General features: G+C 37.3%; 2 protein-coding genes, 1 long non-coding RNA gene and 1 pseudogene across 4 annotated transcripts; 2 read left to right on the top strand and 2 right to left on the bottom strand.

Annotated features, from left to right (window-relative positions):
* Positions 1 to 28,943: 28,943 nt before the first annotated feature.
* LOC145632956 (uncharacterized) lies at positions 28,944 to 29,366 on the top strand. Its single transcript, XM_081685274.1, has one exon. The coding sequence runs from the start codon at positions 28,944 to 28,946 to the stop codon at positions 29,364 to 29,366; it is 423 nt and encodes a 140-aa protein (XP_081541400.1).
* A 6,378-nt stretch (positions 29,367 to 35,744) lies between these two features.
* On the bottom strand, positions 35,745 to 46,259 carry LOC145632141 (acylamino-acid-releasing enzyme 1-like; annotated as a pseudogene). The gene is made up of 19 exons (XR_014112507.1): positions 46,092 to 46,259; positions 44,585 to 45,535; positions 42,869 to 43,001; positions 42,567 to 42,729; positions 42,243 to 42,464; positions 41,390 to 41,608; positions 41,221 to 41,298; positions 40,673 to 40,808; positions 40,190 to 40,341; positions 40,022 to 40,104; positions 39,821 to 39,943; positions 39,621 to 39,699; positions 39,164 to 39,338; positions 38,724 to 38,784; positions 38,488 to 38,610; positions 37,568 to 37,765; positions 37,319 to 37,387; positions 36,907 to 36,983; positions 35,745 to 36,792 (listed from the first exon to the last, which is right to left on the bottom strand). The product of XR_014112507.1 is annotated as an acylamino-acid-releasing enzyme 1-like (transcript).
* Positions 44,650 to 51,644, bottom strand: LOC145632955 (uncharacterized). The gene is made up of 2 exons (XM_081685273.1): positions 51,562 to 51,644; positions 44,650 to 45,535 (listed from the first exon to the last, which is right to left on the bottom strand). The coding sequence occupies exons 1-2, from the start codon at positions 51,642 to 51,644 to the stop codon at positions 44,650 to 44,652; spliced, it is 969 nt and encodes a 322-aa protein (XP_081541399.1).
* A 3,730-nt stretch (positions 51,645 to 55,374) lies between these two features.
* Positions 55,375 to 58,107, top strand: LOC145630806 (uncharacterized). Its single transcript, XR_014112255.1, has 3 exons — positions 55,375 to 55,627; positions 56,671 to 57,437; positions 57,843 to 58,107. It is a non-coding gene; the product is annotated as an uncharacterized LOC145630806 (long non-coding RNA).
* Positions 58,108 to 72,089: the final 13,982 nt, after the last annotated feature.

Raw genomic sequence — 72,089 nt, 5'->3', positions numbered from 1 at the left:
CGAGTTTTCGTTTTTGCCTTTTGGGATAATGAATCACCTATAATTTCCATGGACTTATGGAATTTAGTATTTTCATTGAAGGTATTTTGGTGAATTCTAAGAATGGGAAGGAAAGGACGATGTGAACATCTGTAATAAAACGTGTTGATGCTTAGAGAGAAGCAAATGCACGCAAGTTTTTCCCGGGTGTGAGTTGTGATTGAGAAAGGACCATTTTGGGAAACTTTGCGATAAGAGGAAATGTTGATGTAACAGGGATAAAAGCGGTGAATTATGGACTCCGTGATAAAACAATTGTTGTTGAGGTTTAAGTTGGACAACGGTGTGGAAGATTTTGATAGATTCGAAAGGATTATTAACAAGTGAATGCCCTGGCGAAGAATAATTGGAAGTTCATGGAAAGTAATAAGTGTGAAATAACTTTGTATAAATTAATAATTATTTGTGAATGAATTTTAAAGTTTAAAGTTTGAGATAGACTCTCACACATAAGGATTTAAATATGTAACAAGAAATTATTGGAGTTGATAAAGGACCGTGGAAGAGACATTCAATGTCATTGAAAGGGAAGCAATGTATTGGGCAAATACGTTGCTAATAATGTTAAAGTTAAGGGGGAATAAGGAAATTAATCTCCTCGAAAGTGTTGGAAAAGGAAAGTTAAAAAAATGTTGGGGTAACTACAGCATGAGACCAACAATATTCGAAGAAATGCAGAAAAAAAAAAAAAATCAAGTAGAGAGTGTGAATTTGATCGAATTTGTAAGAGGATATGTCATTTAAATATTCATGGAGATAAAAGCTTTAGTATACTTTGTAAGAGTAAGAAGTTTAAAGGAAATATAACGGAACGAAAGTGAAATACAACCAGGAAAGGACAAGCTGCAAAAATGATTTGGTAAAGGTGTATTGAGGGTTCAGAGTGATTAATTTATTCGGAATGTGGTGGATAGATTGTCTCCGCAATGTTTAAAACTCGACGAAGGAGACTTTGAAGATGGAGCAACTTGCGAAGGCTTACATCAAATTCGTTGTGAGATTACATGGAGTTCCTGAAAATATCATGTCAGATAAAAATTCCTAGTTTCTTTCAAAATCCTAGAAGGAGGTATACAGGAGAACTTTGGTAATACATTGGAGACAATTACAACCTCCACCCATTGGTATAATAGCGAAGTAATATTTGACAGGGGAATTTATGCAGAAAACAAGCGTATTCAATTTTAGAAAAGGATGTAACAAAGTCACCATACAAGCCAGCATCGGTATGGCAACATTTTGAGGTTGGAATAAAAGAACCATGAAAGTTCACTATGTTGGGGAATATTAGTGACCGAAGCAAGAAAAGTATACATGAATGGATTTGATCTGAGTAGTGCAAGTTAAACAACGGACAAGGCACAAGTGTTATTGAAAGTGTAACCCATAAGACAAAAGATGAATTTTATTAAGAAAGAAAATTTGAGCCAAAGTATATAGAAATATATATGAATTTGCATAGAATTGGTAAAGTGGCAAATAACTTGGCATATTATCGGACCTTGGTAAAGTATAAGACAATTTTCATAAGTCATTGTGAAAGAACATTAACTAAAGGTATGAGTTGCAAAGAGATCTATTGAGTTCAGCCAATTTGATCATGAAAAAGCTAGACAAATCAAAGTTTCGAATATCAAAGTGCTTCATACTTTTACTAGAGGATGTGTGAAAGATAGTATAGATGGAAATTGATTATTTTGGTATAATGAGTAAGGAATTAATAAGAATTTTGGTTCGCAACAAAGAATGCATATAGAGAAGTGTTATGACCTTACCAAGGATGGAATGAGAAAAGATCAACATGATTCTAAAGTTGAGTTAAGTGGAGTTACGGGGGCATAACTCGTTTTCTTTAAGGGGGGTAAAGTGAGATAGAATTACGCGCTTTTTCCTTAATTTTGGCATTTTAAAGTGCTTTTTTGTCAGTTTTACACTGATTTAGTTGATAAGTTTGATTATTTTACACACTAAGATGTGTAAGTTTATTACCAAAGTTGATTCTTACACTAATGCTAGTGTGAGTTTGTTAGATATTCTAATAGTTTACACATTATTTTGTGTAAATTTGTTAGTAAAGTTGTTATCTTACACATTATTTTGTGTAAGTAGGTCAGCAAGTTGGTTACTTTACACACTAGTTTGTGTGTGAATGAATAGATGAGGTAGAAAGGAAGTATCACAAAAGTACAACAACTAAAAGTATTAAGAAAAGTTTTTGAGATTTTAAGTATTTATTTGCCTTTAAACGAGTTTTTAAAGTTTTCGTACCTAAGTTTCGAGGACGAAACTTCTTTTAAGGGGGGTAGACTGTAATACCCCGTATTTTTATGTATTTTAATAAAGTATTTAAGTATTAATAAAATGTATTGTCAAGGGCTCAAGTATTTTAATTAAATATTTTAAAGGGATAAAGTATTTTAAATATAAAGTTTTATAAAAGTAAAATATGTTTTGGGCAAAACGTTTATTAATTATTGGGCAATGTAAATTATTCCTACATACTCTTATTGGAATAACCCATTCCAAAACCCATAACTTAAGCCCTATCCCATAACTCAAGCCCACATTTTTATAAGCCCAAATTTAACCCTACACTCTCTACTCTATAAATACCCCATGAATCCCCAAAAATTTGCCACACAAAAAAGTTAGTCTTATTTTCTCTCTCCTTTGTTTTATTAATTTGTGTAATTATAATTATTGATTTATGGGTTTTGATTTTATTGTTTGAAATTAATTTAATTAGTATCAAATTGTATTTTGATGATTAAACTTTATAAATTCAGATTTTATAAATGTCATAATTTTCAGATTTTGTAAATTTTATAACCTAGGGTTTTAATTATTGAAAATCATGATTTTAGGGTTTTTATGAACAATTGATTTAGAGCTTTTATAGTAATGATGTTTTGAAATTTTGGTGATTATAACTACTGATTAGTTTAACTTAATTCCAGATTATTTTGAACACGTAAATTCATGTTTTAATAAATAGATTTCTGTTCGTTAATATTAATCCCGTTTCAATCCCGATCAGGTTCTGAACTCGTCCGATTTTGATAAAAAATAAAGTAGTGTTTTCCATGTGTAAACAACGTTTTAAGAAAGAATCACTACCTTTGGTAGTGAGCACCATCTTTTCGTGGCCAAATTCAGCCGCTAAATATGATTTTCGGGCATTTTTTTATTTTTAACGAAGTTTTTTTTATGCTTTAAATTTTATCCTTGAGTTTAAAAGGGGTAAGAGATAATTTAATGTTTCTATGGATAATTTAAGTATAAAGATGTATTTTGATGAAGTTTTAAAGGGTTTTTTATTAGTTTAAAATGCTGGAATTTTATTTAAAGTAATATAATTGTGATTTTAATAAAAGGGTGTGATTACCCATTAAAAATGAGTTTAATTAGGGGTTTTTAAATAAAATTCAGATTATAATAAGTAGTCTAAAGTAAATTTAAGTTGCTGGAAATTGTGTATACGAGGAGAATTAATATAGTATTATTGTCCCTTTATGTAGGAGACTTAATTCGGGAATTGTTGTAGTGTAATCGGCTACTTTAAGGACTTATTTGAGGTACGTTCGCGTACTTAACATATTTTGATGATGTAGAATCATGCTAGGCTTGATTTCAATCAATTACAAGTAGTATCATGCTAAGGTTTATGTATGGAATTGTGAATTAATGGTGTTGGTGATTGAATTGTGATGCATGAATTATTTGTGATGGTTTATGGATAGGAAAATTATATTTTGGGCATGTTGTGTTTAAACCACACTTTTATTTATGGCATGTTAGAATGCATGATTAATTAAACTACATGTTTAATTATGTTTGTAATATTGAAAAGGAATTTTATTATGGTTCAAATAATTTTTATTGATGCTTTAAGCATGAGGAAGGAGTTATATAAGTGTCTATGTACACCAGGAATAAATTGTATGTTGATGCCTTTGTGCACTTAAGGTGTTTTTAACACTGAGGGATAGGATTTTTAGCGCTTTATGCGTTTAAGGTGTCTTTGACACTGAGGTAGAATTAAAAAGGGTTCAACATTAAATAATATGTGGTCACTAATTATTCAAGAATTAAATTGGTATGTTTGGTTGATTGAATAATTATGGTTGATTGATTTATTATGCTTTGAGAATCATCACCAAGTCCAATAACATGTAAATAACGTAAAGTGAAAGAGATTACGCACCAAAACTCTTGGAACGTATATACCTTGAGTATAAACAATGGGGGGAGTTATGGGGTTTTATATTTAACCATAACTTCTAATGGAGTATAGAACATTCCTTTTTATTTATTATTATGCGCAGGAATTCCGCCACCTTTGAGTGGTTTTGTCGCTGGCACGGTTAGCTCCCGTGTCAGTTAACCTCAATTTATTTGGGGGGGAGGGGTATAGTTGGAAACCCATTCAATGCATAATCAACGCTAAATGAATTATTTAGTGTCTAGTTAATGTGTCTTGTTGATTGTTGTGTGTGCTTGTAAACAGGTGCAATGAGGTAAGTGTGTGTTGATAGGTGAAAGCATGTTAGTGTGTTTAATTACGCTTATGTACTCAACTTTGCTGATTGTGTGTGTTTGTGTGTTTGGCCATGTCTTTACTTTGGCCATACGACGACCCATTTTCTAATGGTGAGTAGTGGGGACAAGTAGAGAGGAGGTTTTCAGGTGATGAAGCATATTCATGAATGGGCATGAGTGAAGAGCGAATCATGCTAGTTTCTATAAGTATATGATGTGTTTAATGCTTTAATTATTTATGATATTATTATCATGCATGACTAACGCAAAAGTTTTAAAGTTGGTTTTGTTTTAATAAGGGCCTACAATGGTTCCAAGTAGTAGGATGGTTTTATTTTACTTCGTTTGACTTTGGTTTTGACTTTACTTTTATTGGTTGACTTTTCAAGTTGACTTGTTTTGAATGGTGTTGAAATTAGTCTTCCGTTGTGTGTCTTTGATGGTTGCCTTAGCCGTTTTCACGGCGGCGGTAATATCTTAGATATTCCTATTTAAATTTTTAAACAGGGAAAAACGGGTATTTTAAAAGAAAGGAATTTCTAGGGTGTTACAAGTAATACCCCTTGGTTTCTTTTGGATAGCCCACAAAGAAACACTTGTCATATTTTGGATGAAGTTTGTCAGACATGAGTCTCTTGACATATGCTTCGCATCCTCAAATCTTAAGAAAAGTCAACCTTGGAGGTCTCTTCGTCCATAATTCATATGGAGTCTTTTCTACAGCTTTTGATGGAGCACGATTCAGTGTAAGTGCTGCAGTTAAAAGTGCATGTCCCCAGAAAGAGATTGGAAGATCACTAAGACCCATAGTCGATCGTACCATGTCTAACAAGGTTCGATTTCTCCTTTCGGATACTCCGTTCCATTGAGGAATTCCGGGAGGTGTTAATTCTGGAAGTATCCCATGTTCTTTCAGATGGTCATCGAATTCTTGGCTCAAATCTTCGCCACCTCGATCCGATCGAAGCGCTTTGATTTTCTTGCCAAGTTGATTTTCAACTTCACTATGAAATTCTTTGAATTTATCAAACGATTCAGATTTATGCGACAATAGATAAACATACCCATATCTACTATAGTGTACTCATTGGCCCACACACATCGGTGTGTATTAGGCCCAATAAGTCACCGGTCCTTTCTCCTAACTTGGAGAATGGTTGCTTTATCATCTTGCCTAGTAAACTTCCTTCGCAGTTCTCAAATGATTCTAAATCAAATGAGTCTAGAATGCCTTCTTGTAGAAGCTTCTTGATGCGTTTGATGTTAATGTGGCCAAGGCGACAATGCCACAAGTAGGTTTGACTGGACTGTGTAGTCTTAGCTTTCTTAGCGGGATTATTAACGTTATAAATATCTTTGTCTAAACATAGCACATAAAGACCATTTTCAGAATGTGTCGTACCATATAAAACATTATCGAGATAAAATGAACATGATTGGTCTTTTACTCGGAATTCAAAACCTTTTGCGTCCAACGCCGAAATTGAAATAATGTTTTTGGTAATGTTGGGAACACAATAAACATTGTCAAGTTCCAAAACTAGCCCCGTGGGCAAAGACAAATTAAGAGATCCTACGGATATGGCACCAATCCTTGCTCCATTGCCTACCAGGAGCTTGATCTCTCCCTTCGCTAGCCTCCTAATGTTCCTTAGTGCCTGAGAATTGGAACAAAGGTGTGAGCCACATCCGGTATCTAATACCCATGAAGCTGTGCTAGTGAAGTTAAAGTCTATAACAAAAATACTTGATACAGAAGCAACAGTTACGTTCTTCTTATCTTCCTTGAGCTTGAGGTAGTCTCTCTTCCAATGCCCCTTCTTCTTGTAATAGAAGCCTTCGGAATCAGACTTAGAAGATGCGACCTTCTTTTCGTTGTTGTCTTTGGTAGCTTTCGGCTTAGGCGGAAAGTTCTTCTTTCCTTTCCCCTTACAGGCCTTCTTCTTTTTGCCTGCCCGTTTGAACGGCTTGCCCTTCTTGATCATAAGCATATCATGCTTTCCCTCATCTTTGAGCGTCTGCTCAGCTTGCTTCAACATCCTTTGAAGCTCAGTGAGGGTTTTCTCCCTGCTATGCATGTTGTAGTTCATCTTGAACTGGTCATAGTCTTTGTGAAGGGAATGGAGAATGATGTCAATATCCATCTCAGTTGAGTACCCCGCATCAAACCTTCCCATGTTCTCAAATAATCCGATCATTTTGAGCATATGTGGGCTGACTAGATCTCCTTTCTTGAGCTTAGTCTCAAGGATCTGACTGTGGGTTTCAAACCTTTCAGTTCGAGCCTGCTCTTGAAACATATTCTGTAACTCAGATATGATCTCATAGGTCGATTCCTTCTCGAAGAAGGTTTTCTTAAGTTCATGAGACATAATGGCTAGCATAATGCACTTGACATCCCGATCGGCTACTTGCCATCGGTTAAGGGCAGCCTAAGTCACCTCCTCATTGGGAGCCTCGGGCATTTCCTCATCAAGGACATACTCTTTCTGTTCTTACATAAGAACGATGCGCAAATTCTTTTGCCAATCAAGAAAATTGGTCCCACTCAACTTCTCCTTATCGAGAGTTGAGCGTAATGAAAACTGGTTGTTTGAGTTATTCGAAGACATGATTCTACAATTGAAAGAATTTAAAATGAAAAACCATTCAAAATACTTAAATAATATTGAATTTAATTCATGCATATTTCAATACTTATTTAACGTCTTATTTACACGTAAAATTGTCCCCGTTTTGTGAAAATAAGGCGATTCCAAGATCCAAGGGATCAACAAGTATTTTAGGCATGCTTTGGCTTGTCCTAACACTTGTTACCCCAAGGTAAGCATTACCTTGCTAATGGCTCCGAGCCATTCTTGGTTAGATAATCGTCGTATCCAATGCATCTTGACGATGTATCTCTTTTGCCACGGCATGTGAGGACTCCTCACTCATACCAATGAGTTCAACAAAAACCATCTTGCACACCCGGTGTGCCTTACCAACCTCAAAGTAATAATGGTGACTCGCTTTGGCGTAGCCCACCATTACACCCATTCAGTTTGCAAGTGTTGTTTTGTAAAGGCAAGTTTTAACTCCACATTTGTAGGGACCTAGGATTTCTAAGTTGGTTGATTTAAGTGAACTTAATTAACCTAAACATGCATCTAACATATGATTCATATATAAGCACAAGCATAAATATATAAAGCATAAGTATAAGATGCATATTGGCAACTAGCATGACCCCTTGAATTCTTCATGTCTTCAAAAGACCTTCACTTGCAACTTTAAGGCGTCGTCTTCCAAGAAACTCCGTCTTCAAGACTTAACCAAAAATTATGCAACTACTAGTATCGACGACTAGGATTAATTTGAATATTAAGGTTCAAAAATACTCAACGGTACGTAGACTGTATTTAGATTTACAAAAATACATCACGGCATGTAGTCCGTATTTTCTATCCTAATCGGGTCCCACTAGTTGCCATAAAGCCTGTGAGAAAATATACATTCCATTCATCCATTCGCTATATGTGAATGACCCATGCATTTTACAACGGTAAACAAGTAATAATGCATTAAACAAGCGCGCAAACTAGTAACTAATCTAGGTGGTTAATTAATTAAGCCGGTAGAACCCAAAATTTGTCAAAATAAAATTTTGACAAAGCCGCTCAAAATCGAGGCCTAGCCACTAAAAAATTTTAATTAAAATAAACAAGATTAATTAAAATAAATAAAACGGCTAAACGCAAAAAATTATTGCCTTACATTGTGGTATATGTGTTAATCAAGGGGAGGTGCGCATAAGCTTGGTAGCTATACGCACCATGCCGCAAGCCTCGCAACACACCCCGCACACCACTGTCGCACCATCCCACACACGAGCAGCAAGCCTGCACCAAGCAGTGGCTAGCGCGCACAGCTATGATGTTGCGGCACGCTGCTGCTTGGCAGTGGTGCTTGCTGCCTCAACGCACCAACCACGCACCATCAGTGGCGCGCACCAAGCATCAGCCCTTGGCAGCCACATGCGAGCTGCTGTGCAGCCCGGCTATCCGAAGGGTGTTGTCTTGGTTTGTGTGTCATACTCTCGGGTTTTTTAACCCGATTTTGCGTGAGTAAAAAATTAATTCTAAATTACTTTTAGAACTAATGCAATGTGCAAAATGAAAATTAAACAAGTCTAACTTAAATAAAATCCATCCAAGTGCATTTAATCAAAATAATTCCCAAGAACCATTCTTTAATTAAATTGGTTTAACTTGGTGCAACAAAATAATAAGGCAATTTCTCATTTTTAATTTAATCAATTTAAATTAATCTTGAGATTTTGACAAAGTAAGAGGGAGTTGGAAAAATATGAACTTTAATGTTCAAATGAAAAATCCAACTACTCACATTTGTGAATCCTTGAAAATTATATCTTCTAATATGAAGATAACCAAATTTCTATCACAAAGTTTGAAACTTTATGTTTCCAATCAACCAAACCTTCAACATAAAATTCATGGAATTTAGTAACTTTTAAAGTTTCAATCACTTAACATAATTAAATATTGAATCTTTAGCACTTTAAACCTTCAAAAACAAAAATTTCACACTACAATGCAATTAGTTTGCAATTAGGTGAAAAATAATTAATCTTGTAAGCACTAAATACTACCAAGTAAATATGCTTTAAAGAGATTAACATTGCAGAAAAATAATGCAAATAAATCAATACATAATCACCATGTTATGCCATCAAATAATTCAAGGTAAGAAAGACTTAAAAAAATTTCGTCAAAACGAAAAATCCCTCAAAAAGGCATTTCTGGTTGGAATTTGGCAAAAATTACAGCTACAAAGGAGTGAAACCACTTCCAGAATGCCTTTTCCACCCAAAATTCACTATTTTTGGGCAAAAATCTGGGTTCTGAGCCAAAATTCGCATTAAAAACGGGATTAAAAATAATAAAACCGTGCCACTAATCTAATTAGCAACTTAAAACAAGAAAAATAAGCCATAAATAACCTTGAAAAAACATGATAATAAATAACCTTGAAAAAACATGATAATAAATAACCTTGAAAAAACATGATAATAAAAATAAACGAGCCCAGCCTCGCACTTGAAGATACGGGCTGCTGCTGCGGCTAGCAAGCCACGCAATCCAAGTGCGAGCTGCTGCTAGCATGCCGCAAACACCAAGTGTGAGCTACTAGCAGCTGCTGCCCTTGGGTGCTACGGCTGCTAGCAATGGTGCGCTAGCACGCACCAGCCAGCTTTGGCTCGGGTTGGTGCGCAAGCTAGCCACCATGCTTGCGCATTATGCCCTTAGCACTCGGATGCTTGGGGAATTTCAATGCTAGGGTTATTTTGGGAAATTTTGTCGATTTATTATTATTTGCGCGTCTCGTCATTTACTATTTTTTACTCGATTTCCGACGCTCGGTTTCGACGCTCAAAGCTTGAATTTCCGACGTCTAAATATTTAATACTCGGGAGACTCATTAATTTCTTCCAAATTAATTCGTCGAGTCGGTTCGTTAATTTCTTGGGTGTGACCCGAAGGGTTCAGTCAAGATTAAGCTGTAATATTAATTATACATTAACATTACTGATCGGAAGCGGCCTCCACCTAGGCATTTCGATCACTTGACCATACTGAATGTATTAGCTTTCTAATAATTCTGAACCCTCTATCAGAATAATACACTTGTTCGAGGGACACCATTCCTTTCAACAAGCCCCCTTTGAAAGTTGGTGACTTCGTGTTGAGAAAAATGGAGGCAACCGGTAGGGCCAACAAGCTTGGAAAGCTGACTCCGAATTGGGAAGGCCCCTACTGGATCTATGAGGAAAATAGAGACGGCACCTACCGCCTGGAAACTCCAGACGGAAGACGTCTGCCTAGAACGTGGAATGTAGACAATTTGAAAAAGTACTACTTCTGAGAGTTGTAAATTTTTTGTAAACAAGAAGTCTATTAATGAGAAATTGCCTTTTGTTTTCAATTATTTTATTGCTTTCATAATTTTTATACCGTATGGGCAATGCACAGACGGGTCATTTGCTAAACCGACTAAGTTTGAAACTTAGTAGCAAATTCAACGTCCAAGTGAAATGCGGCCAATGGCCAGATAAATAAACTAGGCACAAAAATTCTTAATAACTATACATCCGGTCTCAACCAAGACTAGAGGCCAATGGCCGGATGGTTGTTCATTTTATAAAACCGCCTGTCCCAACATGGATAATGGCGTCCGGCGACACCCCTCCGGGTGCAATCGTTGCAGAGAGAAGCCTATCTGTTTGCTCTACGTACTTATGCCGACGACAAAGATTGACCGACCAAATTGGTCAACTCATAGCCGTCTGACCAGAACAGTCTAAACAACGACTAAGTTTTTGAAATATCGGATGTCCAAAGACATCAGTCGGTGACCGATCGAAGTTCTTACTTAGGTTTTTCATTCCAAAATTGCACAGACTCCCATTGGGGCATAAAGAGTTGTGTAATGGCTATGCAATCTTCTCAGACGGTCATTTACCGTTTGGGTAAATGGCTGGAATGCCTGTTGTTTGGACGGCTCTGCACTTGGTTTGGGGCAATCACTACTGTGACTGATTGACTTACAAACATATCATGCTCTTTAAAGCATCAGACGTTTCCAAGCCAATCTATCGACTTAAGTTGAAACCAACCTCACAGCCGCCCAAGGGCAAGAACAGCCGGATTATCAATTGTCGCATGCTTTCCATAAGTTAGGAAAAAATATCAAGTATACATGCAAAATTAAAAATGCAAAATTTAAACGCAAAATGATAAAATGATCAAAATCGACTCAGTCGGCACATTCATTAAAATCTACCCAACCAAACGTTTGTGGTATAACAATGTTAACCGGACCCCGTCCGAGAGAGTGAAGCAAATTGTCAATTAACCCGACTCCTAAGCCGGTAAAAACAAGAAATACTCAGCACGCAGGTCGAAAAGAAAGTTGATTTTGCATACAGCCGCTAAACAAGAAGAAATTAAAAACGGCATACTGCCGCAGAAATCATGGTTGAGCCACAGACGGGTCCTCTTGGTCATTCTTCTCTTCATCCTCATCTTTAGAGGGAACCTCAAGTGCTTGACCAGAGTCGGGAAGCTCAGGCTCTGGCAGCTCAGTCTTAGCCCAGGTGGCGAACGACTCGGGCTCCGGCTCACCTTTCTTTCACAAGTACACCACCTCTTCCGCGTACTTGTGAGCCAGTGCCCAAATGTCGTACTCCTTCCTCGGGTACAAGGCATGCCAGGCGATCTTCATCCGGACGTCGTAGTCAGCATCACTCTCGGAGACCAGGCGCTCTTGTTCTGCCTTCAAGGTCGCCGCAAAGTTCAACTGCGCCTTAACAGCCTCGTCCTCCAGACGTTTCACCTGGGCCTTGAGATCTATGTTCTCTTGGTAAACACCCTTGAGCTTGCCTAGATCCGCCTGAGCCTTGCCAAGATCCGCTTGCGCCTTTTTTAGCATTGTCTCAGCATCGTTGGCCTTCTTCTTGGATGTCCCTAAGTCCGCCTCTAGCCGCTCAATCCTCGCCGCTTGTGTCATTATTGTGGCTTTAGTCTCAAGTTCATTTATGGTACATGAGTATAGAGAAACATTGTCAGCGTCTCTGACTGACTTATTGGCTCTCTTTACCTCTTCTCGCTTGCGGGTGTAAGGACGCTTGAGACCGTCTACCCGCAACAAAGCCTGCAAATACAAACCGTATTAGCTATGCAGGAAGAGTAAACACTTGGAAACTATTTTGTTTATATATCTTACCTCAGCCAAAAGGGACAGGATACGTTCAAGATTGAACTTCTCTATCCTAGGGATAGCATCCTTGTCCTTCTTATGGACAGCCGCAAGCATGGCCTTTGCGTGCTTCTGAACGTCTAGCCATCAGGGGGATTGATCTACGCCATAATCAGCATTTGATGAGTGCGAAATAAAGGCGACATCAATCTGTTGCCGACCGTCTGAGGAAGAAGTCTGTTGAGAGTGGGATTTCACTCGCAAAGGCCACTCTAGCTCCGATGGGGATTCAAATGGATCTTCCTTAACTTCAGAAGCGGCAAGGTGGGAGCCACCTGCAGGCGTTGTGAAACCTCCGCCTGCTGATAGGGGGTTGGCTAGATCAAGGCCCAGGCTTTCGCCTATCTTTTGGTTCTTCCCCCCGATGCGCATCTATGTCTTCTTGGCTGAGGCTTCAGGAGTCATTGTAGCAGATTTCTTGGACTTGCTGGGGGTAGAGGCGAAGTCCTCCCTTGCTTGTTTGAGGCTCTTCTCAAACGTCTTCAGGATCTCTCCTCCCTACAAAAAGAATTCAAGTTAGATATACATCTGGTAAAACGACTTGCAAAGCTTGTTAAAGAAAAAGAGTCGGGCGTTTTACCTTGGCCCTAATAGCAGCCGCCTACCTCTCCGCCATCACTTTGCGGATCTCGGCTGAGGACCGTCTGGGTGTTTTGTCTTCTAGGAGCATTCTCAAAGCTTCTTCTGCAAAAAGAACAAGGAAATCAGTATTTACACAACTCCGACACAGTTGTAGTACAGACGGTCATAGTGCTCAATTGCATACGTTTAGTGAACATGGTACTGAGTCCGCAGGCGGACAAAAAGCACTCGTCTCTGAGCCAGGCGCTCTTAGGAATCCAGTTCTTTGGAACCTTTATTGATTCCCCGGTTGAGAAGGTAGTTGTCTCAAGACCGAAGAAGTCGGTCTCTATTATTTTTTCATAGTCTTCATCCGGAATCCGGGGAAGACAACACTTCCGGCCCATCAGCTCGGGCTTCTTATTGTACCGGCGGAGTTCGAAATTCTCTCCCCGGCTAGGGGAAGACAGTAAGTAGAAGCGGTGCTTCCAGCCATCAAACTTGGACACCTTGTCCTAGGTCATCATATATTGAGGGTACGTGGTCAAGGTATACCACGCCCTCCAGCCGCCTGGGTTGCAGCTAAGATAGTGCATTTGGGAAAATGCCTCCCAGCCGGGATGCAGCCCTTGGAATTCGCAGGCGGCAACATACCCCAAGATGTTGGCCCAAGAATCGGGGGTCAGTTGCCATACTCCAAGGTCGTAGCCTCTCAAAATTGCCTTCACCGCCTCGTGAGGGGAAATCTTAGCCCAGCCAGGAACGCCGCCTCATAACGGCCAAATTAGGCATTAGCGTTCCTCTCATCATCTTTCCAGGAGACGGTGCCATCAGCAGGCGGCACCCGGATGCTATATCCATCTCCCAGAGGGCGCATGAGTTTAAACTTCTCCAAGTTCTTCTCCATGCTCGCTCTATCTTTGACAGAGACGTGGATGTTGAAGGGATCGTCTTTCTCGCTCCATTTTTTCCTCTCCTCAACCTCGTTGTCCTCAAGTGGTGACATTGGCTCGTCACTACTCTCGGAACTGGAGACGGATCTCTCTCTGTCACACCCGGATGACTCCCCATCCTACGAGCAAGGCATGGAGACGGCTTCCTCACTGTCTCCCTGATCGCATTCCTCAAGAAAGGAATCTGCAGGGGTAGAAGGGGCATGAGGAGGGGACCTCTCAGCAGCCGTCAGGTTTCCCCTACCTAACGTCTCTCCCTCAGGCGTTTGGCCGCTTGAGCCCTCAATTCTATAATCAGGATCTGGGGTCGTTTGCATTGCCTGAGCCATCGTGTCCTGCATAGACACATAGACGGTCGGATTCCAAGCATAAGGGTGGTCCCAACACCTAGAGGCGGCACTCCAAGTCCTAGACTCAGCCATACCTGGAGACCGGTTGGACTTTAACCTAAGTTGTGCCGTGTGTGTTGGTGATGCATCCATTTATTGCAAGAAATATGTACAAGCGGAAAAAATGAAAAGAGCTGAGAGAGATAGAGACGGTACCTTGAGATTTGATAACTGAAGGTAAGAACGGAAACCGGCTGTGGTAGACGGGAACGAGCTGAAGGAGTTATGTCTTCGTCGTGTGCAATTACTAGATATATAAATGGATCAAATTATGGAGATAATTAAGTTCGTACTTTTGGGTCGTCGTTTTGCCATAGCTAGAGTACTAACGATCTTTTGACTAGTAAAATAGCCCAAAGCCCAATTGGACGGATCCTATAAGGTCACACAAAGGGGCTAGATCGAGCATTAGAGGTCAAGGCCCATCATGGGCCTCATCAGTCTAGGTGGTCGGCCATGTAGAGGATTAGAAGATGTTTTGGGCTTTGTGCCCTAGTCTAATTATAATGAGATTATAAATAGACTAGGTGCCTAGGTTTGCATGTAAGCAATTAACTGGTCAGTGTGATCAAACTCTAATTAGCAAACACGAAACCCAACCCCTCTCAAAGTCCTCTCTCACAGCTCTCTCCTCCTCCTCACGCCGGTGGTGGTTCGTGGTGGTGGTGGTGGTTCGTGCAGTGGTGGGTTGTCCGTAAAGGTGGTGATCGCGGTTTTCCTCAATCACTCGACCAATCTAGTATTGGTGGACGGCTCGTTCGAATCTCGTGGACTAAGTAGAGGAGCAACGCTTGGGGCTCTATTCTCTCCCTGATTTGCCTGTCGAATAGCTTCGTGGAATTCACACGTCAAAGGTATGATTATGTGTCTTGTGTGTTATGCATGCGATTCTGCATTGGTACTTGATTGAATATGATTCATGTTATTTCCGCTGCTTAGTGCCTATAAACTCCTTGAGTGGTATCAGTTAGCCTCTTGCATGAACGCGCTAGATCATAATAATACAATTATTTGATGTCCATGTTGATTTTATAATCAATTAAGAGGGAGAAATTAATTTAATTATGGTTCAATTATTATATTTAATGTGACTAAACTTTTGGAATCGATTAAATGTGATTTAATTATGCTCAAATAGCCATGAAGATGACCGAATTTAGCCCTAATATGTTCGAAAATTTCGAACCCCCTAACCCTATTTTTCAAAAATCCTAGCCCTAAAATATGATTTTTGTGCTTGATTTTGATTTAATTCGATTTATTTTATGATTCATAATTTTAATTGGATTGATTTATGCATAAAAGTGTTTTGTGTATGATCATCAATTTAATTTTAAAAGTTAGAATTAAATTGGGATTAATTTTATGATAAACCCTAATTTTAAGATTGAATGTTGATTTAATTTTAATTTTTGGACTGATTTAATTTAATTTTGATAAAAGTTATTTTAATTAAATTAAAAATTAAAAATTAAAAAAAAAAAGAAAAAAAAAAGGGAAATTAGAGGCGGCAGCAACGGTGGCTGCCGCCGCTGCTGGTCCAAGAGGGTGGGAAGGGGAGGGCGGAGGTCGGGGGTGGCTGTGAGCAGCAGCGTGCAAGCGTTGCACGGCTGCCAGAGCTGCTGTTGTGGCAGCCAGCCACCATGGCTAGCTTCGGCTAGCCAACCACGGTGGCCGGCGATGGAGACTAGCGGTTTTTCAAAAAAAATATATTATTTTAAAAATTATTTCAAGATAATTATGAATTATTTTGGGATAAAATCAGTTTTATTTTGGATAAGATAAAATATTTTGAAAAATATGATCTTTTATTTTAGAAGATAAAATTGGTTTTATATGGATAAAATCTTTTATTTTAGGATAAAATCAAATATTCAAAAGTTGGTATATTTGATATTATCCATATTTAAAGTTGTTAAATTGGTAATTATCCTAATTAAAGTGGTTAATTTTGGATAAGATTGATTAGGATATTTGAGCATATTCCAAAAGGATAATATTTGATTTAAATAATGTGATTATCCCATAATTAGATTAGGATATAATTGATTTTAAAATTATTTGATTGGCTAGTAATTAGGATAGAATCTCCTAAATTTGTTAGGATAATCATGGAAGATTAAATATGATTTTTCTTTCTAGATTAAAATATGATTTGATTCTATCTCATGACTAAATTAAATATATGATATTTTATAAATGGTCATGAATAATATATGATATTATCTAATTATGATTAAAATATAAGATATTTTAGGAAATGCGTTGACTTTATTATGAACATTCGATATTGTAGTTTAGACAAGCATGTTGAGTGATTTATTATATGGAACTTTTATAATATATGATATTATGTTGCTATATATAGACTAGTATGGCCCATATATTCTTAAATACGATCTGCGCATCGTGAAGTATTTTTGTAATCTAAATACGGTCTGCATACCGTTAAGTATTTTTGTAACTTTTATTTAAAGTAAATAGAATAGTTATTTAAATAGTGTTAGTCCAAATAAGCCCATGAAATGAAGGCCCAAAGGAGCAAGGTGGATGGAGATCCATGATGATTCAAGTGGGAGCTTTTTCATTTCTAGTTTTCTTAGGACTAAGGGGTCATACTATGTCATGCTTTATTTTATTGCATTAGTAGATTATGCATGTTAGATTTTATTTATGTTGATTGATGATGCGCTAGAGTTCACTAAATAACCACAACATAATAAATCTAGGTCCCGATAATATTGAGATTGCTTTTCCAATTAAAAACCCGATGAAACCTTTGATATTTATGATGGGTCATGCCAAAGCTGGGTGTCATATTATATCTTAGGGGAGTGGGGGTAAAACAAATTTTACACTTTTAATTGGTTATGCTCAACAAGGTTACCTAAAGATTTTAGAACCTTGAAGCAAAGGGAAATAATTAAACATGTGATGATTAATTATTCAACCAAGAGTTACAAGAGTTGTAATTAGTAAAGAGTTTACTCACATTGAAAATGTAATGATTGATGGTAGGGCCAAAGTCCGTTCAATTATTGCACAAATAAAGGATCTTGGAATCACTTAAATTCAATTGGGATCAAATAATTATTGAATAAAGTGTTTTAAAGCTACCAAATGAATGCGTTTATGGTACTTTAATTTTAAATTAAACATAATTATTAAACTTTGCCTTAATTTGACATAGATGGGTAGCCGTAATCACAATGACAATAACGTTTACAACCTTCGACCATTCCTTGAGAAGCATAGGTTGACAGGGGATAACTTTTCAAACTGGGAAAGAATGCTAAGGCTTGTTCTAAAATCTGAAGGTAGAGAGGATGTCATTGACACCCCATTGCCAGGACCTCTGCCAGAAAACCCAACTGCGGCAGAGATCAAGAAGCACAAGGAAGCTCATGACAGAGCTATACCTATCACTTGCTTAATGATTGCTACCATGGAGCCTAGTCTTCAAAAGCATTTTGAGGACCAGGATTCCTACTCAATCATGCAAGAACTCAAAGCTTTGTTTAAGAAACAAGCTAGAGTTGAAAGGTATGAGCTCCATCGTGAGATTCTTGATTGTAGGATGGAGAAAGGAACCACAGTTCATGATCATGTTTTCAAAATGATCGGCCTAATTCAAAGTATGGAGAAATTGGGGCACCCATATAGTGATGATTTGGCAATAGACATCATTCTTCATTCACTACCAGAAAGTTTCAACCAGTTCATCATGAATTTTAACATGACTGCCACTGCAAAGACTATGAATCAATTGCATGCAATGTTGGTTAGTGCTGAGAAACAAATCCCTAAGGAACCTAAGAAGGAAGTTCTTATGATTCAAAAGGGAAAGGGGTTCAAGAAGAAGGGGCAAAAGGCTAGTGCCAAGAGCAAGGGCAAGTAAGTTGCCAAGGCTCCTGAAAAGCCTAAGACGACTCCAAACCCCAAGGCTGCAAGTGAAAGTGAATGCTTTACCTCGACTTCGTCAAGAAGAATGGAGCATCAACCTCAGGTATTATGTTATAAACATTTTTACTTTCACTTAGGTATGTGATACCAAGTTGCAGTGCTAAACATAGTGATGTTGCGCAGGAACTGCAAACAAGTGAGGCTAGCATGGAAATGGAGCTTGAAGGTGCACTAGAAGTTTTGAGTGACCAGAAATAGCTTCATAGTTTTAAATTTTGATTAGTTTATCATGATTTTAGAACAATATCCAGTTTTGATGAGACAATATTTTGGTTTTCTTGTTTTGAATACTAAATTTGGTTTACTTGGCTTGGACAAGTGTTGATCCATGACCAAGGTAATAAATTGTTTTCATTTTGCTAGATATGAGTTAATTTAGTTTTATGACATTGATATAAGTAGATCACAAAAGTAAAATTTAGATGATTCAAAATACACTTACTTATAACAAAGTAAGGTTAGGTCACATTAACCTTTTGCACATCCAAAGTTATGGATGAACTCTTATTCTCATATGATTATGAATCACTTGAGAGTTAGAAGTCATGATTGATAATTTAGGATGAACAAGTTGCCTTTTAGTAGAAAGGGTAAAAGAAGCTAAAATGACCTTTTGGAACTTATACATATGATGTATGTGAACCAATAAGTTCAAAATTAGCAAAGAGATTTAACTACTTCATTGCTCTTACTAACGATTTAAGTAAATATATCGAAAATTACTTAATGAAGTAAAGCTTGGAAACATTGAAATGTTCAAAATTCCAAAATGAAATGTAAAATCAGTTTGAGATGAACAAATTATCACCACAATATGATTATTGTGGTAAATATTTAACTCAAAAGGAATGATCATCTAAAGTGAATTGTTGAATTAATCCACAATCCAGAAACATTAAAATTAAAGTGTATGTTTAGGAAGAATGAATCAAACTTTGCTTGCCATTGTTCGATCCAAGATTTAATGATTTACAAATATCGTTTTGAGGATATGCATTAGAACAACAACAATTGCGAATATACTAAACAAGAAACTTAACCAAAGCAGTAGAAAAGATATCATAAGAGTTATGATTTGGAAATGTTCCAAAAGTTATCTTTTCTAAACAGGATTAAGGGTTATGATATCAATGTAAAATGTTTACAAAGATAACATAATACACCCTAAATCACAAAAATAGTTCTTCATGGGTTTTCTCATGAAAACTAAGAGGTATTATTCCTACAATCGCGTAGAAACAAAGTGTTTGTTGCTCGCGATAATGTCTTTATAGAAAGAACGTCTTCCTACAAAGCCAAGTGGGAGTAAAGTTAGATCTCGATGAGATTCGAGACGAGCAACAAATGGATGTGGATAACACTACATCAGAGACGAATGCGCATGAAATCAGCTAATTTGATAAACCATGTGTCGAAGCAAGCTAATTCCACTAGCGAGGCTTCAAAAAGTTAAAGAGAATAATTCTATTATCGCTCATACCTATCGTAGGTTACTTGGGATCAAAACAAACAGTTTGTTGAAATTCTGAGAAAAGGTGGATTCTAAAATTTTCTTATTAGAACAGTTAGAGTCCTTGGCCTACAAGCAAGCTTTGGATAAGTGCCAACTCGGGAAATGGCTTAAAGCCGTGAAATCCAGTATGGACTCCATGTTTGTAAAGATGTGTTAGTCCATAATAGTCTTACAAATAGGGTCAAACCTATTAGTTGGGTAAGCCTATTCGGATTATTTCTAGTTGTGGAAGATCAAAATCACCTTCATGAAATGTTCTTGATGGTGAGTATGTATATGATACATCCTAAGAGTTTTGAAATCCATAAATTCCTAGAAAGTTTTGCAAACTTCAGAAATTCATTTTATGAATTGAAGTAAGCATTAGGGAGTTGGAACATTCGTTTTGATTAGGCAATCAAACAGTTTGATTTCCTTAAAGAGCGAAAAGGGAATCTTGTAGAGACAAGAAGTTTAGTGGGAGTAATTGGTCTTTTTAGTCTAGTATGTAGTTGACATACAGTTCATATGAAATGATATATCAATGCTTGAATAAATCAAGCAATGTTTAGAAAGATTGTTTCTATATGAGAGACTTAGGAGATGTTGAGTACATATTGGGAATTAAGATCCATGAAGTGAATCTTGAAGAATGATTGGAATAAATTGAGAGACTTATGTTGATAAGGATCTTGACGAATTCATGAAGCAAGACTCTAAGAGAGGATGTCTTCCCATGTTTCATGGTATTACACTCAGTAAGACTCAGTGCTTTAAAAGCTAATAGAGTTGAGTTGTATGGATAATGTACGTTATGCTTTTGCAAAAGGATCCATTACTTGTGCCATGAAATGTACAAATCAAGATGTTGCATATGACTTGTGCATATGTAGCAAGTTTCAAGCAAATTCAGAATAAGCATACAGAGAGTTACCAGGAACAAATCCTAGAGTACTTGAGAAGCACTAAGAGGAATTCTTCTAGCTATTGTGTTAAATGGTAATTTAAGCAAGTTGTCAAAAGGTTACACAAATTTAAGTTTTCCAAATAGGCAAGATGATTCTAGATGGTGATCTAAGTGCATATTTGTGTCTGGATGGAGAAGGACAGTGAGCTTGAAGAGTTCAAAGCAGAGCACTGTTGCATACTCAATGTCAGAATATGTGTATTAAACTATAGTAAGATGGTTAGAGAGGAAGTTCGGATTAGAATATCATGTGACTAACAGGTCATCTTTGCCCAAGAACAAAGGATCCAGAGTCACATCACAAATCCAAACAAAATAATATGAGATATCACCTCAATTATGAGATCATTCACCAGCAGAAGGTCGTGTTCTGCAAAGTTTTATTATGAGTGAGAAATCACTAAACCCCTTCCATGGACTAAGGTATGAGAGTCATATTAAAGTCTTAGGATTGAAGCAAGTTATGTAATTTAAGTTGTATATGTTTTGAGAAAACATATTACATGAGAAATGCATCAATTTGCAAAATTATGTTTAAAATAGAAATTATTATTTTTCTTATTTAATTATGGTTTTAGAAATTAAATAAAATGTCCAAAATAATTATGAATTGATGGGCTCATCAGGTTGATGATCTGGTGAATTGAAACCCCACAGGTGAACAAAATTCATATATTATTTAAAGTTCCTAGTTCGAGATCATTAAAGTGGACATAAATTATTTCAATAAATGAACTAGCATGTAAGATTGATTGGATAGCGCAGTTTCATGGGCTATAGGGGCATAGTGATGCTCGGTCAATCACTTGGATATGCATGAATGATGCATGATCGAACTATTGACCTACTTTGAAGTTCAAGTATAGAGCTTCCGTGTATATTAGTGGATTCCTTTAACATGAGTGGAACATAGATTTCATTCAATGGATGTTGTGATTGTGGTACACTCAAACGTCTAGCCGTAACTGGAGATTATAAAGGGTGTTTCCCGGTTATTTCAGAAGTTGAGTGGGAGTCATGTTACCACAAGATTGGATAGAGTCTACCTATTAAATTAGGAAATGTGTCATGGCCGCTTGCAGAGGGAGAATTCAAAAAATATGTGGCCACGTTCAAATGCATTACACAGTAATCATTTGGTTTTGTAATTCTAACTCAGATTTCAAGAAATGATTTGTAGATTAATATGATTTCGACATGTGATGCAATAATATTATCATATCGACACATATATTGACTTAAGGAATTAGAATATTGCACCCTTGTCTCAGACAAGTGGGAGATTGAAGGAGTTATGTCTTCGTCATGTGCAATTACTAGATATATAAATGGATCAAATTATGGAGATAATTAAGTTCGTACTTTTGGCTCGTCGTTTTGCCATAGCTAGAGGTACTAACGATCTTTGGACTAGTAAAATAGCCCAAAGCCCAATTGGACGGATCCTATAAGGTCACACAAAGGGGCTAGATCGAGAATTAGAGGACGAGGCCCATCATGGGCCTCATCACTCTAGGTGGTCGGCCATGTAGAGGATTATAAGATGTTTTGGGCTTCGTGCCCTAGTCTAATTATAATGAGATTATAAATAGACTAGGTGCCTAGGTTTGCATGTAAGCAATTAACTTGTCAGTGTGATCAAACCCTAATTAGCAAACACGAAACCCAACCCCTCTCAAAGTCCTCTCTCACAGCTCTCTCCTCCTCCTCACGCCGGTGGTGGTTTGTGGTGGTGGTGGTGGTTCGTGCGGTGGTGGGTTGTCCGTAAAGGTGGTGATCGCGGTTTTCCTCAATCACTCGACCAATCTAGTATTGGTGGACGGCTCGTTCGAATCTCGTGGACTAAGTAGAGGAGCAACGCTTGGGGCTCTATTCTCTCCCTGATTTGCCTGTCGAATAGCTTCGTGGAATTCACGCGTCAAAGGTATGATTATGTGTCTTGTGTGTTATGCATGCGATTCTGGATTGGTACTTGATTGAATATGATTCATGTTATTTCCGCTGCGTAGTACCTATAAACTCCTTCACGAGCTTGATTGCTTGCTCTTCTCACAGACGGAAGGCAAACTCTCTCTCTAAGTTTATCTCTCTTGAAATTTTTTGTAAGCGTATAAGATAATGAGGGGTAAACGACTATATATAGGGGGTAAATCCGGGGGCATCCCCGTAATTCCCTCAAAAGGTGAACAATAAAAAAAAAAAGTGGTGGTAAAATTACCACCAATGGATGAGTGACGCGTGTCACAGATGCCACATGGCGTGCCACATCACATCTGTGAGGGGCAAATGTTAAGGGTAATTTTACCCCGTCACGTGTTCCAATAAGAGGGTGACACGTGTCGCCCAAGGGTTAAACCGAAATGGACCAATCTCTGCTTGACACGTGGCACTCCAAAGAAATGGGAGAAAAGGCGGCCTTCAAGGCCCAAATCCCGAGAAAGCCGCAATGCGGCGCAGCTAACCAATGATTAGGGCAAGATGACCTAATCAGGGGCACAATTCCCGAGGACCTTATAAATAGGGAGATTCCCTCCACTTGGAGGGCACGTTTTACCATTTTTTATACAATTAATCTCTTTGATAGAGACATCCTGATCTCGGAATCCGAGAAGATACCCACCTAAATTTCCGCACCTTTTTACTCCTATTCAAGTACAAACTTGACTGTCGGAGGCGGAGCTCCAACCACCCGGAGTCTCTGTGTTTTTGCAGGTACAGCTCAAGTCGGACCAGACTTTGTGACATAACTCTCTCGAGGGACAAAAACACCCAAAACACCCTCCATCGTATTGTTTCATTTCACCCAAAAATCTTGTTTAGAAATCAAAGTCTTATTTCACCATTTTAATTTACTCTTACAACTTAATAAACACCAAGAGAGTGTTTCAAGTAATGCGACATTTTCATATTTTAGTAGATTTTGTCGATTATGAAAATTTGACATCATTAGATGCTAGGCAATTACTTTACAATTGAATAAATTTTTTTTTTCTAAGTTTGGAATAAATTATACTCCCTTTGTCTTAGAATAATTGACACAATAAAGCTTGAAACATATGCCAATGCACAAAAATACAAGACCTTAAATATATATAATTTAGTATGAAAATATTTAAAAGTTGATAATGTGAAACATTTAAGGAAAAATTGCCACCATTAACCCCAGATTTGCTCCATCCGCCGATATTAATCCCTACATCAATTTGTTCCCTATCACTCCCAACTTTGCACCCTATTAATTTTTATCACCCCCAACCGGTCATCCAACTTGATGTAAGAGGTTACCAGACACGGGGCAACACATGATAGGCCCGAAAATAATAAATAATATAGATAAAATAAAATAAATAAATTTTTTTAAAAAAATTAGAACCCTAACCTCTACTCCAGCAGGTGGAGCCTTTGCCACCTCCGGAAAGCGGCAACCCTTGTCTCCTCCGGCCCACTTCCCTTCCCCCTCTATTTCCTTGTCCATTTCTGACAATCGCCCGTTTCTACTGTTGCCTCTGGTGGTGACGGTTGCTGCAGCCACACGTTGCTGCTGATGTTAGCTACTGCTACTGCCATCGGTTGTCGCGCTAGCTGCGGCGATTACTACTGTTGCCGCCGTTGGTGGTGGCGATACAACGGCGATTGCTGCATCACTACTGCTGATGCCGCACCACCCTATATCTCCCTTCCCCCCCCCCCCCCCCGTTTCTTCCAACACATCATCCCCATCCAACTCCGTCAACGACCACCCTCGATCTCCCTTCCCCCTCCGTTTCTACCGCCTTCACCGTCGGTTCGCCCTCATTAACCTTCCCCGGCCCGTCAAATACCGACCACATCCCTCTCATTCCTTTCCAATTTCGACATCCTCCAACCCTTCCCCCACCGTTTCTGCCCCTTCCATTCCCTTTCACGCGCGGATTCCTCCCTTCCTTCTCTTCCCCGTTCACTTTCGACCACCCTGCTGCATTCTCCGTCGAATTTCAGCCACCCGCTCCTTTCCCCTTCTCTACCGTTAAGGGTGGGTTTTTTTTTATTTATTAATTTTGGTTTTATTTTTTTTCATTTTTATTTTTTTTTTAATTGACCAATCATGTGGTGACACGTGTGCAAAAAAAATCTAAGTGACAAATATTAACCTGATTAACTGGTAGCAAGTCATTTGGGGGTGATAAAAATTAATAGGGTGCAAAGTTGGGAGTGATAGAGAATAAACTGAAGTTGGGAATAATATCGGCGGATGGAGCAAAGTTGGGATTAATCATGGAAATTTTTCTAATATATAATCAATAAATAACCTATTCTACAACACATTTCATGATAGATTTTTTTTTTCAAATGTTACTAAAAAATTAAACTGTGGTCCATGATAGTGTATGAATAGTGAAAAAAGTCTTAATGGATAAATTATTATGAGACACGTGGAGTAGTTAGTATTTAAATTATTCTGAAATGAAGTGAAACATCATATTGCTTATTACAAAGTACTATGTATTACAATAAAGATGTCGAAAACTACTTGTCACTTTTTCAAAAAAAAAAAAAAAAAAAAAAACCTTCTATATTTATAAGACTTTACTACCTTTCGTCTTTTTGAAATGCTAATAATCAATGACATAATATTATAGGAATGAAAGTTAAATTCAAATGGTTGCATTTTTAATTTTTGGAAAAATACACTTTAATAATCCCAACTATGGGCGATTTACCTACAATAATCACAACTAACATTTATTTTCTAATAATCCTAACTATTAGCTCAGTTTTCCTCCAGCAGTCCCAAAAACCGGCTACCTGTTGAAAGGGTAAACTTTATTTTTTGTTTTCTAAATGCCACATGTCAGCACATGATTGGCTTTCTTTTAAAAAAAAAAAAGAATTAGATCAGCCAATTAGCCCAACCAACCACCGCCGTTCCTAGCCACCCACAGCCAATCGAAAATGGCTTACCACCTTCCTGACCTCCCAAAAATGGCCGGCCGGCCCTCCTTACCCTCGAAATACACACCCCCAATCGACCCTAACCCCCTAAACCACTCTCCTCCCTTCCCTTCCCTTCACCGGAAAATCGATTCAAACTTAAACAAATAAACACCACCCATTCCTCCACCACCAAAAACGCCCCTTCTCCATTTCCCCACTCTCAAAATCGTCCATTTCAGTGGTGGGAGAAGGGAGTAGGGGCAGTTATAGCGGCGGATTCAAGTAGGGGGTCAGGTTTCTAGGGTTGTTGTAGCTTAGGTTGGTGGTTTTCGGGGTTGGCGTGGGCTAGGTTGGTGGTTGCAAAGGTCGGGGTGGGTTAGATGGGTGGCATAGGACTGGCAGGCCAGTTTTGGTGGTTGATGGGAGTGGCTAGTTGGTTTCCGGTGGAGGCTAGGGCACGCGAGCGGTGGCTGTTGGGTTTTAGGTTTTGGGGTTTTTGTTTTTTTATTTTTTTTATTTTTTGTTTTAATTTTTTAAAAAATTTTAGACCAATTACGTGTTGACACGTGTTATGGTACCTATTATAACAGGTTGTTGACTTTGTGTTGACCGGTTTGGACTACTAGAGGAACACTGAGCTAATAGTTAGGATTATTAGAAAATAAATGTAATTAGTTGGGATTATTGTAGGTAAATCGCTCATAGTTGGGATTATTAAAGTGTATTTTTCCTTCATTTTTAGCAATTAAAATCATTATTTTTAAAAATGAAGTGTTGACATAATTTTGAAGTACACGTCTTTGCCTAAGCTTAGAGAAGGGTGTCACGTGTCACAACAACTCTCTTAAGAAATGCTTCTTTTTAATATTATTACTAGGTATCAAGAAAGATTGTATATATCACAGTATTTGTATAAGAAATAAATCTGTATCAATAAGGATTCATAATCATACAACAATATCAATACAATTATGAAGAAATATGTATTGATATGGATTTTATTAGTATCCAGTGTGAATGAAATCTGTAGCGATACAAATATTTTGAGTATCAAATAGGATTAATAGAAATTATCTTTTCACACCTTTTATCTTTAAAGTGTCGTTTGATAATTGGTTTCATACAATTCACCATTGTTAGGGTTTTGGTTTTCTCTCTCTCTCTCCTCTAGAAAGGGGGGGTGAGTTATGAGTTTCGGCAGAAATAAATTAAGGAGGGTTGGTTTAGGGTTCGGTATTGAATAAGAATGGGCTGGGGATACAAGTAATTGTTTTTGGGCTTAGAAAACTTAGCATAATGTATAATACGGGGTAAATGGAAACAATTAACGACAATTTGATGGTCCAGAGTCCCGACTAGAGGTGATCATCAACATGGATGAAACTAATACGGTTTAAAATTGAATCGAATTGAAGCACAAACCAAATGAATTAATAGTGCGGTGTGTTTATTAAATAATATAGTTCGCTGCGGTTTGAGAAATTAAAATATTACAGTTTGTAATTTAGTTTCGATTTTAGGATTTGACAAACCAAAAACCAAACCAAAATATAGGTTCATATCTAAATTGCAGCCCAAATCTAATTTTCGGCAAAAAAATATATAGGACCAAAAATAGGTTATGTTTGTTCGGCCCAAAACAGTAATAAATAAAAACCCGGCCAAAACACTATGCACAAAAAATTGCAGTGCAATTTGGTTTTTTTTTTTTTAAAGAAAATGAATAAAAACAGTGTGATTAGAGTTTGACCAAAATATAAGATGGTCTAGTGCAGTTTGAAAAATCCCAAACAGAACTAATATGGTTTAGTTTTGGTTTAGGCTATAAACCACAATGCAAACCAAACTTTCACCCCCTAATCATCAATGATCCGACTCACTAGTCTGATCTAGACCGGCTCGTAAATAGTGTGAGTTTTGACAAGGCTAAAAACACTCTTTTAGTTCTAAACCTGAAAAGTCCCAAAAAAAATCAACTCGAAAAGTGAGCTCTTTTTATTTTCTTTTACCACCCAAAAGTGAGCTTGAGCAAGTGCATAGTATAATCCATACATATACATTGTACTCCCTCCATTTTGCATCAATCGTGACACTTTTCTTTTTCATTCAATTTATATTAATTGCAACAATTCCTTATCTGGTAAGGATATAATGCTACGAAGTATTTTCTCTCCAATTTTTAAATGCAACAAATTTGAATTTTTTCTACCATTCAATCAATGGCTTTTACCAGCTCAGTTCAGTTCAGTTCAGATCCTAATTTCCTTCTCTTATAAAATATTCATTTTATTTCAGTTCAGTTCAGTTTAGTTCAGTTCAGCTGAGTTCAGTCAATGAGAACAGACCCTTAGCTTGTATTTTTAACTAATGTATAATAACTAAATTTTGTCATAGATGAATTATCTACAATATATACTTTGGAGATATCAAAATTTCATGATTTATATTAATAAAAAATTAAAGATATTGATAATCAAAGTTTTGTATCGGTAAGTATGTCCAGCTAAACTGTTGCTATTAAAAAACGGAGGCAATAATCCTTTTTTTTTTTTTACTCCTATCAAGCCCACAACTTATGTTCACTTGGTAAGGCTCGAACCAAGGTGAGTTCCCACCAACTCTTGGTTAATACTCTACTAGTACTAGCAAGTGTTAGTAATTAACATTGGGTAGCGGTGTCAGTTCGAATGATCAGATCGGGTTTGATGAAGTCGTGTCGAGTCTAATTTTAAATTATTGTGTTCACGCGAGTTGAAATCTAAATGGAATATTTTTTGAGTCAGTTTTAAATCGGATCGGATGTGGTTTTGACCCTTCTAACATTGATGAGTACAAAATGGAGGGAGTATATTGTATCGCTTACAAAAACATATTTAAACCTCTTATCAAACCCGAACATTAAATTTTCCATATATAGAAAAGAATTAAGCTCTCTCTACTTCCCCTGCACACTGAACACTGATTAAATCTAGACTTTGAAGATTCTAAATTGCCATGGCACGAACACGATATTGAAGATTTTGGAACGACTTCTTATATATTGTTAAACCTTGTATTATATTTAGCTAATGGGCCAATTTTAAGCCCTAATCTCTTCTCCTAGGTTGTATATAAATATTGTGAATACCGTAATACAACACACAGAAAATCATTTACACTAATCATCCTCTCTAATTTGACATGGTATCGGAGCCAAAATCAATCTAAACCCTAAAACTCTAAATTTTTTCTCTAATCTCTAAATCTCTATCACTACCACTCTAATACTCTACACTCTAATATCTATTTTTCTCTATTGATAATCGACAATGGGGGATGAAACAAAAATCGATCCTTCATCTCCATTCTACCTTGGTTCAGGTGATCAACCCGGAAACCTAATTTCTCACGTGATTTTGAAGGGTGAGAATTATCTACCATGGTCAAGGGCTATGTCCCTGTCCTTGAAATCTAGGCGCAAATTCGGCTTTGTAGATGGCACTATCTCCAAACCTACAGAGAAAAAGAAGATGCTTGATTGGGATACGGTAAACTCAATGTTGGTATCTTGGATTTTGAGGGCTATTGAGCCGAAAATTGCTGCCTCTATTCCGTACTTTGAAGAATCTAAACGGCTGTGGGAATACCTAGAGAAGCGCTACTGTGAAGCAAGTGGTCCTCGCTTGCAACAATTGAGGGAAGCAATCACGAATTGCAAGCAATTGCCCACCATGACTGTCGAAGATTATTAAACTCAATTGATGGGCTATTTTGATGACCTTTTGCGCCTTAAACCTCCACATGGATGCAAGTGTGGCTCTTGCTCTTGTGGTGTTGCTACTGCATACGAGAAGGACAAGGTGGAGGAGATTTTGCATCCATTTCTGGTTGGTATTGATGATGCCAAGTATGCTACGGTCCGCACCAATCTTCTCTCTCAACAGCCCCCCGCAACTCTTGATCGTGCTTATCAAGCACTTCTTCAATAAGAGCGTTCTAGGAGTATTGCTCAAACTCATAACACTGTGGCAGCTGAGGATGCTCATGTGTTTTCTCTTCCCTCGGATCGTAGACGATTTCAGTTGCCTAATCGGGTTGACAAATCAAAGCTTTATTGCCATCATTGCAAACGGCAAGGACATGACAATGCTGGCTGTTTTGTGCTCCACGGCTACCCTGACTGGTGGCTGGAGAAGTATGGAAAGAAGGGTCGTGCCTCCCCTTCTGCTGCTGCTGCTTCTTTCTCGGGACAGCAGGGTGCTACCTCCAAAGGCCCTGCTTCTTTCTCGGGACAATAGGGTGCTTCTACCTCTGCTGCTGCTGCCGTATCCAAGTCAAGCAAACCCCCGGTGCGTGCAAATGTCGTGGGCTGCTCTGGTGACTCCCCTCCTATTCCGCAAGATACTCTTTCTGCTCTCTCTGAATTTAAACCCGAGCATGTTCGCCTTCTTTTGAATATGGTTAATAACCAAAAAGAAAAAAATGAGTGGTGAGTATTTTTCCCCATTTTGGATTATCAACACGGGTGCGTCTCACCATGTTACGGGGGATGTAACTTGTTTGATGAATGTGACTGATATTCCTCCGTGCCCCGTTGGTTTGCCCGATGGTGCACATGCTATGGCTACGAAGATGGGAAGGGTGCACCTAACGGATTGCATTATTTTGGAAAATGTTCTTTTTGTTCCGGAATTAAATTGCAATTTAATTTCGGTCTCTAACATGATTGATGATTCCCATTGTTTTGTACGATTCACTGACTCTTTGTGTGCTATACAGGACCAACATTCAGGGAGCCTGATTGGAGGCGGTGAACGGATAGATGGACTATATTATTTCCGGCGATTTCCCAAAGTATGTGCGGTGACGGATCAAGAAGTGTCTACATTTGAGCTCTGGCATCGTCGTATGGGACATCCGTCGGACAGAATTGTCAAGTTAGTTCCTACAATTAGTGCTAGTTCTAGTAGCAAACTTTTGAATAAAACATGTGATGTTTGTCCACAGGCTAAACAAACTCGGGATAGTTTTCCTGATAGTGATAGTAGGGCTAGTCGTATTTTTGAATTAATACATTGTGATTTGTGGGGGGCATATAAAACACCTTCTAGTTGTGGTGCTCACTATTTTTTTACTATTGTTGATGATTTTTCAAGAGGTGTTTGGGTCTATTTGTTGAATGATAAAACTGAAGTTTATTCTTCGTTTTGCTCTTTCTTTGCTATGATTAAATGTCAATTTGAAGTTACTATGAAATGTGTGCGGAGTGATAATGGGACGGAATTTAAACACATGATTCCGTATTTTGATGAACATGGTATTCTTTTTCAAACATCTTGTGTTGGTACACCACAACAAAATGGCCGTGTAGAATGTAAGTATCAACATATTTTAAATGTCAGTCGTGCTCTAATGTTTCAAGGCAATTTGCCACTTACTTTTTGGGGTGAGTGTGTACTTGGGGTGGTTTATTTAATTAATCGTACTCCTTCTCGTGTCCTAGACAATAAGACTCCATTTGAAATGCTTTTTGGTGTTGCACCTAACTTTGATGAATTAAAAGTGTTTGGGTGTCTTTGCTTTGTCCATAATCAAAAGGCTAAGGGTGACAAGTTTGCTCCTCGTAGTCGGAAGTGTGTGTTTGTGGGCTATCCTCATGGTAAGAAGGGATGGAAGGTGTATGATTTGGAGTCGGGTGACATTTTTGTTTCTCGTGATGTCAAATTTTTTGAGAATGAATTCCCTTTTGCGGATGATAGTCAAGTGGGTACGGACACTATGTCTAATGACAATGTAGGGGTTGACATTTATTTTTTGGATGACCTTGAACATATTTTAGATATTGGTGAGGACACCCTTGATCCCGAGCCTCAACCCGAGTTGCACAGCCCTGCTGCCTCCCCTGTTACTGCTGCTACCCCTGCTGACTCTGCTCCCTCTACCACATCTGCTGTTGTTGGCAGCCTAGACTGCATCCCCATCGCGGCTTCCAGTGCTGCCCGCAGCCAATCTACTACTGTAGGGACTACTGCCTGCAACCACAACGTGGGACAGTCAGCTGCTGCCACTGCCAGTGCTCCGGACAGCAGCTCCAACGCTGATCCGAGCACTCACTCTTCACCTCCTCTTGATTTGAGTCGTGATCAACGCAACAGACATCCTCCTGGTTGGCACCGTGATTACGTCGCACGTACTATTTCTCTTCCGGGTCCATCTATCTCTCCGAGTTCGTCGTCTTCTCCAAGCTCCTCAGGTACTCTCTATCCTTTAGCACACTATGTGAATTGTGACAAATTTTCTATGCGCCATCGTGTCTTTATTGCAGCTATTGATACGGCAGTTGAGCCTCGTAATTTCAAAGAGGCTATGCAACATGAAGGGTGGAGGGAAGCTATGCAAAAGGAAATCTCCGCATTGGAAGATAATGAGACTTGGGTTATGGCAACCTTACCTCCGGGGAAGAAAGCTCTCGGATGCAGGTGGGTTTATAAGGTGAAACATAATTCGGATGGCACGGTTGAGCGTTTAAAGGCTTGTCTTGTTATATTTGGCAATCATCAGGTTGAAGGTATTGACTACAATGAGACATTTGCCCCGGTTGCTAAAATGGTCACAGTTCGTGCATTCTTAGCTGTTGCTGCGGCAAAAAATTGGGAACTTCATCAAATTGACGTTCATAATGCCTTTCTCCATGGTGATCTTGATGACGAAGTTTATATGAAACCACCCCCGGGCTTCCATACTTCTAGTTCTGATTCGGTCTTTCGACTACAAAAGTCTCTGTATGGCCTCCGACAAGCACCTCGATGTTGGTTTTCTAAATTGGCCACCTCTCTGAAAAGGTACGGTTTTCTACAATCGTACTCTGACTACTCACTATTTACTCTGCAAACTGGATCTATACAACTTAGTGTTCTAGTGTATGTTGATGATTTAATCATTGATGGTAATGATTCTTCTACTATTGCACAATTCAAATCATATTCGAGTGATTGTTTTCATATGAAAGATTTGGGTGTGTTAAAGTATTTTCTTGGTATTGAGGTTGCACGTAGTCCGGAGGGCATATTTTTGTGTCAAAGGAAATATACTCTTGATATTATCGCAGAGTCTGGTTTACTAGGGGCACGCCCGGCAGGTACCCCTATTGAGCAAAATCATACTCTGGCAACTTTAGAGATCCCTCAGGTTGTAGAGCCCGAAATGTATCGGCGTCTTGTGGGGCGTTTGATATATTTGTCTTTCACTAGACCTGATTTGGCATATACTGTTCATATTCTGTCACAATTTATGCAACACCCTCGTCAGGCTCATTGGGAGGCTGCTCTGCGCACAGTTCGTTATTTGAAGGGTTGTCCGGGTCAAGGGATATTATTGAGTTCGGATTGTGACTTGCATTTGACAGGTTGGTGTGGTGCGGATTGGGCTAGTTGTCCTTTGTCACGCCGTTCTATTACTGGTTGGTTGGTGTTTCTTGGTAATTCTCCTATTTCTTGGAAGACTAAGAAGCGGGATAATGTTGCTAAATCTTCTGTAGAGTCAGAGTATTGTTCGATGTCTAAGGCCACTGATGAGTTAAAGTGGTTGAAAGCACTGATCAAAAGTTTGGGAGTTTTACATCCGCGAGCGATGAGTCTTTTTTGTGATAGTCAATCTGCGTTGTATATTGCGCAGAATCCGGTCTTCCATGAACGTACTAAGCACATAGAGGTTGATTGTCATTATGTCCGGGACGCAATTCAGGATGAGATTATTAGTCCGTCATATGTGAAGACAACAGATCAACTAGCGGATATTTTTACTAAGGCGTTGGGCAAGTCTCAGTTCTTATACTTACTTGTCAAGTTGGGCATTTGTGATATGCATGCTCCAACTTGAGGGGGGTGTTAGACCTTGTATTATATTTAGCTAATGGGCCAATGTTAAGCCCTAATCTCTTCTCCTAGGTTGTATATAAATATTGTGAATACCGTAATACAACACACAGAAAATCATTTACACTAATCATCCTCTCTAATTTGACATATATGATTTTCTTTAACTTGATTTATTTTAATTAAATTTTGTTCTGCTTAAACATTGTTAGTATGATCTTGAAGTTGTTCTTTGATGATTTCTCTCAATTGAATTCTGCATTTTCGATTTTCTAAGTTGATTATACCTTTACATTCTAAATGACTTATTAATGGCTAATTAAGAGAAAGAAATTAATGGGTGTTTGATTATTAGTTCGTTCAACTTGGCATAATGTAGAAATGTCGAATATCAGCTTGTTATATGTTTTTGTTCTGCTTAAATTATTGTTAGTATAATCTTGGTGTTGTTCTTTGATGATTTCTCTCAATTGAATTCTGCATTTTCGATTTTCTAGGTTGGTTATACCTTCGAAACGACTTATTAATGGCTAATTTAAAGAAAGAAGTTAATGGGTGTTTGATTATTAGTTCATTCAACTTGCATAATGTAGAAATGTTGAATATTTGCTTCTTTTATGTTTTGTTTTTCTGCTGAGTATCAGAATCTTGGTGATGTTCTTTGATTATATCTTGTTAACTGGTTTTGATGATTTATCAATGGGGAGTTAAGAGAAAGAAGTAGGTGGGTGTTTAATCTGTTTATTAATTTGTTGGTTCATTCAATTTAGCATATTATAGAATAAATCAACGTGACATGCTTGTCTCATTTTTTAGCAACGTTTCCATGTTAGTCGACCCCAAATCATTTTTGGAGTTACGATTTTCTGTTGTTGTTGTTGTTGTTATGTAAGTTCTTGATCGGATTTGTATCACTTTGTTTTCTTGACATGAGTAGCAGTTTCTAAATGTGGTTTAATTTTCGGGTTTTTCAGTAGGATCCTATGGATGAAGATTTTGGGTCTTTTATGCAGCTTTTAACCAATTCACAGCCTTAGTAGCCAAACTGGTGTACATCTTGGGTCCAATATGCAACCTCTAAGAAATCTGCAGTCAAATAGCCAAACTGATGAAGAACTTACTTCTCGTCTACAACCTCTTAGAAACCCGCACTCTAATAGCCCAACTGGTTCAGAATCTATGAGGAAGAAGCTCAAAGAGGCTAGCCCTTGCCACAAAAATTACCCTCCTATGTTTCCTCGCCATTCTCCAGCAGTTCTAAATTTCAATGGAGTTGAATCTGGTACTAAGCAACAACAGCAGCTAGTGGTAGGCCTGGAAGCTTCTGCAAGTAATAATACTAATGTTGCACTTGATCCTTCCCCTTCTGATGCGGGTGCAATAGACCAACATGGGTATTCTTGAAAATTCATGGAATTTTAAGAAAGCCTACACTATCTTTTAGTTATTATTAATTAGGAAAAATTGCAAAAAACCACCTTTAATAACACTTTTTTTTTGCGAAAAAACACCTTATAAAAATTTTCTTATAAAAACACACCTAAAACCACTATTTTTTTTTTGCGAAGTAACACCTTAACCCGGTTTCCGGTGTTTAACTTGATTTTCCGACATTGACTTTGCACGTGTGGGTCACGTGATCTTCTTCCTTTATTTTTTTCTCTTTTCCCTCACCGCCACCACACTGCCACCCCCACCAACACCACCTCACCGCCACCACTAATTCACTACCACTCTCACCAAAACCATCTCACCAACACCATCTCACCCAATATGCTCCCATGAAAATTGCACCCCGTTTACTCAGCCCCATCCACCCAAAAACCCCACTTCTCACCTCTTCATCCCCTTCCTCCATTAAAGCCCAATAGAGCAAGCACGATTGGTGTACATTGGCCTCTCGATTGATAGCTTGAAATCTGAATTAATTGATTGCAAAAGTCAAATTAGAACACTGGAGAGAGTATTAAATAATCTGCAGCAATCACAAGGACAAATGGATGAATGCAAAAGATACATTAAAAGGCTGGAGGAAGAATTAAATAAATTGAAGCAAGCACAAGGAAAAATTGCAAATGACATACAGTGTATTTCTGCAGGACTAGCATCAGAAAAGAATACATCAGGAAAGTCTATTCCTTCTACTGGTGCAGTTAAATCTCATCAAGGAGGCAGTAGCACTTCTTCTAACAATATCCTCGCTAGAGCTTTTCAAGATGGTAAAAAAATAGGTGATTCGAATAATAAGATGCTGGATGAAGTGAATCCACTGGTTCAAAGTTCTTTGAGCTCAAGAAAGAAGATCAAAGCTGGTGAACAGTCCAAGGTACCGGTTAACATGGCTGCAAGGGAAGAGTCGTCTGCTACTGATATGCACAGAAATGAGTTTACTACAGAATTAGGCATAATAGCAGGTGAGAAGGAAAATGCTAATACTTCCATAGATGGCAACACTGGGGATTTTCCAGTTTTTGATCAAAGTTCAGCTGATGAAGATCTTGAGGCATTCTTTAGGTCAATTTGTTAATGTTCACTTCTTAGAACCTTAAATAGTTAAATTTCTTTTGACTGTGCAGCCTTTTTCTCTTTTGTAGCTGAATTTTGTACTGTCTCCATTCATACTGTTTTAATGCTATCATTTGAAATGGGGCTTAAAATTCTATGGAGTTTTTTTCTTTTCTTTTTTTTTTGGAGGGAAGGGGGGGGGGGTGTTAGAGAGGGATAGGAGATTATAATAAGTACAGGAATTCCCTAGCATGCACTTAACTGTGCAATTAAGCAGGTGTTATCCGAATTGGTATGTACAGATTACAGTGCCTTTTTGTATGTAATACGGGCAAACAGAAACAAGCATGTATGTAAACGACTATTTGATTGTTCATTTTTCCTGCTTTTGTTTTGTAATCAATTACTTATGCCTTTGCATAAATGCTGCCGTTCTTGATTCTCTCCTGAGTCTCCTCACATTGTATAGGTCAGTAAAAGCAATTTATGCATTATTTGAATGACTAGCATGTTGTTGGTCGTCAAAATTCTAGCGTCGAATACAAGTGCTTTAGTTCCATACCATACCAATTCAGTAAACTACAACCTTGTGTTATATAATATAAAATCAGCTCATGAGCAAATTAGACATAAAACTTTGGAAGAACACAAGTACTTTGTAAACTTCAGCAACTTTAGCATTTGGTTTACTCTGACATTGCTGTTAAGCATCTTTTCATGGATATGGCACTTGATCTATTGACAGTGATTCTTGACCCACATTGCAATATTAACAAAGTTCTCGACTTCAGATTGAGGCCTGCAACCAAATAACCAGAATACAAAAGGAGGATAACATGAAAAGAACGTGTACAGAATATTAGGGACTCAAGTGTACAAAGGAATTTAGATTATAATAAGACTAGCATTTTACCTGGATATTTCATGTACGTCATCAGGAAACATAAATACCTTAACCTCAATTCCTCTCTCCTTTAGTGCACGCGCATACTAGCAGAGTGAATAAGCACAATCAATCATTTTTTACACTTAAAAGAGATAAATACGCCAAATCAACCTATACAATCTTAAACCAGTTCTAGACACCATTAACTTCTAACAGGATTGATTGGTCTCAGAGCCTAGGATAAATTGGCTTTCATATAGCCAGCAGAAATTGATACTTTGTTAGTAAATGCTAAAAGTAATGATAGTTCACAATCAATGTTGGTCTTCCAAGAACTGCTAAACATGTTCTTTCACCTTAGAAAAAAACTGGAAAGCATCATGTAAATATGTGCAATAAGAATCTATATAATTGTGTAATTGGGAGGACAATAACTCACTTGCAATCCATCAGGAACAGGAACTCGAAGATCCTGGGCACCTAAAAGAAACAGTGTAGGTGCTTTGACCTGCAAAGTTTACAGACACATCTCGTTTATTCATATCTTATTTAGGGATGGAATGAAGCTCACTATTAACTGACAGAAGATGAGAATGTCAGAATATTAGAATTACTCATAGCATGGCATTTCAACAATAATTACAAGAGCTGCTGGATGACAAGATCAGAAGCTGTGCCATATATATACCTTATGGACATGCGAGATAGGGGACTTATCATATAAGAAATTCAGATTGTCCTTAGATGGTGCTTCTGTAAAGTATGTTTTACCATCACTTCCATAAGCATTGACAAAGCACCAATCAGGAATATCAGTAGTTCCAACCATCAAAGCAAGGTTGCAAACAGGATTCCAGACTGCTGCTACCGAAAATTTTTCAGGGGCCTGCAGCACAAAAATGTTCCTTAAGGCGCTTAGTGATTTCCTTTTTCTTTCCAGAAAACTGATCATGTCAAAGCAACCAATGGGTACACCAAAGCTAGAACACAACTAATCATTGTTCCCTCTTTTAAGAAGGTTCCTAAAGTTTCTATCCACAAATAACTTTCATAACATGTCTTGATTTTGTAAGTTTATTTATTTTTTTATTTTTTTTCTCATTGCAGCAATATATTATCTTAAGTTCTTCAATAGTATCCTTTCTGACAAACTTTTATCCCATTCAAAAGCTGAATTATTACTTCCTTAAAAAACAATAAAAAGTGAGTGATAGTTGATGGAGAAACTTCATGATAGCTGTTTGACAGTTTAATTTGAGGTAAAGTTACACAAGTATTTTTCTTTAACAAAAACATTACAGATAGCACGAATGAAACAACAAGTCACATGAGTTAAAAGGCTTAGAGCTACCACCAAATACCGAAATCAGACTAAGTATAAAATTAATATGAAGTATAACTTAAGAGCCCATATTAGCAACCTTTCAGAAATTAAGCAGTTGAATAGGAATATAACCTGTATCATGTATTGCTAAACTTAGATGCAAAATTAAAAAGAGGTATGGAACACTGTATGGAAAGCTTAAGAAAGGGCCACTGGAAAGATACATGTGATTATATTAATTATCAATACGTCACGCAATCACGAAGAAAAACCTTAATGTGTACCTGCCCAATAAGTTGGGCACTCAGAAAGCCACCATGGGAACCACCAAACACAGCAATTCTAGGTGGTTCAGCCAACTTTAAGCCGACAACATGATCTATTGCAGTAAGCACATCATTGACGTCCTGCAGAAAAAACTTTAGTTTTGATTTCTTTCACTTTGTTGGTATATGATCACAATATAGAAACTTGATGACGTGCAAATAAGGAATTGGAATTTGCAATAATGAAACCGGACCTGTGATCCAACATTCCCGGGAAGAGACTGCAGTGCTTCTTCACCAAATCCCAGAGAGCCTCTGTGATAGGATGCAGAAAGTGGCTTAAATTAAAGGTCAGTAATGCACAAGGCTCAATGACACAACAAAAGTAATTAACAAGCAATTGAACTGCTATTTGGACATTACAAGAAGAATGCCTGACCCGATATCTTGTACTCATATAAAATCAAGGTATACTAGTTAAGAAGATAACAAATGTAGCCACTGTAATGAATAGAGGGGAAAGCTTCCTTGGAAATAAAAAGTAGAATTGTCCAATATTCTCAATGCAAGTATTTTAATTTTAGACCATTTCTCTCATGCCCTTTTTCAGCTCTTTCTCAGGCTTGGGGACGTTGGGGTTGTGATAGAATATAATATAATCAAATAAGTAGATGGCTGGGAAAAAATTGATTACCGATAATTAACAATTAATAGATTATAACCAGTTGATGCCAAATATGCCGATGTCTTTGAGAACTTTGATGTTGAGACATCATGAGGACCTCCATGAAGAACTGTAATCAATGGATTACAAATGTCGTTCTTTGCAGTTGAGGAGACAAATATAGCTTCAAAAGGTTTACTTGCTCCTGTTACAAAGATTCAACATGAAGAAACGAAAACAGATAAATCATGCAGTGGAAGATAGTTGAAGCAGCAGAGACAGCTCACAGTCTAGAATTTTGCATTTTCGAAAGCTGAAGTAAAAATGCAGACATTTGTACATGCATATTGTTTGCTAGTAATAACATGGGAATTTGAAAACAAAAATGTATCAATTCTAAGCATGAATGTTAATCTAACAGAGAAACTCCAAGTGAAAACCATTCATGCAGTGATGCAACTTAGCAGAAGACATAATCTTTGATTACGTTCTGTACAGTTTTCCAAAATATGTCTTACTGGAATCTTCATTATACTGAATTGAAGGGATGAGAGGCGAGATGAAACCTGTAAAAGGATTACACCAAAAGATGTAATCCAGAGTGATCTGTATCAAGTTATCGACTGTATACATGTTGAAAATCACTGTACTTGAAAGTATTAGTTAGATGAGAATGAGGATATAAACCTCCTTGGAACATCTGAAGAGGGGGCTCGGAACATCTTGCCAATTCCAATGGGGCATTTGGGACTTGCTGCTTAAGAAGACACCCATACTTAATTCGAGGAATATCTACAGGGCTGCTGCATACTTCAAAATGATGAGCAAGATGAGTTGTCTTATAGTTAAGCAGTTACAGAGACTAGAAATAGATATCATTATACATACCAGCAATGATATTATCCTCATCAAGCGAAAGAACCTCCCATGAGGAGCTTGAATCATGGGGAGTAATGCGTGACAAGTTCCCACTGCAGGATTAAAAAGATGCATATTAGCTGAAAATTTTCATATTAAGAAGACTGAAATACTGAATGTTTAAGTGGAATCAGAAACCTCTCTACATCCTCAGAAAGTAGCACTTGAGTGCTCCTCCAGATTGAGGATAAAATCATAGTACGCTTATCAGAAAGCCATGGATTCATGTGGATGCTGGGAAAATATAGTCCAGGGAAGCAACCATTCTCCACAGACATCACAACAGGAACCTACGATAGTGAGACCAAACATTTGTGTGTTAATGTGGAACAGAAAATTATCACAACATAAATGACACCAATAACTCTCTTAAAAAGGTAATGATTTGAAACAATATTGTTCATAAATTACTCTGTCCATGAATAACATGTTAAACAGTACACAATGCTCTATCCAAAAGGTTACTCTGCGAAGTACCCATACCAAATTTGCAGGCCAGCATACTGCAAATTACATAACTATGTGCACAAGGGAAAAGAAGGAAGAAAAGAAAAGAACTATTTCGATGAAAATTAAAGGACTGCCATGAACAAACTTGATATTGAAGACAAAAGACCTTACCACATCAACAATTTGTAGCACATTTGGCTTCCCATCACTTTGCCAATCAACTCTATGAAGTGAAAATGTAGCATTGTGTGCTCCTGATTCCACAGCACTTTTGGCTGATAAGAACACAAGAAATCTCCCATCTGGGCTGTCAAAACAACAGTAATACATTCACTTGGCATCCATGTATAATACACACTAACAATAGTCTACATGTTTTTCACTAGCTTCGTTAATCTAGATATAAGTCATAGCATAATAGCATAAATCTGGACAATAGAACTGACATATATACACAGGACAGCTAATATAAACCAGTGCTATGCTAAACTTATATCGCCTTTAACATGTTTTCCAAAAAAAAAAAGAAAAATCTCCTTTAACATTTCTATCAGAACCAGGGTGCAGTATGTAAACAAGCATAGGTGTGATTGCTCAAGAATAAGCAAACACTAGTAGTTAAAGCTAGAAGCCTGAGTCTTTGATACGTGAACTAGAGCCAACATACAACAATAAATCAGGACAGAATTTAAGTGGCAAAACATGAAATTTAATCATACCTAAAGCGTGGATAGAAAGCACTGCTAATTCCTTTTGTCAACACAACTGCATTGGAGTCATCATCTGCATTTGATCCGCTTCAAACAGAGAAACAGCATAGATGTATGATCAAGAAGAAACTTACAGATACATATTCTCTACATTGATATATTGAAAATAACAACTCACTTGAGATCAGATTTGAAAGCTTCTAATTTGTTGAAAGGACATGTTACAGCATACAAGGCACATGGTCTATTAGTACAGTATTTCATGCCAAGTTTTCTTGGTTCTGCGGACCACCCAACAACTACAAGATGCTGCTGTCAGGCGATTGGTGCTGGAGCCCAAACAACCTGACCAACACTGAGTGCCTTATTAATTCCTTCTACAGCACGCACCTCTCCACTGCACAACAAATAAAAACAATCGAGTTTGTATATCCTCCAAGAGAAGAAGTATTCAGCTGTCAAGGACTAGTTTTTCTCGCACTTTAATTGTAATTAAATTAACAATAATGTGAAGGTAAGCTTGAGTATTTTAATTAATAATCGAAACTAAAGGATTACAAGATAGCAATAGCTTTAGGCTATTAATCTCAAGCAGCTTTAGGCTACAACTCTCATGAGGTTTCTCATACAAATTTCTGGATAAGTGGCTACTTCTTTCAACATTACAATTTATACTCAAGCACTAACATAACCTAAAACTAATAATGGTTGACCTCCAAGGCTTAGGGAACAGCAACCCTTTTGCCATTGTTACTAAAGTAGTGAATCTTCCTTTTCAAACTTGTCTTCTTTCCTGAATTGGCTTCCTTGTCAAAAGCTACTGCTCTTCTTGTTCCTCCAATTCGATTTCAGCTTCTGTCCTTTCCTCTTGGTTACCGTTGGTGTTGACTTGCCCATGAGTATGACCCACATTTCCCATCTGCCCCTTTTTGGCCCTTCGGTGATAGACCTTAATGGGCTGGCCCAAATTCGGATCCATCACATCAGCTTAATCATTAAATTTCAATATAAATCAAATGGTGACTCAGTACCTGTTAATATCAATAACAAAAACTGCAGGGCACCTTTTTTTCACATATGTTTCTCCCCATCCCTCCTCCCAGTCCCCTTGGCCTTCCCAGCTGTTACAACCCTTATTGGAGGTACTCGCGCTTGTATAACCAAAACTATTGAAGGTGGGCTTTAAAGGGGTAGGCTCCTCAGCAACATATGCAATGAGTGTTTCATCTAAGTTCCAAGAAACACCTTCAAACCTGTCAGTTAAGAAAAATGATCAATGAGCATATGAATAAGAAAAGACTCATGTTCTGCCACATAACCCTACGTCTGAACTCATAATGCAGAAGTCAAATTACCATGCATCCGTAAATAATGATCCATGAACAGCCTGAGGTACAAGAAACTCCTTTTCCAGATTTGAAGGGCCCCAAATCTCAAATTTAGTAGGAGAGTCATCATCAGAATTTCGAACAATGAGAAGCTTCAAACCGGAAGGTGAAGGCAGTACTATGGATGCCCCTGACAAACCCACAACAAGATATTCAGTTGAAAGAGTTTGAAAAAGGGGGACAAACCCACATATATTTAATTCAAAAAATACCAAACACTAAATGGAAAAGAATTCAGATAATTTCAAGTAATAGGGCAGAGCGTTTACCTAGAACAAGGTGGCAAACTGGCAATGGCCTAGCCATCAGAGGAACATTGATGCTGGGGTTTTAAAAAGTATGGGCGATAATTGACAAGGAGATGTATGAAAATAGGAGCAATCAGACCATTCTGAAGCCAACCTGTAACAATATCAAAAGTATCAGTAAACATATCTTACGAACTGTACCAATTGGAACTTTAACACAAAATGACCATTTTCCTTTTACATAAAGAGATGTGAAAGTAACTAGGCAAATGTATTCCGAACTGTTCTTGAAATACCAATTCTCAGAAAGTCGGAATATTAACACAGTGGATGATTTAGACAGGAACAAAAGGGGTCTGAAAGAAAGGGCAAAGACAGCATGACATCAATAAACTCTCATCTAGGAAAAGGCCTTTTGGAGCTCGCACATTATACCCTACTTTCTTTCTAAACTTATATTTCAGATTCCTCATAAGAGTAAACCACAATAGCATGAGCTCTTTCTGACAAGATCCACAAGTAACTTACAACAGAAATGCTTGGTATAACAATCTAAAGGGATAAAAAGCAACACGTCAATTATCATCCTAAAGGTCATTTTGTTTTCTTCCTGCTGCAGAAGTTAAAATCACATTCGCAATATTAAGATACCAAACGTAGCATTTGTCTACTCTGCTCACAATATTATAAGACAGAAAAGCCTCAATGCTTTGCAAACCTAACAATAGAATCATACGAATTGTCCAGGGTTTCATGAGTAAGCAAGTACTGGAGCACTTCAAACATCAAGATAAAAGCCTAAAAGTGAGAGGGCAAATAATAGTCACAAGTTCACAACAACAAAACTAGGTATACAATGGAAAACTCATCAGTTCCTTTATATTTATACAGATATTTACTGCAAAACAGGCTTAAAGGAAATTGAATTAAGCAACTTTATTTTCATATTCATCCATGGCAAAGTTAGATTGGCACTCTGCCTATCCTGAAATAAGATGCACAATTTCTTTTTTTGGTTGCCCCAAAATAATTTGTACACTTTTTCTCTCAACCAATTTCTTTTGCTTTATTCCAACACTCTCTTACCTTTGTTTTCCTCTACCCTCTATGATTACTATCCAAGCCAAAAGCAATTAACTTATTTGGGAACGGGGGTGTACAGTAGACATTTTGAAGGTACCACCAGGTCAGATTGAAGATTACTCATATAAACTGCTAAATTTAACAAAGTATAAAGTAATTAAGCAACAATAAGAAGAAAACACCAATATTAAAAACAACTAGGGACTTTAGATCAGGCTAAGGAAAACCAACATTGAGGAAAGTCATGCATGACCATCAAATAGATAATTTTGGTCAGCACATGATTACATTCAGCTATAAACAGATTTTAAGTTTCAGTACAGATAGCCCCAATGCCTTCAAGAACAGGAAAGTCATGAAGCAAAAAGGTGACTTAAGACTAAGTTGTTAACAGACCGAAGAAGCTATCAGCTAAAGAGATGGGAAAAAGAATCTGGGAGCTGCTTGTTTGGACTTTGGATAACATGATTAGCCCTTGTAATTAAGCATTAATAAGTTCAGCAAACGTCATCTATGTTACACATAAAGCACAATAGATAGGCTAGATTCATGTTGGAAATTTAATGTAGATAGTTTAAAGGCAAATATAAATTGAAAAAATAAATAAATAAGCTTTCCATCAAAGTATATTAACAGCTAAGTAGCTCATCTTACCTCCCTTGCCATCATTGGCTCCAAGCAATAGCAATGATCAATGAGTGGAAATGCAACATCTGACTTCAACAATCTTGTATTTTGCCATGAATTTCACGCCACAATAGCATAGATTTATTGTCCACAAGATGCTTGCTTTCATAAACAATATAACTACATAATTCATGTCGGGGCTCTGGTTTTAGAGACCTTAATTGAGTCAAGGGATCAGTGAACTTAGACTTACTGTACAGCTCCTTTGCTGGCTGGACATGATTCCACCAGAAATCATCTAAAGCTGTCTTTATAGCATCCCAATATTCAACATCTCGATACAGCCTAAACAAACTGCTTCCATTTGGGGTCCAAACATAGAGATCCATCCAATCCCTATCCAGTATCTCCATCAGACCTTGTGCCTGTGGCATACAATAAAGTGGGATCCGCTTCCAAGGGAAAGCTTTGTTAATATCACCATCAAAGAAGGGGCACTTAATCTCCAACACTCCCTCCGATGGCAAACCATAAACATTTTCTTCAACAACCCCATCAGGAGAGGCACCAAGCCAACCATCACCATTAAAGTTATTGTTATTAAGAATTTGAAATTTAGGAAACACAACAGACTTGTCAGTTAATATCTTGTACCGTTCCAGAGCTTCCTCCTCATTGATATTGTTATAACAGGTCGCAAGATTACCAGAAAAGGGTGCAATCGCCCCTATCTTCTCTAACCACAATTGAACTCTCCTACGAGGCCAAAACCCAATTGCAGAGCTAAAAGTGCTTGCAGTAAGCTTGTTCTTTCTTAAATTCTGCCAGTTCTTGAACCAATGCTGAAAACAACTTGCTTGAAGTACATCATATGTACCACTAATATAAGGAGGGTGACTGGTATTGTGTATGTTGCGATATATACACTTACGACTATTCCTAATAAGGATGTCCCAGTTATTGAACCTTCCTTTGAAGCTGGTATGTGAAATGAACAGAAATTTGTTAAAACAATATACTGACAATGAGATCAACAAACTTATAAAAAACATGGGCGAAAACCCAGATGAGATACCCTATTATTACATCCATTTAAGCGTTACAACATGACATTCGATATCATAACATCAAATGCCCCTAAATTTCAGGGCCAACCCTGAGGCAGGGCAGGCGGGGCGGCCGAGTTGGGGCCATGATGAACCCTAGATTGTGAAATTGATAAACATTTTCATAGTTTTGTCCTACAATAAATAACTATAAACAACATCCTACAACACATTAGCAATCACATTTGACTCAATTATCAAATAAGGCTCCAACAACATTAAATTCTTCTTACTTAAGAATAATAATAGCAAAATCATAGAAACTAAATCGATAGTTTTAACCGTTTCAGATGATAATACTAAGATTTCAATAATACACCTAAGAAGAACCCTAAATTGAATATACTGACAATTAAATTTAATTAAACCCTAAATTGTAAAATTGATATTCGGTGATTTAAAAAAAAAAATTAACAATAATATCTTACCTCAGAAGCTGCTTCATTGGAGGAGGGAAAGCTCAGAAGCTACTCCAATGAAGATATCAGAGTATGCGCTTGGAGAAGAAAGAAAAAGGGCGCAGCTTGAGAATGAAAGAGCTCCAAAGGAGAAGGAAATGAAAACGTGGGTGTAAGGGTTTGGGGTTTATCAAAAGGGTTTTGTCCACTAATTTTGTCCCAAATAAGGCAAAATGTTAAATGCCAACACTCACCTATAAATTAACTAGGTTAGGTCCCGTTTCATGCACGGTTATTGACAAAAAAAATTATGTACATATATATTTATCAGTGATCATATATTGTAATATCTCGTTTTTAATCATTAATTTTGTCTATCTCAATTGTATCTTTGAAACGGATATTATGTTTGCCACATAAAAACTTATAGTAGAAGATTGTATTTTTTAAAAATATTTACAAAGATTATATTTTGCTATTCTATTTTCCATATTAATTAGTTAATTGAATGTGAATATTAAAAAAAAAGGCAAATATCATTTCTATTTATATACAGAGTAGTAATTAAATTTTACAAATAATTTCCTGAAATAAATTTTCTATTAAATATATTTTTTTAAAAAAATACTAAGGACACGCCATAAACTGACACGTGTCATTGCTGGTGTGTCTTTTAGTATATAGTTATTGAAGTGTATATAAATTGAATGACAAAAGCTAACAAGTGTATCCCAAATAAAATAACTAAAAGTGGAAATATACGGCAAAATTAATATAAAGTACTCCCTCCGTCCCTTTATTACATGCCTATTTCTCATTTTGCACGGGAATTAAGAAAGTTAAGATTCCTTAAAACTAATAATTGGGAGTATAAATATGCATATAGGATTAGAGAGAGATAGAGAGAAAGAAAAAGTGGTTGGGAATTAGGAGAGAGAAAGTATTGGAAATTGATGTTAAAGTACAAAAAAGAAAAAGGGTGACAAATCATCAAAAAGAGAATAATATTGTCAAAAAGTACAAACTATAAATAGAAATAGGCACTTAATTTTAATCACCCCAAAAAGGAATACATGCATGTAATAATGGGACGAAGGGAGTATTAATTATCGATTTATCGACGCATGATATGCTATACATTTCAAATTAATATTATCTTAGGTTGTATTATTACATTAATTAGTTATTTAATGCATCAAGTTGAGGCTTGTTTATAAGATTTAAATTAAATTAATAATTATAATACAAATTTATTTACAAATCGTTTGGATTGAGAGAATTGGATTGAAAAAAAAAAAGAAAGGGATTCATCCTCCCTTCTTTTAATAGGAAGGAAAGGGTAAGGAAATGAAAGGATTTAGCTTCCCTCCCTCTTTAATAAACCAAATCCTTCCAATGTTAGAAAGATTTGGAGGGAAAATGTAACCCTACCCTTTCCATTCTTCTTCCCTCCCTTCCTTTTTTCTTCCACTTTGCTATTCAAACAATTCGTTTTAGCATAGTGTTATAAAAATATTAGTCAATTAAATCAATTTATAATAACATATTTATTTTAAGATGACCAAAAGCGGGTTTATACATATCCATTTGTGTTGAATAAGTTTTTTCAAAAAAAATATGTTTGTTATGAACTATAAAATAGATTACTGTTACTGATTATTATATATGGTATGGTAGGGTGATATGATTACTAAGTAGATATGATTGGCTATCGAGATAGATGATGGACCAACCAAATGTTAGGAAACTATGAGAATAATGAACTAAAGGGTCGTTTGGTTCGCACGGGGTAATCAGAATGGAATGAACAAAGAGAATGGAATAGGATGGAACGAAAATACCTTAGTTTTGCGTTGTTGTTTGTTTTAAAAACAAAGGGAAACAATCCCACCACCACACCACCATAATATGCCACCACCACCACAACCACACATTTCATTAATTTTCCATCTTTCCCAGCCACTGAACCCTTTGCCGGCCCTCCCCCTCCCCTCGCCGCCCTTAGCCAGCCCTCCCCCACCCCTCGCTGGCCTCAACGCGCTCATCCCTCCCTCGAAAACCTCCCTTAGGCAAGAAAAACCCTAGAAACTAGTATCACTCCCCGTAAAACCCATCGGCTAGCCCTCCCCCACCCTCGAAACCCTACCCCTAGGGTTTCGAGGGTGGTAGGAGAGGCGGCTGACAGTTTTAAGGGAAGGGAGAAGTGTTTTTAGGGTTTGCAGGGGGCTGTGTGAAGTTTTACGGGGGAGGGGGCAGATTTGCGAGGCAATAAGAAGGTTGGCAAAGGCGGTGCAGCGACTATCAAGGAAGGAGCGATGCGGCAACTATCAGGGGAGGAGCGGTGCGATGGGAGACTGTCAGGAAAGGAGCGGTGCGGTGGAAGACTATCAGGAAAGGAGCGGTGTGGCGGGCGGCTGTCAGGGGAGGAGCGGTGCGGTGGGCAATTGTCAGGGGAGGAGCAGTGCGATAGGCGACTGTCAAGGGAGGAGCGGTACGACGGTGGGTGATTTTCTGATGGTGAGGATAGGTAAGAGGGTGGTGCTATGGTGTTGAGGTGGTGGCTCAGGAATGGAATAGAAATACCTAGGTGGGTGGGGAATCAACTTGGAGGGATTTGGGGGAATGGGGAGGCTAAAGGGAATGGGAAAAAATGGTCTAACAAACAATAACAAAGGGAATGAGGGTAGTTGATTCCCGTTCCCTTTGATGAATACCCCCAACCAAACGGCCCCTAGTTTACAAATTTTTTAGTATGCTCATTGCTCAATCAATACCAACCTAGTAAATTGATAGATAATGTCATTGACGTTCTAAAATCACACATTTTTATGCCTATATTCACTTTCTGAAAAGCTAATGTTCATATTTTTTATGCCTATGTTCACTTTCTGAAAAGCTAATGTTCATATTGTGATGTTGTTACACCAATTTCTAGGTGCATGAGTGTGCACCTAAGAATATGCGACAAGCGAGATCATCACGACTATTAAGATGTTAAGCCTAGTATTGTATAGCTAATGGGCCAATGTTATCGGCCCTAATCTCTCGTTTGGTTGTATATATATTTACTTGTTCATACGGTAATATAACTAAGGAAAATCAATTCCTGACATGGTATCGGAGCCTCTACAATTCTAATCCCTAAAACTCTAAATTTTTTTCTAATTTCTAATCCCTAAAATCAAATTCTAAATTCTACATTCTAATCCCTTAATCAATTTCTACAAATTTTTTAATTTTATTTATGGTTCGACATTTACGCTTTGTTTGGATAGCAAAGAAGGAAGGAAAAGAAGGGGAGGGAAAATGGAGGAAGGGAAGGGAAAAGAAAGGGAGGAGGAGGTGAGCTCCATTTTCCCTCCAAATCTCTCCAATTTTGGAGAGATTATGGTTATTAAAGAGAGAGGGAAAATGGATCCCTCCCTCTCCTTCCCCTTCCTTCCCCCAATCTTTTACCCAAACAAGAGATTTTGTCCCCCTCCATTTCTCTTCTCTTCTTTTCCTTCCATTTCTTCCTATCCAAACAAAGTGTTAGGGTTTATCCCTAAAATCAATTTCTTTCTTGTATTGTTGTTGTGGTGTGTGTGGCTTGCTATCATTCTAATGCTCAACAATGGTGAACGACTACTATCTTGCTTCTCCTTCTACTATATTTAATCAACATGATATGTACTATCTAAGCGACGTCATCATAAGTCGACCCTATACTGTACTCATTGTCGTCGTACGGGGCATGATTATGCCGGATGTTTTCTTATCCATGGGTTACCTGAATGGTGGCTCGATACATATGGAAAACAAGGGTGTTCTTCTACTAACTCTGCTTGTGCCTTTTTTGCTCTCAATGAATCTGTCGCTGCCCCTACTTTTGTCTCTACTGTTGCTGCCCGTAGTCTTATTGCTGGTGGTTCTGCTAACCACGCTGCTGCCCCGTACGCTACTTCCTACACCAATGTGACGTCTGCTGCTACTTCCTACACCAATGTGACGTCTGCTGCTGTGCCGGCTCATGCTATGGCAGCAGTCTGTAAATTTTTGGCCCAAAAGTCCACAAAAGGCTATTTCCTTACCTAAAGTCCAATCGTAAATTTTAAGATGCACCACGCTTATACTTTTAAACATTTAGTATAAAAAGCCAAACAATTGCAAATTTTGAACATGTAGTAAAAACATCTAAACATCGCAAAATTTTGAACATTTAGTTAAAAAATATGAACAATCGCAATGCATCACGCCTATACTTTTGAACATTTAGTAAAAAAAATCTAAACGACCGCGAATTTTGAACATTTAGTAAAAAAATCTGAACATCGCAAATTTTGAACATTTAGTAAAAAAATCTGAACAATCACAATGCACCACGCCTATACTTTTGAACATTTAGTAAAAAAATATGAAAAATAACAAATTTTAAATATTTAGTAAAAAAAATCTGGACAATCACAAATTTTGAATTATTACGAGTCAGACAAATTTTGAAAGAAGTTTCTCTAACTCGTATTCAATAGTTTTGTAATATAAACTGAACATTTACTGTATTGAACATAAAAATCACATGTTTATGTTCAGTTTTTGTGATGTGTTCATATTTTTTTTTTTACTAAATGTTCATTTTTTGTAAAATATTCAATATTTTTTACTACATGTTCAAAAGTATAGACGTGGTGCACCTATTTGGTGCACAGACTAATTGAAGTCCAATTCGGTGCCTGTAGATACCCATTTGTGTCTCCCCAAAACCAAACCCAGTGATGAGTACCTTTCACGTCAAATCATAATCAAATGAAGTGAAGGTGTGGAAAGTCTAGTGTTGCGGTTAGTTTTTATTTTCTTTCTCTCTGTTTTTGAAAACCTATTTTAAGAAAACAACTAATCCAGTTTGTTTTGGTCCATGGCAAGGGTCCAATAATGGTGTAGTTGGGTCGGGTTCGAAAAGAGCTTTCCATGGCAAGGGTCCAATAATGGTGTAGTTGGGTCGGGTTCGAAAAGATCTTTCCAACGCAGCGTCTGGCGACAGGCGCATGTTTGGCGCTGCAGTCGTGTTTTTATTCTTTTCGAAACTCTGATTCGTTTTTTATCATATCCGGATGATTTTCTCTACAAATAGCCTCCTAAAACCTCCGTTTTCAATCAACAACTATCGATTCTTTTCATCAATTCTGAATTCTCTCTAATCACCAACTCTCATCAAGAAATTCTTGATATTCTCTCTCTTTTTTCTAAACTAGCCTTTTCTCAAATACAAAATTCCGCATTCACAAGATCTAGACACACCTAGCATTGTTCGAAGTAGCCTTCGCCTTAGACGTGAAAGGTTTTAATTTCTGAGGGTTTGGTCCCAAATAGGGATGTCAGTGGGGCGGGTCAAGTAGGAGACCCGCCCCATCCCCGCCCCGATGGGGCGGGGATGGGTCTAGGTTTGGCGGGTGGCGGGGTGGGGATGGGGATAAAAACCATACCCGCCATGGTTGATGGGGCGGGGATGGATTTTATGCTATACCCGCCCCATACCCGCCCCGCCCCGTACCCGCCAAACCCGACCCGCCATATACCCACTAGACCCGCCCCAGACCCACCCGCCATATATACGGATATACCCTATATAAAATAATGAATACATTAATAAAAAGTGTACAATATTGCTATTTTGTAGTGGAGCATTTTTTTATTTAGAGGCTAAAAAATAAGGCCCACAACTCATTTTTAAGACGGAGTAGTACATAGCAAAAACTATACTACTCACATTAACTCATTCTCATTCATAATTAAAAAAAAAACCTAATTTCCTTTTTCACTTTCCTAGCCGACATAAGAAAGTCTCTTCATAGAGAACAATGTTCTTACACTGAAGCAGTTCTTTGATCAAGGTAAACCATAGCAAGTGGAGTAATTCATGGCCTCTTAGATTCCTTTTGTATTTTAAAATTTGTTGTAGTTTTATAATACTTGGACTTTGGAGTTAAAATTATTAGTTTGGAGTTAAATTTTAGTACTCCTACTTCATTATTTTATTTGCTGGTACAATTAATACTTTTTATTAGTCTATGTTATTGATTTACAGTAGAATTGTGGTGGGTTTAGATCGAGGGACTAGGTGGGTGATAGGGCGGGGAAGGTGGGGCTGAGGCGGGGATGAATATTTAATGGGGACGGGGCGGGGATGGTTTTAGGGGTAGACCCGCCGGGGCGGGGATGGGGATAAGTTTCAGACCCGCGGCGGGGACGGGGATGGGGATGGGGGATAGAAATGTGAGGCAGGGATGGGGATGGGAATGCCAAAACCCGCCCCGCCCCGTTGACATCCCTAGTCCCAAATCTCTATTTCAATTATTTAATTTAATTCTTTAATTTTATTATTTTCCTTGAAGTTACTAACGCGTGTATTTTGTTATTAGAAAGAGATACGAGGCATCCAAGTAAGTAATTTAATTGTTTAATTGATATTATGATATAGAAATCATGTTTAGGTTGTTATTTTGATTCCTAGTGTCATGTTAGGGTGTTTTGATCTTCCTAGTATCATGTTTAGGGTAAATAATATAATGTCAATTATGATTTCTATGATGCCTTTTATTCTCTTTCTTAATATTCATGTTAGTATCATGTTAAGGCTATATATTTGATCTTTGATGTTTAGTGACATGCTAGGATTTGTTATTAATCTTGTTAGTATCATGCCTAGGATCTTGCTATTATTATGCTTTAACATGATTATGTTTATTATTATTATTATGATGATTATTATGTTGCTTGATATATATTTCTTGTTATTGCTTGATCACGCCTTTTATGCATGTTTAAAGGGAATTTGTACTTGTAATCACGCTTAATAAGATAATTAATAATCTTGTTTAGGGTTAATATGATTATAATTCAAGTGATCACCAATAATAGTTTTATTTAATTTGTGCATTAATATTCAACCAACATAGATAAACAGGTTTAGGGTAAACCTATTGATTACATGTTAGTCAGAAAGCGCACATGAATACGATCAGAATATAGTAGAGGCCTATTATTAGAGCATGTTCAATCTCTTTTAGGTTGGATTTGTACCTTCATCCCCGAACTACCAATCATGGTTCCAGACCTATTGGGGTTAACGATCTCCTGGATCGTTAAGGGGTGAAAACTTGTTGGCGACTCTTTTGCTCTAGCTTCCTTCCCTTTGGACGCCACCATGCTTAAGTGTATGATCACAATGGGGTTCAAGTTTAGGGTAATTCTTGAAATATTCCCTACAGGCATCAAGTATTGAATCCAAAACCTCCCATTCAAGTTCTTCATATTAAACGAAGTAATATTTCAAAAATACAAAAGGATTAGGGCATATGATCGTATCATCAAAATACAAGAGTCCCTTATTAGGATCATGCCCAACATTAACATCAAGAAGTTGATTACTTCAAAGCATGGATACGGTGTCGTTTTGTCCGTTAAGTATTATTAAACATTGCAATGTGGAACTAGGTATCTTATACCACATATCACTAGTGGAAAAAATCTCATTCGTAACAGGCTATTTGTAACGGGCAAAGCTTTGCCCGTTACAATTAAGATATTCGTAACGGGCAAAATAGTGTCCGTTACGAATACTTATTTATTCGTAACGGGCAAAATAATGTCCGTTACGAATACGTATGTATTTGTAACGGACAAATTAGTGCCCGTTACGAATAAATAAGTATTCGTAACTGACAAATTAGTGCCCGTTACAAATAAATACGTATTCGTAACGGACACTATTTTGCCCGTTACGAATAATATATTACACGTAAATGCCCAAACTTGGCCCAACTGATGACAGGAGCCCAATACTTGGCTTTTTAGGGTTTCACCTCATTCTCTCTCATCAGTCCCTCACTCCCTCTTCTCTCTCCTCTCCTCTCCTCCCATCTCCTCCCTGTCATTCACCTCTTTCTCTCATTTCAAACTCAAGCCCTCTCATTTCGAGGAGCAACGAGAAGATCTCTGTTCTTTTGGTGGTTAACTTGAGCAGCGATTGCGTTCATCTTGAGACGAGCAACTTGACCGGCGGCTTCATACAAGAGCTCCCAAGCGGCGTCGTTTTTGGGCGGAGGTGTAACCGGCGGTGACGAAACTCTTGGTGAATTCTAATTTGCTTTATTTTTTTCTACATGCAATTTGTATTTGATTCATTTTTGGCATTTGGGGTGACATTGGGTAGTTTTGGGCATTTATGTATGAAAACACAGATGATACTGCATTTCCATGGATATAAGGATGTCATTTATCATGTTAAATACTCTTAATTAATTCCCGTAACCAATTGCTATTTACTGTTTTTTTCTGGGTTTTTTATGTAATTTTTGTAGATCTACGCTTGTTTTTTTTAAATTTAAGGAATTTAGCTTGTTGGGTTTTTTTTTCAAATCACTTTAATTGTCTTTTGGTTGTGTTATTTGATATGATTTTCTTGAGATTAGTTGATGGGATTTCTGGGTTTTTGAATTTGGTTTTAAAATTGGGTATTTGGGATTTTTTGGAGGTGGGGTTGTGTTAATTGTCATTAGTTGTTCCGTTTGAATTGATGTTATGATTTCGGGTATGAACTATTGTAATTCTTGTTGGATTTGTTTTGTTTTGGCGCAAGTGTTGTGGTAGAAATAATGCTTGTTCTTTGTGTTTTCACTTCCTTTGTTATATTCAACTATAATCTGTAGTGCTTTAGTGATTGTCTCTTAACTTCCCCAATTGTCCGCATTGTGCATCTGGTGGAATTATGTGGAACGGGTGAATATTTCGCCATGAAGGCAAATCATAAAAATGCAATGCTCAATCATAATAAGGTATCAAAATTATAAAAATGCAATGCATACTATATGTTCTGTTATTTTGGTTATTTAGTCTTTCAAGTCCAATCTCCAATCGGCTGCAAATTATACAAGGCCATAATAGACCTTTTATTATAGGATGCTGCACTACTGATGTCACTTACAAGTTAGTTATATATGTTAATGTCAAAATTTTGAAGTGCTTGCTATACTCCTTAAGCCTTAAAGGAACTCGACCTTTTGACTCTGAACTCTGAAGCTCGTGTCTTGATATTTTTCCTGTGCTCACTTTGTCTGCCAATTTTGTTGTAGGTACACAGAGCTATTGAAGAAAGGGAAATTCTTGACATGTTGGACCACCCTTTTTCTCCCTGCATTATATGCTTCATTTCAGGTAAGGCAAAGCAGTTCCACACTATCTGGCTATTACCTGAAAAGCGATAGACAGATTTAGAGTTAAATATGGCTATTACCTGAAAGAGTTGGCTATTGGCTCTTGTCTGACTATATTGTTGTCTACATTTTTTTAAAATGTTTTCTATATCTGAAAACTTTTGTTTGCCATGATAGAAAAACATTGCCATGTTCATAGTGGCTTTTTTCTTTGACTGGTATGCTGATTAATTTTATCTACTACTAGTAATTCATTTTTGGTAAATTTTTGCAGACAAAAACACACGTTTGTCTGATGACTGACTACTGCCCTGGTGGGGAGCTATATTTACTTCTGGATAGACAACCAACAAAGGTCTTGAAATAAGATGCAGTGAGGTAAATTTTGAGTGTATCGTAAATAGACAGTAATGCTTGTTTTAATTGTCATGACATTAGTGTCGTAATAATGCTAGATGAAGATTGAAGAAATGGTTTCATTAAATTGGGGTGTTCTTCTTTCTCTCAATCTGACTCATTCTAAATTAGGATCACCTGTATAATGTCAAAGGAGTTAATGCTACAAAGTTATTCTTCGGCTCTCCAATTACTTTTGGGTATCATGAGATCAAATGGTATCTACCAATAGAGTAATGATTGTCAACTATCCTTGACATGGCCTTATTTTGATAATTTAAGTCTTGTGGGGGATGATGGTTCAAGTTGCCCAAAATTTGGTTGATTTTGCCGTTGCTGCTGAAATGAAGCATGTTATTGTGCTTTATAACTTGGACTTTTTGCGATGGAAAAATTTCGATATGTCATTGTATCTTAGCCTTTCTTTTTAGGTTTTTAACTTGTAAAGTTGTAATCAAAGTAAGAGGATATAGGCTCGGCATAGGCACCTTTTTATTCTCCTTAGCTTCAACGACAAGATTTCGTGACCTCTTTTTTCTATTTCTTTTCTATTTACCCTTTCCCCAATAAGTCTAGCATAGGCACCTTTTTATTCTCCTTAGATTTATTTTTGAAGGATCATTATATTTTTTTCTTTTAATAAAAATGAGCATTTATTTCCTTATATACGATCATTTCATTACATTGCATTAAAAAAAATAAAATAAAAAATAAAAAAAATCCATGTTGAATTGAGCACAAGGTATACCAATGATTTAAGGCACCCCTTGTAGCTACATCATATCTCATTTCACCCTTCAATTTTACAATCCTTTCTTCATAAACCACTTTGAGCCTCGTCTAACGATAGACCTTTCTTTTTTCAACCCACGTCTACCTAACCTTGGGATGGGATGATGTGCAACTTATGCAATCTCAAAAGGCTTGATATAAATAATTCTGAATAGTTCAGTTGGCCATTTTTCCTTTTGTTATTGATATGAATGTTATGTTATGTAACTTAATTTATTTTGGTGATTTTTCAGCGGAATGCCTATACATTTCCACTCAAGCACCAATGCAGACGGAACCGATTATGATTGTGAAAAGCTTGGATGGAAACGACTGCAAGAGTACGCTTCTTTTCAAGGGTGGGTAGTATTTTAGCACAATTGCTGAGGGGAATGTCGTCGAGGAAAATTCTGTTCCTTTATATGATCTAGAAAAAGAAGATTATCATGCCAGTTTGCCTTTGCTGCACTATATACATGCTTAAAGGTACATTTGTGAATCCTTTTGCCTTTAGGTGAAGGTTATGCAAGATCTTTATGAATTTATATTGCAAGGCTAGGTTTTGGGAATAGTAGTTTGCAGAAGTTTGTAATTCGATGTTTCTCCATAACTAATATTTATTCTGCGTGTTTTCCTTTGGAACTGTGTATTACACACAAAAAACTTTTATGTTGCAAATATAAACTAGATTTTGTGCTTTTATTTTATACAAGATACTAAAATATTTTGCTTACTGTGCCATGAGCTACAAGTTGCCTCTTTTTATCTAGTCAGGTTTGAAGGCGACTAACTTCTTGGTAAGTTGATGATTGAAGCATATGGTTTTTGTTCTTTCGGAACATCCTATCCTTTCTATTCTGCCCCTTTTTCATCTTTAGTTTTGCATAGATGCTCTTAGAATTTATTTCTTTATGACTGATTTTCCAAATTGTCATGACTGAATTTATTATACTCTGTATGCTATCTTTCATGTTTCAGGGAGACCTCAAGTTGACGGGAAAGAATTCGTTTGCCAAGTCAGGTATAAACAGTTGTTTTCTCATTTTCTATTGCTGAAAGCTAAACCAACAATGCTTTTTGCAGCCCGCCGACTCTTTATGAGGGGGACAATAGGTATTAAGTTATGGTGAACCTTTGATATTGTAGAACTAACTCAAAAAGTAAACTTTCCCTCCAGCAATAGTCATAAAATGAAGCTTTTATGAATGATGAAACCTGAAAGTTATTTCAGGGGCCTACATATTACTAATTTAAGTTATAGATCATCTATAGTATGTAAATCAATTACATTACATTACTTATTACTAATTCAAGTTCTAGATCATCTATAGTACTTTGTCAGTTTGTCTTCAAAAACTAAGGTTAGGTTTTACTACTTTATATAGTTACTTTCTGAAATTTGACTAATGTCGCTTATTTTCTCCAGTGTCTATAGATTCTGATGGTTCCCCAGTTACATTTTCTTGGAGTGGTGATTCTAGAAGAAATTTTGCTGCAATATGGTGTTGTAAATGATGCAGCTGCAATTACTCCTTTTGGATGCTGCTGTTTCTCTTTATTTACTATTTTTTTTTACAATATCATTGAGATGTAAAATGGGATTTAGTGCTTGATAATATGTAAAATTGGATTTGGTCTTTGATAATATGTAAGATTGGATTTGATATATGTTATTATAGTTAATTTATGGATGGTGAATGGATAAAGATAGGGGTATTTGTAACTGGCACCTTTAATGTGCCTGTTACAAATACCCCTAAAATTTTGCCTTTTTTAGACATTAATTGTAACGGGCAACATAAATGCCCGTTACAAATAACTAGTTATTTGTAACAGGCATTGTACGTGTCCGTTACAAATAAGGGGTTATTCCTAACGGGCATTGCACTTGTCCGTTACAATAAGTGGTTATTCGTAACGGGCATTGTAATTGCCCGTTACAAATAAGGGGTTATTCGTAACGGACATTTCACCTGCCCGTTACGAATAACTACTTATTTGTAACGGGCACTGCCCGTTACAAATAACATTGCTTATCCGTAACGGCTGCATACGTAACGGCTGCCGCCCGTTACGGATACGCTGTTTTTGCCCGTTACGAATAGCCTTTTTTCCACTAGTGTATTACTCTCCTTAATCTCTAACAAATAATTCTCGAACTCAAATCCTATAACAGGAGGTCTCCCATCTACAAACTTTCCACTCTCATAACATATCTCAAAATGTCCGGTACCATTGATCGTGTACTGGACCGAAGGACCAAACAATTACACCAACTTCTTCATCATGGCGTCGTAAGCCTCTGAGGTTAACCAAGTTGAGGGGGGTGCCTGAGTCTACGATGAAACCTCTTATCCCGTATTCCGACATCTGGAATGCTGATGGCGCCACATCTATTTCCTCATTATTCACCGTGATGCCAAGGAGTTTATGTAGGAGTTTATAGGTACTAATTGCGGAATAAACATGAATCATATTCATAAAGCACCTAAGCCAAGGATCTCATGCATAACACATAAAGAACATATAATCGTACCTTTGAAGTGTGATTCCACGTGCGATCGAGCAAGAACAATGGGAGATAAATAAACCCAAGCGTGATTCCTCTACTTGGTCCACTGGCACAGGTTAAACCTCCACTAATGCTAGTTAGTCGTGATTGAACGCTTTAATCAACCTTCAACGGAGAGGAGAGACACGAGCTAACCACGTACCACCACGACAAACACCACGAGGGGGCGCCGCACGTACGGACGTGAGGGGAGAGGGGAGGGCCGTAAGGTGAGGAGAGTATTTAGGGTTTTTGGGACTTAGTTGCTTCTTTCACAATCTACTGTATGTTGATCGTTATATTCAACCCTAGGCATGGATCTTATTTATAGATCATATCTCCAAATAAGAGTCCATGTCAAGCCCAAAAACCTTATCCTAAACACACTACTCTAGCCCAACACTCTACATGGTATGTCATAATCTCATGAGGCCCATTAATGGGCCTCTTACTTGTTTAACCCAATACCCTTGTTGTGTGACCTCATAGGATCCATTCTATTAGGCTTTGGACTATTTAACTAGCCCAAAGATCATTTGTCATATCTAGCAACAAACAATGATGACCCAAAAGAATGAACTTATTATCTCCATAATAGTGATCCTTGATATATCTAGTAATTGCACTTATCGAAGACATAACTCCTTCAATCTCCCACTTGTCTGAGACAAGTGCGCAATATTCAAACTCCTTAAGTTAATTTGTGTCGATTTGATAATATGATTGCATCTCATGTCATGATCATATTAATCTACAAATCTTTTCTTGAAAAACTGAGTTAGAATTACAAAACAAATGATTACTATGTAATACATTTCAGCATGACCATGCATTTTCTGAATTTTCCCTCTTCAAGGGGCCAAAAAGACACATTCCTAATTAAATAGGTAGACTCAATCCAATAATCTTGTGGCAACCAAAGCTCCCACTCAACTCATGAAGTAACCGGGAAACACCCTTTATAGTCCCCAGTTACGGCTAGACGTTTGAGTGTACCACAGCTAAATCGATCATTGAATGGAATCAATGTTCCACTCATGTCAAAGGAATCCACTAATATATCCGGAAGATCTATACTTGAACTTCAAAGTAGGTCTATAGTCCGATCATGCATCATTCATGCGTATCCATGTGATTGACCGAGCTTCACTATGCTCCTATAGCCCATGAAACTGCGCTATCCAATCAATCTTACATGCTAGTCCAATTTATGAAATCATTTATGTCCACTTTAATGATTTCGAACTAGGAACTTAAATAATGTATGAATTTAGTTTACATGTGGGGTTTCATTCAACAGGTCATCAACCTGATGAGCCCATCAATTCACAATTATTTTGGACATTTTATTTAATCTTGAAACCACGATTAAATAAGATTGAAACTTTGTTTCAATTGATAAACATAATTCTGCAAATGAATGTATTACACATTGTAGACACCCATTTGTGTCTCCCCAAAACCAAACCCGGTGATGAGTACCTTTCACGTTGAATCACAATCGAATGAAGTGAAAGTGTGGAAAGTTTAGTGTTGCGGATAGTTTTAATTCTTTTCTCTTCTTTCTGTTTTTGAAAACTTATTTTAAAAAAACAGCCAATCCAGTTTGGTTGGTCCATAATATGAGTCCAATAGTAGTGTAGTTGGATGGGGCTTGACAAGAGCTTTCCAACGATATATTATAAGCCCAATTTCGATGAATATTGAGGAAGTTATGGCCAGTTTACCAAACTGGGCCCGGTTTGATCTTTATGTACGACCCAATGATCTAGAGGAGGGCCTAATATAATTTATCATTCCTAATGCAATTAGGAATGGTTTTAGTCTTCTAGATCCTTCTAGAATGTTCTTTTCATTCCTAATTCAATTAGCATTGATAAATTTACTTTTGTTGACTTTTAAGAGTTTTAATTAAAATCAAAGAACATTTTTGAGGAAAAGATACAATTTTATCCTCCTGTACGGCAAAATTTATCTGATTTTAGAAAACGCGTCAAAAACAGGATTAGCGCCTAACGCCAGGTATTGGCGCCTGACGCTAATGTTGGCGCCTGGCGCCAATAAGCCAGCGTTGGCGCTAATATGTTTTCAGGTGCGCCAATGCTCTGTTTTGATATTTTATCTTTTTGGCTGGTTTTCTCTATAAATAACGTATTAAAAACTCCGTTTTCAATCATCAACAACCAACTTTTAATTATATTCACCTACAACCAGTTTTCATTCGCAATCATCAATTCTCTCATTCTCTTCTCATTCATCTCTCTTATTTTTTCTAAACTTGCTTTTTTTTAAATACAAAATTCCGCATTCATTAGGTCTAGAAACACCTAGCCATATTCGAAGTTGCCTTTGCCATAGACGTGAAAGGTTTAATTTATGTGGGTTTGGTCCCAAATCTCTCTTTCAATTATTTAATTTAATTGTTTGTTTATTATTTTTCTTGAAGTTACTAACGTGTGTATTTTGTTATTAGAAAGAGGTACGAGGCATCAAAGTAAGTGCTTTAATTAATTTATTGATGTTATGATGTAGAAATCATGTTTAAATTGTTATTATGATATTCCTAGTATCATGTCTAGGGTAAATTTAATATTAAATATGATTGTTATGATGCCTTTTATTTTCTTCCTAATATTTATGATTGTTAGTATCATGTTAGGGTTAAAGATTTGATTTTTATTGCTTAGTGACATGCTATGGTTTGTTATTAATCTTGTTAGTATCATGCCTAGGATCTTGCTATGCTTTAACATGATTATTATTATGATTAATATGATTGTTATTATGATGATTATTATAATGATTATTGTTATGATTATTTTAATTATTATTTTATTATTTTATTATTATGATTTTATGATTATAGTTGTTATAATTTATGATGATGATTATTATTATTATTATCATAATTTTATTTTGATGATCATAATTATTATTATTGATTATTATTATGTTGCTTGATATTTATTGTTATTGCTTGATCACACCTTTTATGCATGTTTAAAGGGAATTGGTACTTGTAATCACGCTTAATAGGCTAATTAATAATCTTGTTAGGGTTGAAATGATTATAATTCAAGTGATCGCCAATAATAGTTTATTTGTGCATTAATATTCAACCAACATAGATTAAACAAGTTTAGAGTTAATCCTAATGATTGCATGTTAGTCAAAAAGCGCACATGAATACGATCAGAACAAAGTAGAGGCCTATTATTAGGGCAGGTTCAATCTCTTTTAGGTTGGATTTGTACCTTCATCCCCGAACAATTATTTGGTTCAAGACCTTATTGGAGTTGACGATCTCTTGGATCGTTAAAGTATGCACCCTGTGAACGGTTTACAAGTTCCTAAAACTTGTTGGCGATTCTTTTGCTCTATCTTTTTCCCTTTTGGACGCCACCGTACTTTAGTGTATGATCACAGTGGGGTTCAAGCTAGGGGTTAATGCTTGAAATTTATTCCCTACAGTTTTTGGCGACTCCGCTGGGGAGGATTTCTATTTTAATTCCTGAATTTGTTTCGGCAATGATTTAGAATGAGTGGATGAGACTCGAAACGTTCTACGTATTTCATGTGTGTAATTTTGATTAACATTATTGTTATATGCATAAAAAAGATCTCATTGGAAAGACCATCCGTAATGAGTTAAAAATATAGGATTTTACACGTAGGAAATTTGAGAAATATCTTTCACAACTAGGATCGAAATAACACCGCGCGAAACTGGAAAATTTTATCAAGCACAGAAAGCTGCTGAGGCATGTGGGAATTAGCGCCAGGGGCCAGAGTATTGGCGCCAGACTTTTAACTGTAGCGCCAGACGCCAGCATTGGCGCCAGGCGCTACAGCTAAAAACTGGCGCCAGTCTCTGTTTGCTGGCGCCAACTTCCCCCAATACCAAGCCAGAAATATGCGTTCTAATTTCGACCGGTTTTTCGTATTGTTTGCTCGATCCTACTTCCTGATTGAATTTTTTCTCACTTTTCTGAAACCCATATGTGTTCTACATATGGACATAACCCTCTGGGAATTCATGCTCCATCTACCCGATTGAACGCTATGTGCAACAAAGGGTACATCCGAGAATGTTGAATTCACCAAACCATGGAAGCGAGTTTTTTTCTAAAGCTCGCGGTGTCCCATCCACTCGCGCCAACCCTTCACGGTTAGGCTTCCGCGCGGTGCATCCGGACAATTAACCATGGACCCTCTATTGACTAAACCATATCCCGAACTTTAGAGAACTAGAGCCATGGTTAGGTTGCAAACTCATTGCATCATATTGTGCCTACTTGACTAATTATGCATTATTGGTTGTGCATATATTCTATGTTTCTCTTAACCGTTTGTTTGACTTGTGTTGAGATTAAATAAATTAATGACTTGAAGAACTTTGCCTAATTAATTAATTAATTAATTAATTTGAGTCAATAAAGTCTACTATTTTAATCAGAATTGACCTAGTACGACTTTAGGCATTGTAATCCCCCATATTTTCAATTTAATAATAATGTATTTATTTAGTATTTATTTTACAAATACTTTTATATTTTTCTTATTTTACAAGTATGAATTTTATTTGAAGTAAAGTATTAAGATTTTAATTATTTTCAAACTAAAACTACTAAGTTGTGATTAGCCCAAACACTTAATTCCTCTTATTCAAGCCCAAATTGCAAGTTCCTACTCCTAATTCTACTTGGGTTAGGAATTTAGGCCCAACTTTTATAAAAAAAAAAAAAAACCCACCTTAACTCCTCTACTCCTCTTTCACGTGGGATTAAAGAAAAAAAAAAAGGGAAAACCCTCACTCTCTTCATCCTCCTTCTTCACGACATTCAGCAAGAAAAGAAAAAAAAAATACAAACCTTGCACTGCTGCCCAACACCGCCGTGCCGCCCAGCAGCCGCCGCCCCCCTGACCGCCGCGCCGCCCAGCAGCCGACCTCCCTCCCTGCAGTTCGCCTTCCTCCCTTCTCCTTCCCCCTATTTCTCTTCCTTTATTCTTGTTATTTTGATTTAAAGATTCAATTTTTATTTGATTTCAATTATAAAATTATTGTTATTAGGCTTTAATAGTATGTATAAATTACAAAAGATTATAAATTTATGGGTTTTAACATGTTTAAATTATTATATTAATTTTCAGATTTGGGTATGTATGAATTTAGGGTTTAAAGTGTTGATTTTTCATGTTTTAAGGCTTAGTAACGTACTAAATAAATTACTTAATTATTCTATGTTCAAAGTATGTCTAAGTATGATTATTTTGGTTGTATATTAATTTTCAGATTTATTAAAATTTCAATTTTTATGAACAAGTAGTGTTAATTTCATGTTTTTATGCTTCTAAACCTATAAAATAATTATTGTGAGTATTTTGTGATTAAAAAAGCTTTGAACTTGATATTCTAACTTTAAAAATAATTTTCAGATTTTATACCTTTTATTTTGAAGCCTCTAGTTGCATTGAATTGATATATTCTTGGGTTTTTAACACACTAACTTGCTATATAATGACTATTTCAAGTAACTATGCTTATGGGGTTATTTTATATATTTATAACAAAATTCCAGATTTAATTACCTATTTTAAAGTTGCTGTAATTTGATATAAAACACTATATTTTGATAATTCTAACATGTAAACTTAAAGTTAGGATGTTATATTACTAACTTTGATTTTTGGGGACAATCTAAAGACCTTGTTTTGGTAATTTAAGAGGTTTTAAAGTAGTTTAGTATTGCTGTAATTTTAATTGCTTTGGTATTGATTTATTCCTAATTGTTTGGTTTAGGAGAGGACTTTGTAGAAGGCGACTTCTAGTTTTAAAGTGGCCAACCGGATTGTTTACACAAGGTACGTACAAGATACGAAACCTTGCTTGTAGGTGCATGTTTAAGGACGGTTCGAGAACTTAGTATCATGTATAGGATTGACTGGGTTAAATTGTCTGGTTATACATTGTGGATTTCAAATGATGTGCACTAGTTTATAATGCAAGTATTATTTGTGCTTTATTTATGCAAGGTGCGCTTAAAGGCAAAGGTATGTGATTGGTGTAAAGATCAAATTATTACTCGTTCAGGATTATGTAAACAGGATGAGTAAAGGAGAAATTCAAGTCTTGTAAGACGAGGTTAAGGTTTTGGGGTGCCTTATGCACTCAAGGTGTTTATACACCGAGGTAGTAATGGAATAATTAATAAATGTTGTTTGTCACTAATAAATTAAGAATCTAAATTGAGAATTTGCCATGTTTTGATTGAATTGCTTTTGGGATGTTTGTATTGATATGTATAAGAGTCATCACTGAGTCTAAACCTGTAAATCACGTAAAGTGCAAGATGGATGAGCAATAAAACTCTGGAATGGTGCACATCTGGAGTAATGACAATCAGGGGTTGGGGTACATGGGGTATTAGCCGTGTACTTTTATCGAGGCCGTCTGATCTACGAGTCTCTTCTTTCAAATATTATTTTTCTAAAACTAGGAGTTAGGTGAGATCTCATACTAACTACGGTCACGGAGTCGCGCCCGTGGTCGTTGGATGTTTATTGATGTTTCCGAAAGGAGGCATGGGGTTTTTCTTTATTGATGTTCCAAATGGGACATGGGTTGGACAACCTTGTCTATTGCTAAATCCAATGAAATAAATAAACGAGTCAGTTAATATTAATTAGTGAGGTCTTAATAAATTTGTTAATCGAGTCGTGAAGTGAGTCTATATTTAATGATGCTTGTGCTTGAATATTAGTAGCATGTTAGGTATTTTCTCAATTTGTTTTCGCAGCTTGTATGTACTCAGCTTTGCTGACTGTGTGCTTTTGTGTGTGTCTTTCTTTGGTCATGGCCTTCGCCTTTCAATGACCCTGTGACGATCCAATTTTTACACTTGTAATATTGGGGAGCAGAATAACCACAGGTTCTTACACATGCAGCATTCATCAGGGTTGTGGGATCTTGAGTAGAGAGTTGGTTGTTTCCATATTATTTATTTTGCAAAGTTTGAATTTATTTCAATTCGTTTTTAGTTGACACTAATTTCTTTGAGGTTGAAATTATTGGAACTCTGAATTTAATCACTTACTACTTTTCTTGGGTTTTGAATAAGGGCCTTAATGGTTCCAACTTGTAATACTTATTTTGATTTAATTCCTTTGTTTTGAGGTTCATTTAAAACTGTTTTGGTTTTCCGCTGCTAATTTCTGAGATAGCCTTAACGTTTGAACACGTGGCGGTAGCACACCAGTAATTCTCTTGAAATTGTTCAGGTTATATGCAGGTTTCTCACAGGTTTTTAAGAGAGATTTATTGGGGTGTTACAAAGTGGTATCTGGGAGCTTAGGTTAGATTTAATTACCACTAAAGCCAATTAGCTTAGTATGACTTAGGCGCCTATTCAATGATTTAAAATTTCAATGACAAATTTTTTTTTATCCATTTGAAACTAAGTATGTTTTAAACCATTTTATTTAAAAAAAATTTGAAATTTTTTTTTTTCTACTTGGTGAGTTTTGGGTAGACTTAAGAAGGGAATGCATGTATACATAATACATATATTTTTTTTTTTCTCTCTTGCATTTAATTATCACATGAAGTATTATTTCCTTATTTATTTAACATGTTATAATTATGTTCTAATTGACTTACTTCTATGATGTGCTTGTGTTATGCTTTTTTAATGTTCTTTGAATTGGGTTAACGTAGAAAAAGGATGAGCGACTCAGTAATCACGTCTGAAAGCGTGAGTAATGATATTAGGAACAACCCCATTGCTGTGTCTGAAGATGAGAGTGATACTCGAAGTGACGATACTGTAGAAAGGTTTGAAAAGATTATGACGCCAACTAATCCAGATGAGGAAGACTACCAGTACTTACATGAGTTTAAAATAGCAAAGAATAAGAAGCATAAAATTAAAACCTACCAAAGAATGTTCCATGATTATACTCTTATTGAATTTCCAGATGAGGATGAGCTTGAATGGTTACAACCACCACCTGAAGATCCAAATGCTAGGAAGAGAGCTACTAGAAATCCAAATCCGCTCTACAAGTCAATTATTATTGAAGACTCAGATGACGAAAATGACCTTGATTTTGATGTTAATAATTACAATGAGAAGAGAGATAAGAACAGTAATGTGATACCTTGAGGATTATTTTTGTTAGGATGGAGTTAGCATGAATAAGGCATTTGCCATTGATAATAGTTATTAAAACCTCATTATAATCTGATCTGGATGGTATTTTAATAAGTAGCTAGTGCTACATAGTTTTTATTTGGGATTGAGACCTTTATATAAGTTATAATAAGAAGTTGATATTTTATTTTCAAGAGCTTCATTTCACTTTTATTTGGGACCAAGAGCAAGTTTAATTTTTGTAATCATATACTTTATGGGAAAATCTCTTTGTCTATAATCGAACTTAATAAGAGTGTCGCGGGATGGGATTTTTTTTTTTCTTAAATTCATTTAATCCTGCGTATGAATCGTGCTTATATTGTGTGGTTTTGCTTGGGACAAGGGGGTGCAATCTCAAGGTGCCCTTTTGAACCAATTTATGTGATAAATATAATATTGTGATTCAATTAATATGTGTGAATAGAATTTGGATTTCATTTAAAATGGAGTGCATATTTGTTTTATTTCAGGCGTAGAGCTAGAATGGCTGAGAACGCTGCCTTAGCTGATGCTATTCGTTTGTTGGCTGAAAATGTGATCCAAAACCGGGGAGACCAAGTCGACCCCCAAGCTGAAATGTTTAAAAAGCTGGCCCAGGTTAGACCACCAGTTTTTAGGGGAGGTGCTGACCCTTCTTTCCTAGAACACTGGATTCGGGAGTTTGATAAGTTGTTCGTGGCACTCAACTGTCCTGAGGGTATGAAAGTGGACCAGGCCGCTATGTACCTTAAGGACGAGGTTGACATATGGTGGAGAGACAATGCTGTGACCGTTAGGGCCAAACCTAACTTTGGGTGGGAAGTGTTTAAGACCTCCTTAAGGGTCCCGCTGGACAAGGAACTTCTTCCGCATAAATTCAACGCCACTGACATCCCTAAATTCAAGGCAACAGATAACCCTTACTTTCATCTAAGAGCTTTTGAAACTATAATGAGCATTAAGGGTATCGATAAGAAGGTTTTCCCCTCCCTGTTCCCTCTATCTCTTGAGACCGTTTATCATTAATAGTTCTTTCCCTCGAGAAAGAGAAGACCTCTTCTTGGGAGTCGATAACAAACGCCTTCATAGATAGATATAAGTGCAACATCCAAGACGAAACAGACCACAGACAACTTGAGATGTTAAAACAAAAAGAAAACGAAGGGTTCACTTCTTTCTTCAACAAATGGAGGGAAACTTCTGCTAATATGGTCAAGGCTCCTACCGAAAAAGAATTTGTGAGGATGTTTATCAAGAATCTCCAAGGGAAGTATTCAAAACACTTAAAGTACCAACACAACTTGAATACTTTCAAGGCTGTGTATAATATAGGCATCGACATTGAAGATGACCTTCTGAAAGATAATAGTGCGAGAGGAAAGAAGAGCGACCATCCTTCTTCTTCTTCTCCCACTAAGGAGGTACATGCCACGAACGCCTCTAAATCACAAATCCAAAGGTCAAAAAGAGTGTTCACTCCACTTGGTATGAGTTATGAAACAGCTTTTGAGAAGTTACACCACAAAGGACTAGTCATGCCCATAGGGCCCATCAAAGACCTAGTTCCAGAAGCCAGGCCACCTAAGTGGGATCCTAATAAGCACTGCAAATATCATCAAGGAAAGGGTCACGGCACTAAGGAGTGTTGGAAACTCAAAGAAGCTATTCAAGATCTGATCGATAACAATGAAACTTCTGAGATTCTAGCCATCAAAGAAGATCAAACATCCTTCGATCCATCACTTCTTATCACACTTGTAGGAGAGCCCATGTTCGAGACATCTTATATAACCTCTCTCGATGAAGTGGCCATAATTGAGGAGGATGAAAGTCTTTTCTTAGATAATACCAGGGAAAACTCGTCAAGTCTAAAAGAGGACGTTCGAAAACTGCAAGATGTCATTGCCATGCTCTTGAACGTGGTAGAAGGATTAGAAAATCGGGTAATGGCAATCGAACAAAATTCTTGCCAAGGGTTTAATGAAGAACTCAATGCTCCTAAGCCACAGGCAAAACGGACCATTGGAGAATACACACCAATAGGAATGACTTATAATGAAGCTTTTGACTGTCTACATGATCAAGGTCATATTCGCTCCATTGGTCCCAGTCAAGACCCTCCATCTGAAAAACGTTTTCCCAATTGGGATCCAAATTCCTATTGTCGAAACCATAGAGGTCGCGGTCACACTACTGAAAAGTGCCTCGCCCTCAAGGATCGTGTTCAAGACTTCATTGATTCAAATCTCCTTCATGTTCCTCCGCGCGACAAGAAGGCCAAGATTAGTAACGATAGTAACAGTGGCTGTAAAGGGAAGAAGAACGACTATCCTTCTTCTTCCGGAAACACCTACTCTAGTAATAGTGTTGGTACTTTCGACCTTAGTGAGATCCTAGTCATGGGTAATCGAAAGCAACTGAGATAGGATTTCATGCCTATTGGAATTAGCTACGATAAGGCTTTCGATCGACTCCATGCCAAAGGACTCATTACTCCTATTGGACCTATTCAAGATCCCCCACTTGAGAAGAGATCGCCTATTTGGAATCCACACGAACACTGCAAGTACCATCAAGGTAGGGGTCATGTTACTGAGAGTTGTTGGAAGCTAAAGGAGGCTATCCAACATTTGATTGATAATAACAAGCCTCCCATGCTTCCAGTTAACAAGAAGAGCGAGTGATGATAAAGGAAACAACACAAGGCAAGAGGCGAGCTTCAACGACAAGATTTCGTGACCTCTTTTTTCTATTTCTTTTCTATTTACCCTTTCCCCAATAAGTCTAGCATAGGCACCTTTTTATTCTCCTTAGATTTATTTTTGAAGGATCATTATATTTTTTTCTTTTAATAAAAATGAGCATTTATTTCCTTATATACGATCATTTCATTACATTGCATTAAAAAAAATAAAATAAAAAATAAAAAAAATCCATGTTGAATTAAGCACAAGGTATACCAATGATTTAAGGCACCCCTTGTAGCTACATCATATCTCATTTCACCCTTCAATTTTACAATCCTTTCTTCATAAACCACTTTGAGCCTCGTCTAACGATAGACCTTTCTTTTTTCAACCCACGTCTACCTAACCTTGGGATGGGATGATGTGCAACTTATGCAATCTCAAAAGGCTTGAGTGAATTCAAAAGATTAAAATAGAAAAAATAAGCAAAAACAAAGAATAATAAAAGTGTACAAAAAGGTAAGTGTTCCAATGTCTTTGACATGAACATGTCTTTGATAAGAACACGTCTCAGATTGTGTCTCTTATCGAGTGCTCGGTACCGTGCCTGAGAAACACGAATGCCAAGTGAGTGATAGACTGCATGATCGGGATTGCCCACACTTATTAAAATGAAATAAATGCTAAAGCAAAAAAAAAGAGCTAAAAAAAGAGTAGAAACTCAAGCATAAAAATATAAAGATTCAAAAGCGAAGTTGCACACCTTGGGGGCTTATCTAGGGTCTTGAGCCTTTATCCCCTTCTTCTTCAAACCTTTAGCCTAACCACGTTACAACCCTTAAAAAGACCTTTTTGAGGTATACACACACTTGTGCGAGGTTCGGCTAGAGCTACGTTCGGCCTGATTCCTAACGGATACGTAGGCAACCTCACATCGAGGTGCGGCCGAAATAAACATGCATTCATATTAACATTCACACACTTACACCATGATCATATCAAGGGATCTCCTATGCTCATCCCTATTCTTAGAGCTAGACTTAGGGGCTTGATCCCTACATCATTAGCTTACCTAGCCTAAGAGTCACCACCATTTGACTCTTTTCAATAATATTTTTCCACACACTTAGCTCTTGCGGCCTAACTTTAGTGTCACTTTCACACACCGCATAGATACATGACCAAATACAATTCCCTTAGGAACCCTTTATTTGTCATGAAATCTTAACATAACGCTGAAGCATGCCTTGTCATGTCAACATTACTCATCAATCATAATCATCATTGCATCACGAAGTATGAAGTACTTAGCCTCCGTGCTTAAGTTACCCAAATACTTTCATCATGGAGTCAACAGCTGAGATAGCCTAGGATGGATTAATCCTTGAACCTTTGAGAGATGGTATCAAACAACATTTGACTAAGCTCATTCAACATGCATTCAAAAACTTCTTTCTTTTTCGCGTCTTTCTTTTGGAAGAAAGTCGGTATCCTCCACAAAAATGACGGAAATTTTTTGCTTTTTTGCATTTTTGAGTCAACACTATGCACACACGGGTCACAAGTCACACGTATCATAACACTTCGAGTCGAGTCTACCTCGAGTCAGTCGATCACAGCGAGTCAAGTTTATGCCTTGAGTCGTGTCAAGTCAATGAGTCAAGCAACATTAAACCTTAGGTCAACCCTAAGATAATTGAAAAAATTGGCAAAGTTCTATAGTCAAAATAAATACAGGTGCAGCAGAATAGGGAGGACCCTACTCCAATTCCTGGCGCCAGAGATATCTCAGCAACGACAGAGCTCGAAGCCTCTCAGGATGGTTATTTCGACCTCAACAACAATTTCGGGTTCCTTGGTACGCTAGTTAGCCCCTATAAGCAATTTGACATGATTAAGTAGTCGGTTTGATTACAATTGCAATAAGTGATCGACCTGATGAAATATCGTCTCACTTAGCTTAAAGCGCCTAAGAATTGGCTCATCACGAAGACACCGACGTACTGGTTTTAGCAGAAGCAAAGTTCAGGCGAGCTTTAGAGATCGACAAACGTTGGTCTTCGGAAATTTTCTTCAGAATATTATCGCAACAAATGCTCAAGTACCGAAGCTCTTTTGTTCAGAGACGCGTGAACATCTCCATCAAAGCTCTTTGCTCTAGAGACGCGTGGGCATATCATCAAGCTCTTTTGTTCAGAGACGCGTGGACAATCCTTTTCATGCTCTTTGTTCAGAGACGCGTGGACATATCATCAAAGCTCTTT

Source organism: Chenopodium album, chromosome 5 (assembly GCF_948465745.1).
Source record: "Chenopodium album chromosome 5, dcCheAlbu1.1, whole genome shotgun sequence".
Taxonomy (NCBI): Eukaryota; Viridiplantae; Streptophyta; class Magnoliopsida; order Caryophyllales; family Amaranthaceae; genus Chenopodium; species Chenopodium album.
Note: the sequence above shows the minus strand (reverse complement) of the source record. Positions and strands in the feature narration are given on the sequence as shown.

Coding starts and splice junctions, on each gene's coding strand:
- LOC145632956 (XM_081685274.1), top strand. CDS start 28,944: ATGGGGGATGAAACAAAAATCGATCCTTCATCTCCATTCTACCTTGGT.
- LOC145632955 (XM_081685273.1), bottom strand. CDS start 51,644: ATGGCGGGTGGGTCTGGGGCGGGTCTAGTGGGTATATGGCGGGTCGGG. Junction 45,536..51,561: donor GCGGGGCGGGTATGGGGCGG/GTATAGCATAAA, acceptor TTCACATACCAG/CTTCAAAGGAAGGTTCAATA.